The sequence below is a fragment of the Labrus mixtus genome, chromosome 21 (genome assembly GCF_963584025.1).
Source record: "Labrus mixtus chromosome 21, fLabMix1.1, whole genome shotgun sequence".
Taxonomy (NCBI): domain Eukaryota; kingdom Metazoa; phylum Chordata; class Actinopteri; order Labriformes; family Labridae; genus Labrus; species Labrus mixtus.
Genome location: NC_083632.1, coordinates 19,528,796 through 19,586,949, shown reverse-complemented (window position 1 = coordinate 19,586,949; position 58,154 = coordinate 19,528,796). Strand labels below are relative to the sequence as shown.

At 42.0% G+C, this 58,154-nt stretch overlaps 3 protein-coding genes across 10 annotated transcripts; 2 read left to right on the top strand and 1 right to left on the bottom strand.

Moving 5' to 3' along the window:
- Window positions 1–17,844: 17,844 nt before the first annotated feature.
- si:ch211-141o9.10 (probable endonuclease 4) lies at window positions 17,845–24,592 on the bottom strand. 2 transcript variants are annotated; one of them, XM_061028769.1, is made up of 8 exons: window positions 24,543–24,592; window positions 23,208–23,375; window positions 22,732–22,941; window positions 22,388–22,570; window positions 20,636–20,767; window positions 18,595–18,699; window positions 18,367–18,496; window positions 17,845–18,148 (listed from the first exon to the last, which is right to left on the bottom strand). In XM_061028769.1, the coding sequence occupies exons 2-8, from the start codon at window positions 23,371–23,373 to the stop codon at window positions 18,088–18,090; spliced, it is 987 nt and encodes a 328-aa protein (XP_060884752.1). In that variant the 5' UTR covers window positions 23,374–23,375; window positions 24,543–24,592; the 3' UTR covers window positions 17,845–18,087. The 2 variants fall into 2 exon arrangements, with proteins under 2 accessions (XP_060884752.1, XP_060884751.1); XM_061028768.1 differs by lacking the exon at window positions 24,543–24,592 and adding an exon at window positions 23,781–23,917.
- tnrc6ba (trinucleotide repeat containing adaptor 6Ba) lies at window positions 23,763–41,990 on the top strand. Of its 3 annotated transcripts, none has more exons than XM_061028765.1 (22): window positions 23,763–23,899; window positions 26,347–26,433; window positions 26,618–26,639; window positions 26,956–27,402; window positions 27,513–30,536; window positions 31,435–31,599; window positions 31,890–32,086; window positions 32,830–32,901; window positions 33,062–33,265; window positions 33,488–33,607; window positions 33,809–33,934; window positions 34,735–34,905; window positions 35,448–35,564; window positions 35,653–35,860; window positions 36,083–36,250; window positions 36,399–36,545; window positions 37,164–37,307; window positions 37,582–37,674; window positions 38,049–38,252; window positions 38,584–38,651; window positions 38,861–39,000; window positions 39,120–41,990. In XM_061028765.1, exons 2-22 carry the CDS (start codon window positions 26,377–26,379, stop codon window positions 39,679–39,681), a joined length of 6,456 nt encoding a protein of 2,151 aa, XP_060884748.1. In that variant the 5' UTR covers window positions 23,763–23,899; window positions 26,347–26,376; the 3' UTR covers window positions 39,682–41,990. The 3 variants fall into 3 exon arrangements, with proteins under 3 accessions (XP_060884748.1, XP_060884750.1, XP_060884749.1); XM_061028766.1 differs by lacking the exon at window positions 23,763–23,899 and adding an exon at window positions 24,108–24,306; XM_061028767.1 differs by lacking the exon at window positions 33,488–33,607.
- Window positions 41,991–45,745: 3,755 nt separating this feature from the next.
- csnk1e (casein kinase 1, epsilon) lies at window positions 45,746–57,926 on the top strand. 5 transcript variants are annotated; one of them, XM_061028155.1, is made up of 12 exons: window positions 45,746–46,060; window positions 46,384–46,477; window positions 47,426–47,523; window positions 47,723–47,833; window positions 49,321–49,469; window positions 50,868–51,096; window positions 51,595–51,765; window positions 51,851–51,999; window positions 52,136–52,334; window positions 52,434–52,579; window positions 55,551–55,616; window positions 57,580–57,926. In XM_061028155.1, exons 2-11 carry the CDS (start codon window positions 46,458–46,460, stop codon window positions 55,581–55,583), a joined length of 1,305 nt encoding a protein of 434 aa, XP_060884138.1. In that variant the 5' UTR covers window positions 45,746–46,060; window positions 46,384–46,457; the 3' UTR covers window positions 55,584–55,616; window positions 57,580–57,926. The 5 variants fall into 5 exon arrangements, with proteins under 5 accessions (XP_060884138.1, XP_060884137.1, XP_060884136.1 ...); XM_061028154.1 differs by having other exon boundaries at window positions 52,431–52,579; window positions 57,583–57,926; XM_061028153.1 differs by having other exon boundaries at window positions 52,431–52,579.
- The last annotated feature ends 228 nt before the right edge of the window (window positions 57,927–58,154 follow it).

Here is a 58,154-nt window from a genome sequence, read left to right as displayed (position 1 = left end):
TTAACATGTTTACAGCTGGTGCAAAAAAACTAATTTGGTCTGATTAGTTATTGTCTTCATCAGCACAATGTACAGGGAGTGATTTATTTTTATAAGTCATCTGTTTTGATGTGAAGGATATGAGTTATACATAGTTAGGCTCATCGCTGACCTGATTGAAGGGCCGGTGTCATGTAATGATTTGTCAACAGGCTTACTGTAAAACCCACTTCAGCTCCAGCTCTCAGCCTGTCGTAAGCTTGAATGAAAGTTTGGTTGAGACAGCATTTCCAACATGGCAACCGCCATCGTTTGGCTTCCAAAGACCCCTGCAGTTACCAATGAGTGTAATTAATTTATGTTCATCAAGGAGACTCTTTTCTCTCCATGTTTGGAGGAAGCAGCACATAAACACTAACACCTTACTAACAAACTGCCACTAGTGCTTACTGGTTTCTAATATGTCCTAGGTTCCCTCATCCATTTATAGTTACCACAGGTAAGCTTGTGAGGCAATACACTATTCAGAAGATGGTGCCTTTTTCTTCTATTACAGTATCAGCATGAACAACAACCTGATTCATAGTTTGTTTAGTGACAAAGGAGCTGAAAGACTACACATGCTAATCTGTATATATTAGAGGGTATCTAAAGGATTACTGTGTGTGTGTGTGTGTGTGTGTGTGTGTGTGTGTGTGTGTGTGTGTGTGTGTGTGTGTGTGTGTGTGTGTGTGTACACATTCCATGCCTGATGTGTCAAACAGTATGTCTCTATTTGGTCTTGTCTCTGGTTGCCACCTTTGCCCACACTTCTCGGGTATGAAGTGCTGGCATGGCCACTCTGCCCTTCACTGCAGCTCAAACAGACATCCATTTAACACCGCTAGTAACAAGGCTGCACAGTACTCTTCGAAGATTCCCTTTGGAATTCTTTTTGCCAAAATCCTAGACTTATTTGGCTCAAGAGGCAAAAAAAAGATGGTGTCAGAATCAACTAATTATTTTTTCCTACAGAAAATTGCAATTCTCTACTCGTTTACCACGAGCAGCTAAAGAGCTAGCTAGTCCCTCAGAACTTGGAGGAGACCAAAAAGGAGAATAAAGCCGTTTTCTTATCATACTTACCTCGCTGTCAGGAGGACAGAAACTCAATTCAAAATAAATCCTAATTTGTTGCTTAGTTTCTGCTGAAATAATAATTCACAACATGCTAGCCCAAAACCTTTTTGCATGACGTTTTGTGACTAGCTCTTTTTCATTATCTTCCTTTTTGTAAAAGTATGATCTGTTTTTTTAAGCCTTGGTTAAATTACGATTACTTATAAACACTAATGTTGGTCTGTGAAAAGGTACAGTACCATTTTGTTTTAGTGATAGGTCTTCATTTAAAGAAGTTACGTAACAAAGTGTTGTTTTTGCAGTGATGATTTTTTTCCATTACAGTATATCATGAGACTTGTGTTGAAATATGAGGTATGTAATTGTTAGTCATGCTTTTGAAAATCTTATCTTAATCTCATTTTAGTTGATATGTCATCTGAACTAATTTTAGCACTTGAGCACCCTGGGGATAAGATATGTGTGTTTCACAATTTGTTTTATTTCCTCTTGGCGTTAAGCAGTTTAGACCGTTCCCATCATTTTAACCCACTGTGTTACTCATATTTATATTAAACACTGTCTGACATGTCCTTACTTCACATTCTAGTAGATTTTTTTTTTATACATAAAATCTCAGTTTGGACCTGCTGGATGTTCTGATGTTTTTTCATGTCTCTGTTGCTTTGTGAGTTCAACAATCACAATATTATTCCTGCAGATCTTCAGAAACTACCATTTCTGTTGTTTTAATAGCATCGTTTCCCAAGCATCTCATCTCACTTCTGCCATCTTTTTTATTTCTCCATCTCCATCTCTTTGTTCCTGTTTCACCCCCCACACCCCCCCTCCTCCTCTTTCTCCCAGGCTCTCCTTGCATCCCTCCCTCTCCCCTTCACTCCATCCCAAGATAAACAACCTCTGTTCTGAGGCATGTCAGCTATTTGTTCAGAAAAGCTCACAAGTTTTTGGATGCTGTTCAGAAAGTGAGTCTCCAAAGGGAGGCAAGATTACAAATTTAGAGCTTTTTCACAATCTCCCCCTCTGTTTTTCATTTGTCTTGGTCAACCCTTCTCCTTTTTTTTCTTACAACACTCTCACGGCTTACATATCTCTCAATTGAGGCGGCTTGGTGAGTCCCACATTTGCGAGTTTCGACGCCCTGCCACGTTTATGTTTGACCTTGTGTTCGTCCAGTTTGTTCTTTTGGCGTCTTCCAATTCCCTCTACGTTTGTTAAAAAGGCTAGATTATTTCATGTCAGGAACTCTCCTCACTCGTCGCTGATTAACACACAAGAGGGGAGAACAGGACACCGGTTCTCATGCCTCTGGGTCAGGTCCCTTTGAGAGTCACACATAAACACACATTCAACACACACTTCATTTACTCTGTGGCAAAACACTCACACACAATTTGGCATTTACTTATCGCTTAGTTGTTTGGAGAAGCTTTTCTCAGTGTAATGACCTGAAGTGAACATTTCTCTGAAGACAAGAATGTGTGTGTGTGTGTGTGTGTGTGTGTGTGTGTGTGTGTGTGTGTGTGTGTGTGTGTGTGTGTGTGTTTGTGCATTCATGCGTGTGTTTGTGTCCCCAGAGTCCAGAATATGATGTTCTGTAGTGAGATAAAACCAAGAACATTCAAACTACATCATTTTTGTTGTTCATCCTTTTGCTGAGTGTATCTCTCCCTGTGTGTCTGTCTGTCTGTCTGTCTGTCTGTCTGTCTGTCAGCTTGTTTGTCTATTTCCATCTCTTTTTCTCTGCTTCTCGCTATTTACGTACCTGCTCGAGGTTTCTGACTTTTAAAAGGTTTTTTTTTTGTTTCTCATTGTCACTGTTGCCGCTGCTTGCTCACAGTTTATATTGAGTCTCTATAAATTATACAACAAAGACTATGACTGCTCTACCTACTAGGCCTGCCCTTCTGTGAAAAGTGTCCTGGGATGACTTCTGTTTGGATATATACAAAAAAATAGTTTGATGACTTTTTCTTCTGTGGTCAGAAGATTTGCAGTTTTAAAATGTTTAATAATTGTTTATTTTTCTTGTAAAAAAATATTGTTTAATATTAATTATTTTTAAGTCAGCATAATAATACCCATCTTCAGCATGTGTTTGTGTGTTTTTAATTGGTTGTCTAACAAACATGTTGGCTGATGCATGTAACTTTTGTATTTTTGCATCTTCATACAAACACAGTGACCTTCAGCCAGTGATGTGTAGAGAAACATGAACTGAGAATCATTGCATTTTATGCTGTGAAAAACGATCAGACATGCACACACGCACGCACCCAAACACAGACACACACACACACACACACAAACACAAGAATATGCACACACAACATTGCTGTGTTTAGACTAGGCCACTGTTCCTATAAGGAGATACAGATCACTGTTTTGCTTTCCCGAGTATGATGAAGGGGTAATTATATCCAACCAGAGGGAAAACAGCAGCGAGAGAGAGAGAGAGAGAGAGGGGGAGAGGGAGAGAGAGGGGGGGGGGGACAGAGAGGGAGAGAGAGGGAGCGAGAGAGAGGGACAGAGAGAGCGAGTGAAAAATTGATGTAGAAAAGGAGGGGGGGGGGGGGGGGGTTGCCGGTGATTGGCACAAAGACCTACCGATCGTTTTAAGTGTCAAATCTCTTCCCAAACAGCCACCATTGGTTGAATTCATGGTGAAAAAGACCCTGATGTTAGTTTCTAAGACCACTAAACACGTCGTAAGTGTGTGACAAATAGTACCAGAGTTTAACGTGCTTTTTTAACCTCTCACTGTGAATCTAAGTGTTTAGAAGCTGCTTCTCTGGCCTTAAATAAGTTCTCTGTGGCTTGTTGCCTCTTTGAGTTCTTCCAAGTGTCTGCTTGTTACCATGGAGAACAGGTCAGATGACCTTTGGATTTCTCCACATTTTGAAGCAGCAAGGATCGGTTGTATTAAGACTCAGAGTGTGTGCTTTTATTTAAAAAAATAAAAGAACATGTTCATGTGATCTGACGTAAGCTCCACATGGCTTCTAGCTATAAATCTGGCCCAGTCCTACAGTAGTCAGCAGCAGTTCATACCCTATATTTTGTAGAGTCATACAGTATATTGCCCTTTAAACACAGACACATGGCTGGTAAAGTATCCACACTGTGTAGAAGCTAGCCCTGAGAGAAACCTTATCAGACAATAATGTTTGCAGCTAAGTCCAGGATTTCATTGGATTTGGTGAACTTACGCAGCGCAACCCCAACTAAACACAAATTTCTCCCAACTTAAAAATTAGAAAATTATGTTTAAAAGACGCATGGACAAAGGATATAATCTCTGGGTTTAAAAAAAAATCCAAATAGCCTTCGTAGGCTTGTTCAAAATAAATGTCTGATGATAGACTGATTCTTACTTATAATACCAATAAAGTAGTAGTATAATAGTTATTTCCATCTCTTCTATGAATTATCAGATAGTTTTGATGTGCAGTTTAACCTTAAACGTAGCTTTGGCTCATTCTTTAGCACAATATTTTAGAATCTCCAGGATTTTCATTTTTACTGTAAATCAACCGGCAACACTGACTGAAGATTAGCAGGTTTAACCAGTTGATGACACTAATGTTAGCTTTTGTAAGAAATAGATATGTTATCTATCTAAGCTGATCCTGCTTACATTTCTTGGCAAGACATTTTCTTTTCTCTAGACAATGGATACCCCCACAAAATAGTTTTATGCAATTTGGACAGTGAAGTACAAATCTCTAGGCTTGCAGGAACAGATTATCTTAAATGTTGCTATAGTTACAGCTTGTATACTTTGCCTGCAACAGTTGTCCTGTAAGATGAAAGTGCCAAAGATAGCTCGAAATGAGGAAGTGCTTCACCTTCTAAAATCTGTAAAGATTAATAGTTTTAAAAGTAGCCAACTTTTTTGAGGAATTGATCGATGTACCAGTAAACTGTGTGAGAGAATAGAAAGCTTGACAGGAGTAAAAAAGAACAGTTTCTAAGAGGTGTTGACAGCAAACAGTCAAGCAAAGGATCATATGATGAAAAATCCAATGATGAAATCTAAAATGTACAGAAACTGAAGCGAAGAAGACAGGAGAGGAAGAGGAGAGCGATGTAAAGCAAGTGAAGTGTTGGGCTGAAACAGGATTTCACAGACAGAATGTGGGTAAGACTTTCCAGGAAATTACTTTCACACAGTGCAAACCCCTGCCAGATTTCCTGAAACCATTTCCAGCAGCACTCTCCCAATAGAGTCAACCAATTACCAAAGTAATTTTCAAAGAAATCACTGCTGAGCCAGCTGTGAACTGTAATGTAGCGATATTTTATTTGAGACTGGAGACATTTTCAGGTAATGAACAACAGCAGGGTGAAATTATAAGAAATGGTATTTGGAAAAAGTCAGCCTCCAAATATTGCAGCAACATTAGAGAGTTTTTATAATGACTGCAGTTACAGGGATTGTTGTGTTTAAGGGGATTTGTGTTGCTACTTGATCCTATAAACATGCATGGGTTAAGCTAAAACAGGTCTTGGAAAATGTGTCCTGGGACTTCTTCTCTCAGTCGAAATCCAGCTTTTCCTTCAAGTGGCCTTGTGTCCATTGTGTTGGTTTTGGATGTTGACGCAGACAATCTGCCTGTTAGAGATAGTTTTTAAGAGCACAGATTCTCACTTTCTAACAAATCCAGACTTGTTTAAATTCAGTGTTTTCATTCAGAACAATAACTGCATTTTTGTTCCATCCGTGCTCATTAAAACGGTGTTTGAGCACCAGTTAGTAAATCCTGCTTCAGCGACAGCTCCCCAGCGACCAGACTGGTTTAAATTAGGCCTCTCCAACCTTCAGTGGCCTGTCTGCTAATTTGACTCCTAGAATAACAGCAGCTACTGTGTTTTTCAGGAGACTGGAACCAAACGTTAGTCTGGGGAGTCTGCAGTGGACACAGGTGCTCTCTCTCTCTCTCTCCCCCCCTCTCTCTCTCTCTCTCTCTCTCCCTCTCTCTCTCTCTCTCTCTCTCTAGGATATTGTTTCAATTAGGTTTTCAGGGGAGACTGTTTTACTATTTAACTTTTTCTTTAAATCCCAAATGTCTTGTTGTCATTCAGTGTGTTTCCTGCACCAATCTGTGCTTTCCAGTCCGTCTGTGAATTTGGCAGCAAGTGTGTGTGTGTGTGTGTGTGTGTGTGTGTGTGTGTGTGTGTTTTCACATGTGTGCTCATGTCTAACATGTTGGTCCTTGTGTAATGGAATCCTGATTGAATGTCTGGCAGGTAATCCCTTTTAAATGACAGATTACAGTTTTAGAATTGTAAACAGCGTTTTCAGTAACTTAGGTAAATAATTACAATTCATTTCAGTTCTTCTTAATTAGAAAACTTATCAAAGCAAAAGTGACCACATGACACTTATCAAATAGAGCTTGTCTGGACGACTTTATAATGTTTTCACAGAGGCCTACTTACTCCATCGTGTGCAAGACCTTTGAGCAAGCGACAAGGCTAAGTGCTTAGCTTGTGCTAGAATGCTAAATGATCTGCTTTTCCATTCCAACAAATGTTCATCTCAGGTAGCTTGCAGTGTAGGTACATGCAGTAAATGTACACACTAAGTCCTGCAGTGGGCGTGTGCTTCTATAGGCCCAGGAGGACGGGCCCAGTTTGAAAGTTACTGACTCTAAGTAGTGGTGACAAGCTAGCTGTGTCCCCCTTCTCACAATCTTTAGGGTAAGCTAAGTTGTTAGCTACAGCTTTGTTCATGTATGTGCAAATATGAATGTCATATCAGTCATATTTCCCAAAATGTTAAACAATTTCATTAATGTTATTCACCCTTATAATAAAGCACCTCTGTTTACAGCTGCAGATTAGGTTTGCAACCATCAATGAAAAGTGTTTCATGAGGAAATTCATAGCGGCGTTTGGAGTTGTCTGGAGTCCACAAGCATCAAGAAGAGACTTTTCTTCACACACAGCAGGATATTATTCAACATCTGCTGTGTACCTCCATTTTTTTTGTCAGGATGAGATTAATGTCATTCAAACTAAGTCTACATGAACACACATTTGATGTTCTTTGATGTTCTTGGAGGGATTTTCTGATTTAGGGAAAAGGAGGACATTTACTTTCTTATCCAGGCGCTGCTGAAAAAGAGAGTGGTCATGTTCCGTCCACTTTCCCACCAAAGAAACGGACATATAGTGTAGGTGTAATCACACTCTATCTGATACACTATAAATCATAAAAGCCTCGGTTGGAATTCCCCACCATTCCTGGTTTTCATTTTTCAAACCCAAACCCCGCTGCACTCCACCCACCACCCCTCACCACCTCTTGATTCTGTCCCAGTCGCTCTGCATTCACACGCATCCAAGTGCACACATGCAAACTGTAGATGTGGTTCTCTCAAACCTGGATGCTACGCTGATTAGCTTCCTGGCAGGAATGCTAACACCCACACCCGGATTCAAAGTTGGGTCCCCCCCTGGAGGGCACGACAGTCGGCGAAGAGCCCTAGCCGCTGCTGTTTGTTTGCCCTGTGTCCTAATTTCCGTGAATTATGACCTAACAGGAAGTGTGGAGGGGAGACGAGACAATGGGCTATTGTAAGAATTCACTTTATGTCCATGCAAGGCTAAAACAGGAAAACGCACTAAGACGAGCTACTGCACGAGCTCACAGAGTCGCAGAGACCCCAGCATGTTCCCCGCCCTCATTATCTTTCCTTTGAGTATCCCTAACCCTCCACCCTCATCCTGGCCCCTCTCTAATTCCTCACTTGAATCAAACAGAAAACTCTACACTGTTAATGCTGTGTTTAAGCTTTACATATCTTGAAGGGTCACCAGTGTCCTCACAGCCAATGTGATATCACAGAATCTGATGACGTGCCCCTTTTGGCGTTCCTGCAGACTTGTCGGAGCTGCTTCAAAATATTTGTGAATGGCGATGAGGAACCAGCACGTAAAAGCTCCGAACATTTCCTCGTCATGGTCCAGTGTTACTTCATGACGGTTCAAAATGCATAACTGAAGCCTCACACAGTCATAGATCCACTCACAAACCTGCCATGGAAACACACATGTTGTGAGGGGCGCATGTGAACGAACAAGTGCACATTACACAGTACAGTATACATAATGGTGACACCAACACATTGATACTATATGTATGTACACAGTAAGTTATAAGGGTTAAGGGGCTTAAAAGTCTTATTAACTTTAAATTTAACCCAGTTGATCAGTTTTTCAGTTCAATGCAAATCGGCTTCATTAGCATTGGAAACCTTTACATTTTCAAGGCTAAAATACAAAATGAAACACAAAATTAAGTACGATAACTCAATATTAAAGTATGGAGCTGTGCAGGTTTACAGTTTATATAAAGTGTCTAACCATAAAAAACAGTTTGTGTTAACCTGTAAAAAATACAAGTTATAGCTCCGAAATATACAGATGACTACAGATATCAGAAATATAAAATAAAAACATACATGTAAAGATAATTATTATTATTTGTTTTAATCAAAAAGGCATATTTACAGCTCTGTGGTCTGTGTGTATGTACAGTCATATACAGATATAATAAGTCCAGATGATGGCGCAGGGATGTTCAGACTGTATTGTTCATGTGGTTTAGAGCTGTTGATCTTGACATTGACTTCCTGTGCCAAAATGGCTTCATCAGAACTAGCTGGAGAATAAAGGCCATGAAAATGGAAACACCAGCAGGGATAGGATTGACAGAGGTGTGAGGGTTGTTGTCAATGAAATGTAACCTTTTATATTAATGGTGACTGTACTGTACTCATATAGAGCTCCTCTAGTCTTCTGACCACTCTAAGGGTTTTTACAGTACAAGTAACATTCACCCATTCAAACACATATTCATACACAGCTGGCAGAGGGTGTTATGTAAAGTGAATGTCAGGATACTATGCATATGCATTCTTACACTGCTGGCTGTTCCACTGGGAGCAATTTGGAGTTCAGTGTCTTGCCAAAGGACACTTCGACATGTGGACTGCAGAAGCTGGGATGGAACTGTGGAATCTCCTGTTCAGAGATGACTGACTCTACCACTGAGCCACAGCTGCCCAATATACTTCTACAGCGCCCATATACCTGTGCACCAAACAGGGATGACAGTGCAGTGTAAAGGTTAAATTTTAGATGATTGAATAAAAATTAAAAGGTCTCAAAAGTTATTGCAAAGTTAAAATATTAAATGTTTTAATGATGTAATATGTTTTAAAATGTGTATGTTGACACTTTCAAATTGACAAATGTTACAAATTTGATTAAGACACACTGCAGCAGAAATCTACAGGTCTTGGCAGCAAATCACATTTAAAGTAGTTCGACTTATGGATAAAAAAGTTCTCCATGAAAGAGAAAAAACAAGCCGTGTCTCAGCCTCTGACCTCGACCATGTGACCTTTAGGGTCAACTGGGAGACCCGGCATGTGAGGCTGAATGATCTATGCGTTCACAGAGGCTGTCAAAAGACTCAAAGGAGGAGAAAATATGTCGAGGAAGGGCGGCTATTTACAGACAGGAGGTATGTGGCAGAGCCATGTTGTCTCCTGTGCCGTATGTGTGCAGGTGTGTGTAGTGTGTGTATGTGTGTGGCTGAGTTTATAGATTCTCCCACTAAAGCATGTGAATCTGAAGTTGTGACAACAGAGACTCCTATATAAACTGTTCTCTGGGTTTATAGTTAATCCATGGGTTTGGGGTGTCAAAGGCCCTATACAGAAGGGTCAGGACCGGAGTGTGTGTGCGTGTGTTTTTGTGCTGTAAGGAATGTCTGTCTGACCTTTGCGTTCTTTGTGTATGGATGATCGACCTGGAAGACTGACCCGCGTGTGCTGGCTTCAATCACACACATACCAAACACTCAAACACATACACAACACATCCCTTTATTCTATGGTGTAAGCAAAAAAAAAATTGAATCATGCTAACCAAAAAACATGTTGACATGCCTTTGGATGCATGGTTATCTAAGCCAGTCTGTCTCGTTTGGTTTTGTCATTGTGATCTCACTCGCTCACTGTAATTAGTTCTCACTATGTTTGACTCAGTGGCATCTAAATAACAGTGTAACTGTGGCTGCAGGGATCACTTTCTTAGTGTGAAAATAGCAGTGTGTATGTGTGTGGTGAGTCTGCAGCTAGAGGTTTCTATTTCTGTGAGGTTAATTATGTGAATTTTTCTGTAAATGATCATGAGTGCTGTATATCATCTCGTTCTTGGTGTCTGTCATATTTGGGAGTTTCTGTTTCAAAACTTGCAAGTTAAGTCTTCACACTTAAACAATTGAATTGATTTTTTTTGCTCTCACTCTCAAGTGCAAACAGCTAAACTATTGCCTGAAGGGATTTAATCTGCAGCTGGTGATATCTGGTAAATGGTATAGACTTCAGGTTGTATAACACTTTTTCTAGTCTCACAACTCAAAGCACAGCAGGTCCCATCTACCCATTCACACACTGGTGGCAGAGGTTTCTATGTAGAGTGACCATCAGCATTAACTAGTCCCATTCATACACAATCATACGCCACAGACGAAGCATAGGAGCAACTTGGGGTTAAGTGTCTTGCCCAAGGACACATTGACATGTGGCTGCAGGAGCTGGGGACCGACCTGCTGACCTTCTGGTTGAGAGACGACCGACCCCTGATCCACAGCTGCCCCACACACACACACACATTGACTCCGGGACAATGTTGTCGGGGCTTACTGTAGCCTGTGGTTTGATACATCGTTGGTTGTTACAGGACTTCTTTTTCCGTGCGTTAGCATTTTTTTAAGTCTGACTAGCAACTCAAGAAGCAAGAATGAATTGAAGTTGAGAGACGATATCTAAGAGCAATTATTAGCTGAACTTGCATGCAGATGTCCATTTAAAAACACTGATTAAAAACCTGATCTGTCATCAAATGATTGCCTATGGGTTCAAGGACTGAACCAATTGGAAAACTGGAACAGCAGAGTTTGATTTTAGAGTAATTCATTTTATTCTCAATATACAGTTTAAAAAAATGTGAATCATAGAAGCTTTAATGGATACGATTTGAGTCAACAGAATTAAATAAAAAAGATTAGTCACATTATTCCACTTGCTACAAGGTTTTTAATGGATCATGTTTTCATCTTTCGACCCTTGAAATGTAAAGGTTCAGTTCTGATAGTTTAAGAGCATGAAGAGTGATGATAATGTCAAAGTGAACTTTTTAAATGGCTGGTTTATTAGTTTGCTTCAGGCAAATTAAAAAGGTCTGTATTTCTACTGCAGCTGCTATTAAGAAACGTTCTGACGCAGATTTGTCCTTGTAGTCTTTTTATAGACTTTTTAATGGACCTGCATGTTTTAAAGAGCCCAGTGAATAAAACAAGGACAATCAAAGACAAAAGGAAGAGGTATGGGTATAACTGCTGAGAGAGATGTCGGCTGTTTAAGTGAGATATCTCGATTCATATTCTTTTATGAAGTGTTCATCCATCTTAACTCTCTTTTCTTTTCTCTTTCATTCCTCTCCTTCGCCTCATCTTTTCCTGAGCTCTGCTGCTTTGATTGCCTGTCTCCTCATGGCCCCGTGCCCAGCCACCACTGGGTAGCATTCCTCACCCCGAGCCAATGGGGAGGAGAGGGGCGGGAGGGAGAAGAAGTAGAAGAAGAGGAGAAGGACAAATGGAAGGAATGAGAGAAAGAACCACAGCGAGGCTCCTTATACAGAGAGTGATGTTATATATCTGTGACCTGGCTGAGGGGGCAAGGAGTCATTTTTTACTCTAAATTGTTTTAGTCGCTCTGTTGCTTTTCCACAGTGCCTCATAAACCTTCCTCTTCAGCCTTACTGCTTATAGTCACATCCCGTCTCTTAAAGTCTTTACTGCACTCTCACTCAGGCCTCAAGATACCCACACAGTCTGACCGCGCAGGGGTCCGCTGAAATACACACAACATATACACACAACTGTGGGAAAAGAAATGCTATATTGTGAAGGTAAGTTATGATGCCTGCACTGCTGCTGAGGTGCAAAAATAAAAGATTTGCTGAGAAAGCAGAATGGACTCCACCCTGCTCTTCAGCTCTTATTTCTTCGGAGTACAGTTCATGTGTGTGTATGTGGCATTTGAGGCTTGTAGGAGCATGTGTGTGCAGGCAATAAGGAGGATTTTGTGTGTGATTGTACTGTGTGTGTGAGTGTATTGTGTGTGTGTGTGTGAGTGTGTGATTGTACTGTGTGTGTGTGTGAGTGTACTGTGTGTGTGAGTGTATTGTGTGTGTGTGTGAGTGTGTGATTGTACTGTGTGTGTGTGAGTGTACTGTGTGTGTGTGAGTGTACTGTGTGTGTGAGTGTGAGTGTACTGTGTGTGTGAGTGTACTGTGTGTGTGTGAGTGTACTGTGTGTGTGAGTGTGAGTGTACTGTGTGTGTGTGAGTGTACTGTCTGTGTGAGTGTGAGTGTACTGTGTGTGTGAGTGTGAGTGTACTGTGTGTGTGTGAGTGTACTGTGTGTGTGAGTGTGAGTGTACTGTGTGTGTGTGAGTGCACTGTGTGAGTGTGAGTGTACTGTGTGTGTGTGAGTGTACTGTGTGTGTGAGTGTGAGTGTACTGTGTATGTGTGAGTGTACTGTGTGTGTGTGAGTGTACTGTGTGTGTGTGAGTGTACTGTGTGTGTGTGTGTGTGTGTGAGTGTGAGTGTACTGTGTGTGTGTGAGTGTACTGTGTGTGTGAGTGTGAGTGTACTGTGTGTGTGTGAGTGTACTGTGTGAGTGTGAGTGTACTGTGTGAGTGTGAGTGTACTGAGTGTACTGTGTATGTGTGAGTGTACTGTGTGTGTGTGTGAGTGTACTGTGTGTGTGTGAGTGTACTGTCTGTGTGTGTGTGAGTGTACTGAGTGTACTGTGTGTGTGTGAGTGTACTGTGTGTGTGAGTGTGAGTGTACTGTGTGTGTGTGAGTGTACTGAGTGTACTGTGTGTGTGAGTGTGAGTGTACTGTGTGTGTGAGTGTGAGTGTACTGTGTGTGTGTGAGTGTGTGTGTGTGTGAGTGTGTGGCATCTCCTCTCTGCACAGTGTTGGCAGTTGAGGCAGTCAGACTGTGGGTATAGAAGGACGGATAAAGTTTGGTTAAGCCTGCAACTCAAGCCACACTGGAACCGAAAAGCCACGCATGCAGTCCTTTCTCTTTAAATCTCTGTTCCCTATTCCTTCTTCTTTCATTATTTCTCCCTTTCCTTTTCTTTCTGCAGTTGTCTTTACTTTTGTTACAAAAAAAAATCTTAGGATTTTCTTCATATCTTATAAATCTCGTCTTGTGTTTTTTAAGCCTCCCTCAGGTCAACACAGTCCACCAGATATGTTGTGTATGAGATGCTGTTGTTTTTGTTAAATCTAAATGTAAAGATTGAGAATCCGCTTCCAGGAAGTAAGGCTGTTATGAATAACTTTGTAACATGTGTCACATTGAATGTGCAAATGAAATGATAAGGAAGCAGTGAAACGCTAACAAATTGAATGATTATAATACAAACTTGACTGAAAAAATACTACGCCCTGCCCTTTCTGTTGGCATTGTAGCAATATCTGCTTGTACTGGGGGAGCAGTTAGACAAGGGAAATATGGATATATATTTGCCTTATTACTGAGAATAAATGACTGAACGATGAAGCAGCAAGCAGCCAGTTAGCCTAGCTTAAGATGATACAGCTAGCATGGCTCTGTCAATATGTAACTAAATCTGCCTACCAGGAACACTAAAGCTCTTAAACCTCCTCAGTAATTTAAACTAATATATAATCAACAAATGTTTATCTTGTTGTTTGTTTGATATTTTATGTTACGCTGAATTTAAAATGTTAAGACAAAAGCTAGACTAGCCGTTTCCACTTATCTGGTGTTTAGCATAAACTAAGCTAAAGTGTTAGCTCATGATGGGAAGTTGATTTTTTACATGAATAATTTCACAAATCACAAATCCTCTGCTCATTTGTAGGGATGCCAGTAAGCTTTTGTTTGCCTGTAAAAATAACATCACATAGTTTATCTTAGATGTGTATGTGGTCAATTCAAAGTAGGCTTATCTTTATTGGTTATTTTCTGTGTACACTTTTGTTCTCTAAAAATTCAAATTAAGTGTATTAATCATAAAGAGCAGATGTAGACAATGCTTCACTCAAATACAGAATACTTTGATGGGCTGTTTTGCTCGAGCAGTCAGTTAGAGGACTGTGATTAATGTAGCGGGTTATGAAATCATGGCAGTGACATTTGTTTTTTTTATCCCCCTTGAAAAACAGTTGTGTATTTATACAAAGCAGCTTTAAGGTCATTGAGGTGGTTTATACGATTGGCAGTTAAAATCCTCGTGTGGAACGCATCCCCCTCCTTTTATTGGTCACACTCGTGACCGAGAGCCCACTGACTGTCCCAGAGGAGCCGTTCAGTGGAAGAGAGCGGTTTTACTGAGCAGTTCCAACACATGTGCCTTGGCTGAAACAATTGAGGACAGAAATTGAAACGGAGGAACCGAAAAACTAACAGAGAGGGTTTTGGTTTGTTCACGGCCTTGAAAAAAAAACTGAAGTCAAGTTGCAGGGCTAACAGAAAAGTTCATGTCATCTGTCTCACACTTGAAGGATTTGTTGTGGATTTAGTTTAAAAATCAATGAAACAAATGTGACAATGTCAATGCTTTAATGATTGTGAAACTCTCCTGTAAGAGGAGGAACCATCTGTTCCTTTTTTTTAAAAAGACACATAAATCATCCAGAACAGCTTTTAATTAATTCATGCAAAACTGAGAGCAGGCATACAAGTGCAGTTTTTAATATTTCAACCACTCTAAAAGTCACTGAGTTCAAACGCAGAAACAATGGCCTCATTTTAACTGTTTGAGATTTCCTTCCAGCTTCTCTCTGGCAGGCTGGTAAGACGCTCATATGTTTCCCACAGCAGCTATTAGTCTGATCGAAAGCGGAGTCCAGCGAGAAATCATCAGTTGGCTATTCACAATTCTCTTACTCCGAATTAGACTCACCAAAGCTATCTGGCAGTATTCACAAAGTTGTATAATTAGATCAGCGGCTTTGGTCTGCAGTGGAAATATTCGCAGCATAATGTAATGACAGAGAAAGAGGAGACGAGACAGCTGGAAGAGAAACATGGCAAACAGTACACTAAGAAGCAGCTCATACCACACATTTAAAGATATTAAGAGAATTAAAAGCCTTTTTTATACATCCCCATCCATGTCTCTCTCAACATGCCTTCTGAAACTAATGATTCATTTAGAGTTCAGGAATGTGTGTTCGCTTGTTTAGTCTTCAGCGTTTCTGAGTTGTAACCTCTGACCCGACCAGATCCCCAGAACCCCTCTGAAAACCATCAAACTTCTGCTTATCTAAACTCAACAGCACACAAGTACCAGGAGCAGCCTCATCATCGTTCAAACTCCATCCACCCTCCGCTCCAACAGAAGCCAAACTTACACTAGCAGGAGACTTCTTTTTTAACTTTTCTGTCAGACTCAAACAAGCCGGACAGGCATTTCCTGTGGGTGGGACCTGGGAGCAGAGACATTCTTGGGCCAGGCACCTCCACTTCCTGTCTCTGTTAACGCCGGGCTGAAAGACGTACTGTCTGAACCTGATCTCACTTTACACTTCACTTGAAGCTCTTCTCCAGCTGTAGATTGAGATTACTCATGTTGCATGTAAACAAAAGTGAGAAGTGCAAGGTCAAAGTTTCAGCCCCCGTCCTGATTAGGGACTAAAGCTGTACCCTGTTTTATTATGTGAGACAAAAAGATATGTTTAGCTTTGAAAAAATATGGAATCGAGTATGTATGTCTAATAAGAGGGGTGGAAACTATTCAAATAGTCAAGCCAGTCCGATATGTAATCAGAAACTCGGAGGAACTTCAGAAACCTGCCCTCAAATCCAACATGGCTGCTCCGTGCACCAACAGTAAAGTTAAGCTGTACATTATAGTGTTTATTTGAAACTTAGTCTTGTTTTGGGGTAACTGAGAGTATCATCCAATTTCTATCTGTGGACATGTTGTCATGTTGTGTTCACGTGCAAACTGTCACGTATTGTGTTGTCACCTGCTAGTACTCCTGAAGGCGTCCATGTTGCTTTTCCCATTGTTGCCAACTCGTTACTGGAACACGGTCAACTTGGGTGTGACGTCATTCCCAGCTCCGACATCCGACTTTAGAGATAAATGAAACGCACCATAAGATGTCTGTGTACAGTCAGTCCTACCACTCATTGTATTTCTTCACTGTGGAAATAAACAAAGTCTGTTTCTGCAGCATGCTGTTACACACCTTCGTCTGACACCTACCTGTGGTCACAAACATTAAAAGAGAAATCAGTATTAATTACAGTCTGTTTAATAACCATTTAAAAACTGCTCACTGGGGCTTTAAAGACTTCTCTGTAACAGCTGTATCACATGTCTACCTTCAAACTGACAGTGTTGTCTTCATAATGAACATTCATAACTGGTGGGCTTCTGTCTTTCTTTCAAATAAACACAAGGACAGAATGTTTGAAGTGTTATGAGTTTAATAATCACAGTGAAGAAAACACAAATCCATTGTTTAAACCCCTTCTTTTCTCTCTTATATATTTAAGCTGTATTCACACTAAGAAGCTGTTTCCAATCCTCAGCTGTAAAGGAATGTGTTCTCCTGTGTGTGTGTGTGTGTGTGTGTGTGAGTATGCATGTTTATGTGCACTGTGGGGAGTTTAAATAGGTGTGATTATCAGTTACTGTCCTTGCAGGGGTCAACAGCTGCACCAGTGTTGCTATTCAACAGCTGGGACGTTTAACTGAAGAGCTGTGATGATGTTTAGTACGTGTAAGAGTGCTGACTGTGTTTGTGATGCAGAGGGCGTTTATAAATATGTACATATAAGAGCATGTGTGACACCTATTGGATATAGATGTATTTGAGATCAAGCTTAGAGGGATGGCAGCAGAATATCCCAGCTACTTCACTGATCATTTTCAGATTGACTTGATTTGAATTATCTTACAATATATCATATTACTGAGATAATAATTATAATGTCAGAATCAGAATTCTGATTCTGACATTATTATTATTTTTGCTTCCTGTACATTTTTTATTTTATTTTATTTGAACAGAAAAGTGATATACAAAGGTTTTCTTCTTAACTTGTGGTTATTTTCTTGTTTTTCTAATTGTTTAAATGTTTGGTCTGAGAAAAACTTCCATTTAAATCTCTTTTGATTTCATTCAAAACAAGCGTTACTTATGCTTTTTATTGTTAGACATCAACTTGGACATGTCATTACATGATATATGTGCAGCAGAGATGTAAGTTTGTCTTCTTGGTCTCAAGGTGCCTGGGTTATTATGAGTTATTATGTTGCCTTAATCCTGATGATGTACGAGTTGGGATGTTTTTCAGGTTTTTATTTGGGTTCTTTTACTGTCTGCGTTTTGTTGTTGTTGGTTGGGTGTCTCATCTATGTGTTATGTTGTTGAAAATTGCTATACTAATAAAGTTATTACTATCATTATTATTATATAAGGATTAAAAATGGTCAAACTAAATATAAAACAATAAATACATTATATCTGATGAACTAAACTCTCAATGTGTACATCTGCTTGCAGACACTCTAAAGCTCTCAGGATCCTCACATCAGGTTTGTATTTGTGTGTCCATGCTGCCCTCTAATGGCTCACTGTTAACAAGACAGCTTCTCACAAGTCACATTAAAACTTAGAAAACACATTTATTCAACTCCTGTTCAAACAGAGACAAAACCTACATGAACCATTCAAACTGTGACTGATGATAACGACATGTCAAACTCTGACTGTGTTTAAAAAGAAGAACGGGTTCAGCCAGCCGTCCACTTTGGTCCTCCACAAACACTTCTATTCTCCCACAGATGTGCGAGCTGTGGCTTGGCTGGTTTCGGTTAAGCAGTGCTTATCGATGTGTGATGTTACTTTCTATTTTTTCTCACAGAGGGAATAGAGAAGTTCGATCTGCTCAGCATACTCGAATCCGGGTCTGCTGGGAAAGATAAAACTTGAATGTTTAAGCTGTATCTCAGCAGTAAGAAAGCCAGTGGTACATAACAGCCTCTTTAAATTATTTTTTAGAACAGTACTGGACTCCTTTTGATTATAATTTACATTTGTGAATGAATAAATACATGTAATATGAGTTTTCAAAGTTGGATATTTGTCCTTTTTAACCATCATCTCTTTAATCTGCCGTCTTCTCACCGTCCAGGTGTCTCCAGTATCAACGGGATGTTGTCCAGTCTGGGCTCATTGGCAATGTCTCGGAAAGCAGAGATTCCAATTTGACCTTTACCGATGTCTTCATGTCGGTCGAGGTTGCAGCCTAGCTTACCTGCAAAATTTAGACAACAAAGTTGAATGTATACAAGTCAGAATGATTGTACATATAATCAAATAGCTGATATTTTTGTGAGCCAGGCCTGGCTTTACCTTTGGAGTCATTGAGATGTACAGCTTTGAGATAGTGGAGCCCCACTTCTTTATCAAACTCATCGAGCACGGCCTTCACTCCTCCCTCTGCAGAGAGGTCATATCCTGACAGGGGCAAGGAGAGTACGCTTCAACATAGAGAGAAATAACACTGCAGTGATGGTTAGTGCTGCTCTTTAACAGGCGGGGGCTGTCTCTCATAGATTTGCTTCTTTCTATGAGGTGTATATATTCCTGCTCATTGTTTTGGTTGCTTGTTTGTTTCATGTAAATGAGGTTAACATCAGGGTTAGTGGGTAAACAGTTTGCATATTAGGATGATTTTTCTCTCTTTTTTTTGTAGATTTTCTTTTTGTTGATTTGCTGGTTCTCATTGTCAATCAGAAAGTTTAATCATTTTCTTTTACTTGCAGCTGAAAAACAGTTTAGATGGGAATTACTGCTAATGCCACCAACTGGCATGAGTAGGTAGGAACAAGAACAATCCCTTTCTCCACACTCTTTGAGGCGCGTTCCCGGTAAGTCAGTGAGTGCTAAGTGCCGTCCCATTGTCAAATCATGAGACTAATGCAGATTTTACAACACCAGATTACGTACTTTCCCTGAGTCCTCATTTCTGCAGTCTTTTTTTGTGGGACTAGGTTTACTGCAAACTTGGTGATGTGAAGGACATGAACGTCCAGTCCCCCGGTTTAATGTGAACAAATGTTTGTAAACTGTTCTACCCAATAAGGTTGGGAAAAAAACAAAACTAAATGTAAACAAGACAAGCACAGACGTGATGGGAGAAAAATGAAAACGAGCTTACTCTTTAGTGACAACATGAGGTTAATCACTGTTGAATATTTACACATGATTAACATTAACTCTTTTTCTGAATTTTCATAGATTGCTACAATATAAATGTAATGGAAGAAAACAAAATGCATACAGAAGGTAGGCTTTTTTCCGCTTTATTGTTTAATGCCACATTTTGTTTTCAAGCCTAACAGTGTGTCCCATTCCTCATTTTATACCATCTCAAGCCCTAACGGACTCACACACTGCATGCATGACATCAGTCAAGTTGACCTATTATGCTGACCCCAATTTTAAAACTCTGGATGTCCATACTTCATTTGGACAAAGTTTCAGCTCATGAGGTAAATGTGTGTCGGAGTAATCCCAAGAGAAGTCTGAAAAGCGCGCTAAAAGGGTTGTCCAATAATTTCATGAGAAGGCTTCAATCCTCTACGTAGGCCAGTAAAGCCGTTTACAGGTGCTGTTCTCTGAGCGCTGGAGAGCAGCTCTCACCTGGCAGCCCTGCAGCGTTCGTTCTGCCCCTGGAAGGCCAATCAGAAGGCAGTGACCACATGGGGCCTTATAGAGAAACCTTTCAGGCAGAGGCTGTAATAAGGGCTCTTACTGACGTCAGTATAAAATAAGTATGAGGTGACTGTGGCTCAGTTTAGGGCTAATGCTGTCGGCAGTTCGATACCCAGTTCAATGTGTCCTTGGGCAAGAAACTTAAGCCCAAGTTGCTCCCGCTGCTTTCCCGTGTCTGTCCAATTGTCCATCCATTTACCACAAGTAAGAAAAAATGTTCTCGCTGTAAATGATGCAAAGCTACTCTATAGGTTTCACAGGCTGACAACATGAAAGGTGAAAATGAGGATAACATAAGGTCCTTAAAGGTACAGTGTTCAGGCTTTAGGGTGGATACTGGGATTGGGCAATGGAAAGAAAAGAGCTGTTCAAAAGAATCAGATCGTTTATGAATGTAGCGTCACAGCCCCGGTGGCAGTTTAAACATTTTGAGCCTTTACAGGGTTCAGCTCCACATCAATAGTGACATTTTCAGCTTAGACATCAGGCAGATTTAAGATTTATAGAGTGCAGGATTCAAGCAAAATATATACCAATGCAAAACGTTTCTCTGTTAAACTCAAGCTCCAATATTAAAATGTGGACTGTGTTAAATTAAAGGATGGTGCTGGATGTTGATTTAACTGCTTTCTGTTGTTTCTGTAGGACAAAAAGATCAAGCTCAGGTTTGACTCACCTGCAGCGAAGGCATGACAGGTATCCAGACACACGCCCACTCTGCTCTGGTCTCTCACTCGGTCTATGATGCTCCTCAGCTCAGAGAACTTGCCGCCCACGGTGCTGCCCTGCCCACTCATGTTCTCCAACACTGACCCCATGGAGGCAAAAAAAAAAAGAGAAGAGAAGAAAGCATTATTAGTTTGATATCCCAACTCATCTCCAATATTTCCCCAACCACACAATACATGTCAGACGTCGTTCTAGCTGCTGTGCATTCCTGAGGCACAGCCTGAGGGAAGGTTTCATTTCTGCCTCTGTGTGTTTTTGCGAGCAGTGTATTCTTGTCACTACAGCAGCATTAAGGGAAAGGCAGTCAAAGGGACTGTGATGTGTGCCATGAATCACAAGTAATGTAACACCAGTGAAAAGCCTGCAGACAGTTCCTGCAAATTGAAAGTTATGCATTAGAACAGAAGTCAGTCTGAGGTCAAGTGGTTAAGTATACGATAATTAAACTCACTTTCTTCTTTTCTTGTGGTAGTTAAATTTTTCTGAATGAGGTCAAACATATTAAAGTAGAGTTTTATTAATTAAATTCAAAGTGATTAACCCACCAATTATGATTTTAATGACATCAGATTGAATTTTTTTGTGCAATGGGTTTCAGTGTGACTGCTGAGTGTTCTCACGACACTAGAATAAAAACCACCAGCTCATCATCGTCTCTCAGTTAGAGTTTCTCTACATTGAACCAATGGCACTGATAAAGCCTTTAAAGGGAATTAACTGAAATCTGTATAATTGTAGTATTGTAATGTAACTTTAAGGCTATAGGTGAAACACCCACTTATGTGTCCTTTAGCTGGTCAGTTGTAATTTCCTAAAGCAGTTTTCCTGTGTTTAGCCTCTAAAATTGGGTTTTCCACACGTCATTGCTACATGCCATAATTTTCATTGACAATTTGCCCCGTTTTCACCAAGCAGTCCGGTTTGGTTCAGTACAGTTTGGTAACGGTAAATCCTAAACTTGCTTGCGTTTCCACAGCCAACCGTACCCTTATTTGGTAAATGGAGTGTAAGCCAGACGGAGATAGCCGAGTCAGCTATGTAACAGTGTGACATCATAACAACCCAACACAGTAGGCAGCTATTAATTGAGTTAAACGTTCAAGAAGAACAGGGACACAGTAATGAAGGGACCCTTTGGGGTTGGATCGGTACCCTTGGCACCCAAACAGAAGGGTACCAAAAAAAGTAGGACAGTACAGATCCCTTATTTTGGTACCATTCCCAACTTTTGACGATGGAAACGCCAATAAATAGGTACCGAAATGAACCGGACCGCTTGGTGGAAACGAGGCTTATTTGGCTTCATTAAACCTCCAAGAAGCTGTCTTTATTGGAAATTGATTTAGTTGTTGTTTAGGGTGAGGCACACTGCTTATTTTAACTGGATACGCCTTATTGTAGTGTCTGCCTTTGTAATAATGTGTCACCCTCCATTAACTGCCGAAGTATCAATCACAAATTCATCCTGCGACATAACCAGGGAGAATAGCCTTAAGAAAATCAGCAGAATGATACAAAGGTGAAGAGGAAGCTGACCCTACTCATCACAGAAATTAAATAACATATTTCATCATTTTAATTGTTTTTAAGCTGATTAAATTAAATGGTCATTAAGCTCAATCAAGATTCCTGCAATTTGTGAATAGTATAACCTTAGTACCAGAGTACTGGGTGTTATTGTGATTTTGTCCATCCCCACCTGTAACCACAGCGGGTGTTTGCTTGTGAGCATGGTTGATTGCTCCTGCTATCTTGTCAACACACTGCTCAGTGGTGATGGAGCCCAGGGAGGAGCCGGGGTGGAAGTTGTAGAGGCTGAGACCAAGGAGGCTGCAGCGGCTGAGCTCATCCAGCAGCAGGGCCTGGCTCTTCTCAAACACATCTGCATTCAAAAACACAAACCATAGTAGATTATTGAAAGACAACAAGGGAGTGGGACAATTCAAATGATTAAATCTTGTAAAAGGAGGGCAGGTCACACAGAGCAGAAGAGAAGTCAAAGACCGGATGTGAAGGAGACATCAATCAGAGTGTCTCACGAACCCTCTTTAGGAGATCCACAGTTCATCAGGTAGGACCCATGAGGCAGGATGTGAGCTGGATCATAACCCTGAAGGGAACACTGCTCCTGGAATTTAGCTGCTGCTGCATGATCCAGTGCGGGTCTCTTCCATGAGCGCTGGGAGCCCAGGAAGAGGGCGAAGCTGCTGCCACCCATCTCCGTGCATGACTCCACCGCTTTCCATATCCCACCTATAGGAAACAGAAGAACAAGCCTCACAAGAACTGAGAGTGTGAGTTAAGCACAGCCGCATTTCTTTTTGTTCCAGGAGCTACTTTTCAATTGATTCAAAGTCTCTTCCAGCCTTTTGTTATCTCGAGCTGTGATGATAAAGCTCATTATTCTGCTGACTTGTGGCAAAGTCTTGTTAATGTGGCATGTACTCCACCAATCAGAAATGTTCAGTGCAGAGTGTGCCTGTATTGTCATAAGTTTAGCTTGTGAAACAGGAACTTACCTTGAATGCCAACATGACATCCTATGTACTTCTTGTTTCCTCGCTCCTTCCTCCTCCTGTCACCTCTTTCCTCAGCCTCCTTCTCCTTGGTGTCCTCTTCCTCCCTTCCTTCCTCCAAAGCCTCTTCGCTTTTCCTTTTCCTTGGTCTTCTCTTTTTCGGACCCATTGCTATCGAGGCAAAGTGAAAATGAATTAATGAATTTACAAATCTGACAGTTTTCAGTTATTGACTTCAGTGGGTGAGGTGACCATGTGCCTTCAGGTAGTCTGAACAGATACGATGAAGCATGCACAGATGTGCTTAGGGCGACTGTCAAAAGTTTCTGAAGGTCACAATGTGTGTTTTATGCATCCCTCCGGTAGGAAGCAGCCAGTCAGAGAGCTTCCACGCAGCTGCTCATTGGAGACGCTTCATGCTGAGCACCAAAATGGCCGCCCGTCAACCGACTGACTCCACAGCGCTTTGAAATTTAAAATCTTCTGCACATTAAGGGTTTACACTATTACAACGTCAGTACTTACTTACAAACCAGTAGCTAACTCCGCGTGTATTTTACATCATCTGCCACTTACTTGACTCTCCGCTCAGCCTCGACGAATGCCTCTAAAAGATACAAAAAAAAAAATCGCACTGAAGCACTTTAGCAGAGCTAGCTTAGCACGCTAGCTTTTCGTCATATGTGATTCCTGAGGTGAGTAAACACAATCCTAAGAGATTTGAATATTGCACGGTATTTAAATTGTCACGGTGTGTGTGCATGCAAAAAGTGGAAGCTGCATCTTTTGGTGGTTAAATGCAACGCTACTGCGTAATGCTGAAGCTAACATGGTTAGCCTTGGCTACTTGTAGCTCCAGGTAACTTCGCTTATCTAGTTAGCTAGCGTTAGCATTAGCTTTAGCAGAGCTGGATGTGTGGCTCGGTGTATTAGATGGTAAAGACCGTAAGGGTACTCAGACCACATTATTAACCCGTCTTCCGTTAGTGAACAGCTGTTTCATACCTTGTTTTTGTGCGTGCTGTTCTGCTTGATGCGTTTTTTACGACTATGGGTGGACACCACTCCTACATATTATAAACGTCCTCTCAGGAGCTGCTGTGTAAGTTGTCACTTTTATGTTTTACACTTTAATGGATGTGTTGTCTGTGACATGTTTGTGCAGGTTTAAACACCTGTCTTGGATACTGGAGGCCGCTTGATCAGTTTCAGCATTATAAAGCATATCTTGTGATGCAGGATTGGGACCTTTAGCTTCTGCAGCTTAAACGCGGACGAGGCTGTAATAATGTTGACAGGACAACAGGGACACGGCTTCATTAGGTTGTTGTAGTTTACCTCCGTGTTGTGGAGAGTACCTGGAGAGCTGAATGCATAACTTAAACAGCTCGTATTAATAGATCAGCAGGATGCTCCGTCAGGCCTGAAGCGAGATGTCAGCCATGAATCGAGAGATCCTGCACACTGAATGAAACATAGTATTTATGAAACTAAACTACATTCTTCAGGGATTATCTGTTCAATACGGTTATGTAGAAAAACCTCTCTAATATGTAAATAATCCAATACGACCTTTAACATGGTAATATAAGCTAATAGATCCAGTGGGATATAAAGCTTTGTTATATAAACAGTAAATAGCTGGGCCATGTTATCTGCACTAAAACCTCCATATGTGTCAAACATCAAACTATTCTTACTTCAGGTTCCTTATCAATAGTTGGATTTGTAAACCAGCTTGCTCTATATATGTCTTCTTGTATATTTCTCTTAGAGTCTAATCTGAAAGAGTTGTCAAGCTCCATTTTAGAAAACATTAAGCACAAGCATGCAGGTGGTCACTAGCTTTGGTTTCTATAGCAACATGAAGATTCTGTAAGTCTGCTAACATGATGAGTTCACTGACTATGTCAAACCTCTCCAACCATCTGCATTTGTTTAACCTGCCAGTGTGCCATATTCTGTAAGGGATCATTTCTAGAGATGGGTCGATTCAACTTTTTGAGGTCAGATACCGATCTGATACCTGGACTATGGGTATCCGCTGATTAAGTTACTGCCACAATCTGACCCACAGTTTATGCACCACATGCAATAGTAGCTCTCACCCACTGTTGTCACATTGAACCCTTGTTGAGCATCATCATATGTGCAAAGCAGCAGAAGCTGGGCACTCCTTTGTTGTCCTTGGCCTTTTCATGTTGCTGGCATTGTCTCTAAAAATGTCATGCACTTAAAGTGAACTGATAAAGCGTTTCCTTGATGGCAGTTGAAATCAAGTCGCTGGTGTTGTGATCCATGGAAGTTTTTAGCTTGTAGCCTTTAGCACTGCACTGTGTGGTAATGTCAAAGCTCCAGGTACCTGCAGTGAAGTTCAAAGCTTTTACATCCATTAACCTTGCTGCTAACCCTTCTCATATGTTCCTGGAGAAGCCAGGCAGAATGCTGTTAGAAATTATTTACATGATGGCAAACTGTACTGGGATCTTAAGTGTTTTATTGCTTTCAAAACATCACTGAGAAAGTTCTCGTTTCTTTTCAATGCCGCCTACAAACTAAACTGCTTAGTGTCGTCTGCCTTCTTTGTTTTTTAAACTTTTCGTTAAGTCGACACCCTTCCCAACGTGAGCCATGCAGATATTGTTTATAGCCTTTGTTAGCTTAGCATACTCTGTGCTTTGTTAGCTCCGCCTAGCAAAATGCACATGCCTACCAGTGACAGTGACGTTCTTAATCAAAGAATAGCACAGAACTGGGTTGTGTAGATTGGCCTCGAGAATCGGCCCAATCAAGCTATCGGTATCAGACCAATATCCAAAACCAGGATCAGATCGGTGCCATTCCTAATGATTAGTGTTATTTACCTACAGGTTGAGCTGTATCCTTAGCTCAAGCACTTGATGGCTGATTCATTCTTTCAAACTTGTGATCCACTTTCGCTCACCCACATTGATGGAGGCTTACATAGCCTTGAAACGACTGTGATGTTGTCTCCCTTGTTTAATGCTGCAATAATTATGAACTTTGTCTCCTTTTTTGTTAAGCAATAATTCAATTAAGTCTGAGGCAAAACAAATGTGCACCATGTTTGTTTGTTTTAAATTATACATTTGTAAAGTCTTTTTTTTTTTCTTTTTATCAGAAAGGAGTATCAGGACAGGAGCAGTAGTTCATGGAAGACAAGAAAAGGAAGAAAGACGACAAAAGGAAAAGGGAAGCCTCTCAGAAGGTGAGCATATTCACTATGACTTGCAGGCTTCGGTAAGACATTAAGTATGCACTTTACTGTTTTTTGTTGTTTTTTTATCAGTATTTTTGTATGCTGAGGTTTCACTTTTGAATGTTTAAAATGTTTTTTATTTCATGGTGTCCTTACTGTGATTAACTAATGTCTTTTGTTTTGTTAACTTTAGGGGACAGAACAAAAAAACAAAGGTAAGACCACAGTGAATTATGTAAATACCATACCATACCATTTTGGAAATATTTAGCAAAGCTCATCTGTATTGTCACTGTATTAAAGTGTGCTTAGAAGAAAAGGTAAAAGCCATGTTCATGAAGCTGATGTCTCATAATCAGGAAAGTCTTTGTAGTTTCTTCCTTTTCCTTATATGCTGATTATGCTCTATTCAGAACATATTCTTAGAACCTTCATTTTATGAGATTTATTTTATGTTCTTGATCTTTGTTAAATGTTAAATGATACTTTATTTCTTTCTCATCTGTTTTTCTTTTCACCTCAATTTTGCAGTGCCAGACTTGTCTAAACCGGTGTCTGCCCAGTCTCCTGCCACTCAGAGCAGCTCTGCCTCCCCCAGCCCTGGACCCACCCCCTCTGCCTCTCCATCCCCCGCCACCTTGGGCCCTGGCAGTGCTGCCAACCCGTCTCAGGGCGGCAACAATGCCAAGCGCCTGGCGGTGGCCAACGGACAACCAACCTCCAACACCATTTCTTCTTCCACCGCTGGCGGCGCCAGTGCTGCTGGAAACAGCAGTACCAGTAGCGGAGGCGGTGCCCAGGCACCTCAGCAGCAACCGCGCTACATGCCGAGAGAAGTGCCGCCACGATTCCGCTGCCAGCAGGACCATAAAGTGCTACTGAAGAGGGGTCAGCCGCCACTGTCCTCCATGCTGCTGGGAGGAGGAGGAGGAGGGGGAGGAGGGGATGGCCCCAATGCAAACATGGCTGCTGTCTCAGGTAAATGTTAGCAATGCTGTCGGAAAATAGAACAAAATTCACTTTATGTAAAGGTTATACAGAAAAAGTCTCAAAAACTTCTAAAGTTTCTTGTTGGATCCACTTTTCAGATTCTGGTGCAGCTGCCTCCTCATTGGCCCTAACCTCATCATCAGTTGCTGCTTCTACTACTACTTCTAATTATGCAAATTCCATGTGGGGGACGAGCTCAGGCAGCCAGGCCTCTTCTCAGGGTAGGGAGAAGGTTATTGTCGATGGCAACGACCTGGAGGAGTGGCCTAGCATCGCTGGCAATGATGGGGGAGGAGCTTCTTTCACTGGGACTGGGGGGGGCAGCAGCAGCAACAACGTAATGCCTGTGAACAGCGTCAGTGCCTCTGGCAACCAATCCTCATCTACTTCCTCGTTCTCTTTGCCCAATGAATGTATGCAGTCGTCCAATGGCGTGGCGTGGGGAATGGCTGCCTCCCAGGGTCATCTTGGAGGAGGGAATGCAGTAGCTGGCCCTCTGCTACAACAGCCCTCCTCACTTTCCAAAGCCTCCACTGTGCCAGGAAGCCATGATGCCAGTGGCCCCGTCGATGGCAGCAGTGGTCTTACAGGTGCCAATTTCAATCCAAATGCCAACCCTTCGGCCTGGCCTGCCCTGGTGCAGCAGGATGGGCCCGCTGCTGTAGGGGAAGGAGGTTCTCCTTCCTTCCACCACCAGGGCCCTGGAGGGTCTTTGTCTGCCAACAGCTCTGCTTCCCTGGGCCTGGGAGGCGGGGCAGTCGTGGTGCCGGGGGGTCACCCACCTTTATCTGTGAATCAATCAAGCCCCCATCAGCGCCAACTTCACCAAATGCAATCCAGAGACAGAGAAATTGGAGGGGGGAAGTGGGACAGCGAATCAGTGGGACCAAAAATTGTAGGGGGGGAAGGCATTGGGGGAGGAATGGACCGAAGTGTAGGAGGAGGTGAGATGAGTGTGGGGGACCACAACCTTGTTTCCACATGGAGAGGCCAGCCTTCTTTCCCTGCAGCTAACTCCAAAACGGGTGCCTCAAGGACTGATGGTTGGGGTGATGGAGGAGGTGGGGCAGGGGGCTTCGGAGCTGCTGAAGGAGATAATGGAACCACGGGTTGGGGATATCCGAATTCCACTAGTGGGGTTAATGCGTGGGGCAGTGCTGGAACTGGGGGAAACAGTAGTCAAACCTCCGGGGTATCTCAGGGAGGATGGGGGTCATCAGGACTAGGAGTGGACAGAGGGGTTTCCGGTAGTGATTGGGGTGGTAAATCCACCGTTGTTGGTGGAGCTAATCCTGGAGGTGAGGGAATGGGTGGAGCATGCAGTAGTAACAGCAGCAGTAGTGGGGGCAGCACAGCAGGTAACCCCCCTGCGGCCCCCACTTCTTCCTCAACTGCCACTACTACAACCAGAGCCTGGGACAATCAGAAGGGAGAGAGTGAAACAGGGGAGTGGGGTGGGAGTGTAGAAGGACAGGGAACACAGGGAGGATCTTCATCCAGTGGCGGAAATTCCAGGAGCGGGAGCGGCAGCAGTCATAGTCGTCCGCGTCGCACATCACCTAATGCTGAAGCTGCCTTACAGAACCTGCTCAGTCGGTCTGATCTGGACCCTCGGGTTCTGTCCAACACCGGCTGGGGCCAAACACAGATCCGGCAAAACACAGCCTGGGAATATGGAGATCATGGAGGACAGAGTAAAGGTGGAATGCCATCAGCTACATCAAAACAACCATCTTCCCTGGGTGGTTCTTCTCAGTATTCTGGTGGACCCAGGACCCAAATCACTGATTCCATGGGTCCAGGGGCCGGTCCTTCCCTTGTTCCCTCTGCTGGGTCCTCCGGAGAAGGCTGGGAGAGCAGCAGCAACAGTAGCAGTAGTGGGGCCTCTTTGTCTGGGAGAGCCCCGCCACCTTCAGGCCCAAACATGAGGAATCTTGGCGTTTCACAATCTGGGCCAGTGACCGCAACAGGACCTGGTATGGGGTCTGGGGTTATTCCAGGACACAGCCAGCAGGGGAAAACTACAGGCTGGGGTGGAGGTGGGATGGGGGCAGGAGATGGCCAGGAGTCCAAGGGTTGGGGGAATGAGGAATGGAGAGACAGTAGTAGAGGAGGAAATGGAGATGGATGGGGTGATCTTGGTCAACAAAGTGAACCAGTGAGCGGAGGCTGGGGGGGGACTCAGGAAGAGAAAGGGACAGGGAGCTGGAAAGAAATGGGAGGGAATGGAGGAGGAAGTGGGTGGGGATCAGGACAGAAGGCTGGAGTAGGTAGGGACTGGGGAGAGCAACAGTCCAAATCAAATAGTGGAGGAGGTGGATGGGGGGAAGAGAGGAACAATGGAGGAAACTCAGGTGGGGATTCAGGTGCGGGTGGTTGGGGAAGTTGGGATGATGGTGCACCCCGGAGGACCTGGGGAGCAGGGGGCACAGGGGGGGGAGGAGGTAGTGGTGGTGGGGGGGTGGGTGTTGTTGGAGGCATGGGGTCCAAACCCAATCAAAGTTGGAGTGGGGGAAACAAAATGCACCAGATGCCAAACAGCCAGCCGGGATCCATCACAGGCCCGCAGGCACAACTGCAACAGCAACAATCACAGCCCCGCAATCAGCATCCACAGCGACAGCAAACGATGGACCAAGGGGCTATGCAAGGGGGCGGTGGGAGGAAACCAATCTCTCAAGCCCAGAATCAGAACCAAAGCTCAGGCTGGACCTCAGGGCCTATTCCTGGTGGTTCTGGAGGAAGTGGAAGTGGATCTGAACCAAGCGGATGGGAGGAACCCTCGCCGCAGTCTATAAGCAGGAAGAACGAGATAGATGATGGAACATCAGCATGGGGAGACCCAACCAATTACAACTACAAGCCTGTCAACCTGTGGGACAAGAACAGTGCCCCTGCTGGCCAGCAGTCTCATGGCCAGGGTCTGGCTCAACAGCAGCAGCAGCAGCAGCAGCAGCAGCAACAACAACAACAACAACAAAAACAACAGCAACAACAAGAACAACAGCAGCAGCAACAGCAGGGACCTCCAATACAGCAGCAGCCTAGCAGGCAGGCTGCAGCGCTTGGAGGTAGCAGAGACTTCAACACTGGCCATGGACCTACAAAAACTTCCTCTGTTGGTAAGAAGCTACAAACAGTCAAATAGAAAGTAAGGTTGTAAAAATGCAAATGATGAGATGATATAGGCTTATTTTACACAATCAGTTTTATTAATATAATTGTTTCTTCAAATTTATATTAGTTTAAATGGATATCAAGAAAACAAATTGTATTTTGACAAGTTGCTACTTAAATTCTATTTAATTTGACATATTAATTACAATCTGTCTATCCTTGTTATTACACTCTTTCAAACCGTTAACTGATCAACCCCAGAAAGAAAGTTTTTACCATAGTAAAAAATAATGGGGATCCTATGAAAATAAATAAACACCTTGTGCTTACGTCAATCGTCATTACGATTCCGTTAAAACCTCACAGCCAGCTACTGTTTTTGAACTGTAAGGTTCAGAGGGATGCAGACATTCCATTAAGGCTTATTGTGGAGCAGAAGTTTATCATTTGAAGGTTGTTGTTGGATTCCAGTTGTCTCAGATTCAGTTACTACAGTTTGATAGTAAAGGAGATGAAGTGTTTTGAAAATCTTAAAAGAAGCTCCACTCAAAACTTCAATATTACAGTTTCTGCATTTGCAGTAAGAATTGATTTTTTGGAGGTTCAAGGTTTGCTTTGAGGTTAAATGTTTTTTTTGTATTACTGAGTCATGGTTGCTGATGTTTTTAAGTCCGCAACCTGCTTGTTGTCTCAGCACTTTCAACACATTACACTTACAGTAGCCGGCCATGCTTCTTTGGCTTCAGTGCCTTGTTTCCTTTGACTTCTGTGCACAGCTTTAACCATGCAGCAACCTGCAGACTAGTCTAGACTCTGACTAAGTGAGAAAAATAGGTTTGTCCTTTCACAAAAGGTCTCTATCAGACTACTCCATCTTGACCTGTGTTGTCTGTGTGTCTGAAGGTCCTTCAGGTTGGGGTGGTGCCTCTCCAACCAGTCCTACAGTGGACAATGGCACGGCAGCTTGGGGAAAACCTACTGAAGCCCCCACTGGCTGGGGAGATCATGAAGATGCTGGAGGGAAGACTACAAGCTGGGGAAACCCTTCTCCAAACCCCATCAAATCTGGTTAGGGATCAAATAAAGACTAATATATTTATATATATATATCTATGTGTGTGGGGAATACTGCACAAGATTAGTTAAATTTAACATAACTGTTTTCATGTCCATACAAACTCATTTTGATGTTTGTACTGGATTGATCAATTGATATTGACTCTTTTATAGATTTGTGACGTTTGCATGCTTAGTCGTCAACTTATACAGTATTGAGAAATTAAGATCTTTACCACATCTGTAAATTGCCATTTCAAGAAGAGAAAGTGCCATTAAGTATTGCCTTTTTTCACTTCCAGGTTCAAAGTCTATGCAAGATGGCTGGGGTGACAAAGAGAGCTCTGTTGCTGCCTCACGTCACTCAAGTTGGGAGGATGAGGAGGAGGGAGGTGGCATGTGGAACAGCGCCGGCTCCCAGGGAAGCAGCTCATCTTGGGGACAGGGAAGCAACGGGGGCTGGGGACAGAGCCAGGCTGGGAAGAAGCCCGGCAACAAGGTAGGTTACTGGTGCAAAAAATAAATATTGATTTAAGAAGATTTGTAGAATGTTGATTAGTATTCACCACACAATTTAAGGCAAAGGTAATCAAAAATGTAACTGTTAACAAAGACGTTAACTTCGATAACAGTTAATCGGTTAATTCTGTTAATAAACTGAAGTTAAAGTGAACGTTAACTGGTATTATTAAAAAACACAGACACATCTGCTTATTTCAATGTCAATAGATCCCCGTTCTGAGGAGGCCATGATGACTTAGAAAACTTAAAATTATATGCATTGGTTTTGAAAATGTACAAATAATATAAACTTTTCTGATATATCATCTCTTCTGACTACCCGCCTACGGGCTCTAAGTGTGTTTTCTTTTCACCCCCATTTAACAATCTATGTTCTGTCCCTCATGCTGTACGTAGTTAAAAGATGCAACCAACACAGCAGCCATAATCTACTCATCTGTCAGACCACAAACTAACAAACAAGTTTTCCTGATTAATTTTTCTTACCGTCGGAGAGTCTACTGTACTCTTCCCATCATAATATTTAAATAAAAATGATCCTGCTGCATCAGCAACTGTCCCCATAATCCAAATCCAGAAATCCCCAAACAATTAAATTGAAAAAAAAAACAATTCTTTATCGGTTTTTTTAGACATTACAAATTATTAATGTTTCTCTGATTAAACCCTTCAAGAGCTTATGACATCATTCCTCTGCTAAGTTTGTTGTTTGTCTTTCAGGGTCCTCTGAAGCCTGGGGGAGACTCATGGATGAGCCCCATCAACAGACAGTTCTCTAACATGGGACTTCTGGTAAGATAGATATCTGAGTTACCTTCTCATGTGCATAGTGTTAATATGGTCTGGCATCCTAGAACACGCTTATCCACCTAGACATTCAGGCATGTAGTATTTAATTTACAGCATGATTATGATGTTAATGAAGATGGTTGTCTTTTTTTTTCCCCCCAAGAATGACGATCCCAGTGGCCCAAACATGGACCTGGCTCCGGGTCCGCTCCAGGAGAAGAAGATGGATGTGGATAAAAGAAGCATGTTGATGAACGATTACAATGGAGATCTGAGGAAAGGAGGAAGAGGAGGAGGGGGGATGTCTTATCGTCCACCTGGTTCCAAAGAGGCAGTACCTGGGGATCCTGGGTCCTACTATGACAAGGTGATGCCTCGCTGCTATCTTAGCACTCTCTGTCTCTTATGTCTTTCTCATGTCTTGCTAACACTTTGTCGTTTCTCACTATTCTTTATTTCCCCTTGTAATCCTACCTTCTCTTCCCGGCCTCTGCCGTTCCTCCCTGTTTCAACCGTCCTCTATCCCCCCCCCCCCCCCCCCCCTTCACCAACACTCAAATTGGTCCTCTATTGGTTGTCCCTGTGACAGACCTTGCCTTTGACCAATCAGGATTGGTGCCTTGGGGAGGAGGGTCCTTACTCTCTGTACTCACCACCCACTGTCTTCAAGCCCCATTCCCTCTTCAACCACACTGTCCCTTTTAGACAAGTAAGATAACCTATCCTCCTGTTTCTGTCCCACCATTTTAACACTGTGTTCTTGTAGTATTCCATTTCCAAAAGATAACCACACAATTATACCTCCGATTCCTCATCGTCAACTCTGTCATGCTCTGATTGATCTGCATGTTTATAAAAATCTCCCCTGTTATGGATCCTGTGATGTTAAATTTTCCATGCTCAATTACAGGGTGGTCACAGTATTTTCGGCAGTGGAGGAGGAATGGCTCCGTCAAGACACCAGCCAAGTGTCCCACCCTTAAACCAGTCCCAAGGGATGCGAGCGCAAGTGCCTCATCAGTTCCTGTCACCTCAGGTACAAATGCTTCTTTTTTTTTTCTCTGAACAGTATTCAATGCAGCTGTCTACATGTTTCACACTTATTTAGACACAGGAAGTGTGTGGTTTGACAGTCTGTCTGTCTGTCTGTGTCTGTCATCTTAACTGTTTGTTTTTGTTGCAAAGTAACAAATTTAATGCAGTACAATTTCAACTCAGAGATTTGTTTAAGTTTTGGCAAAGCCCACCTCTACATTTTTAGCTCTTATGGCCAATTTCTGTCTTTTCTTGTTATGATATGCTGTTGTTATAAAAGCTCATAATTAAAACATTGTTTGAAAGTTCATTACACATCTGCTTAGATGACTCTTGCAGCTTTATGCACTTTACATATTTGATTTTAAGATGAAAGGTGGCAGTTAAGGGGAGTTGGAGAACTATTATTAGCATTAACTCCAATGGAATCCACACTCTAAGCTTGGCTCATGCATGGGGTCAATCGAGTACTTCACAGACCTCAATGTAAACTTTCTAAAATTATCTGCTTGTTGTCAACAAGATGTCTATCAGTCAGAGTGGTCCCTAGAAAGCATAATCACGTTTCAGAACAACACTGATCATGTTTCCATGCTTTAATCTCAAGAATACAAAGTAAAATGTGTCTTTCAGTCACTCATTCAGGGTGGAGTAACTTTTTAACTCTAGCTAATGAGAACATGGAAGACAATGGAAGTTAACTGGGGAGGAGCAGCAAGCTAACATGGTTGCTCGTGGTTACTGCACCAAAGCGTTTCTGTGGTAACAGGTGTGCTTGCCTGCCGTTGTGTCTGTCTGCAGGTGCCAGGCTCCGTGCTGAAGCAGATGCCCCCTCCCAGCGGGAGTGTGGGGGGTGTCGGCAGCGTGGGAGGGGTGGCAGGACTGGGGGGAGGTGTGTTCCCTCCACAGCTGTCCCCTCAGCATATTGCCATGCTAAGCAGCATCTACCCACCTCACATCCAGTTTCAGCTGGTGAGAAGCAAATATACATCGCTGCACATCAGTGCAGGGTTTAATCACATCCTGCTGAGTCTGGAAACATGAAATTATCTTATCAAAGTTTTAAACATTTTTGAAATTCAGAACTTAAGAAAAGAGAGAAATGTGGAAAAAATATGTGCACTTATTGGGTTATCTCTAGAGTGACATAGTATGCTGAGATAAAGAATGACTCGTCAAAATCCTACCTCAAAACTCAGGAAATAATTCAGATTAATTCAAGTAAGAATTAAGACAACATATGGACACAACACTTTTTCAAATAGCAAGTTTACAAAGCACTTTGTCACAGATATTTTCAGGAAAACAAGCTTTTGCGAAGTCTCTTACCAACTGACCAGACACAATGATGATGATTCACTTCACTGAAGAGCTCAAATACTCACACTCAGGCTGATAATCATTCAGTTGACAAATGGTTTCATGTGCAAACCTTGAACTGCATTTTTGTCTGCGTTGGCTTCTCACTCCTCTTTTGTTTCTTTTTCTGTTTCATCCTGCCTGTGTTTGGTCAGGCTTGTCAGCTCCTCCTGCAGCAGCAGCAGCAACAGCCCCAACAGCAGCCACAGCAGCTCCTGCAAAACCAGAGAAAGTTCACACCTAATGTGCGGCAGCAGGCGGACCCTCAGCAGGTACACGCATACACCCACTATCTCACTCCCCTTATACTTCTAGACAGCGTCCTCTCAGCTGCTGACCCTTCTTGTTGTTTGTTTTCAGCTGGCAAGGATCATGGCCGTGCTTCGACAGCAGCAGCAGCAGCAGCAGCAGGTTGGGGGATTAGGTGGCAGCTCCAAACTTTCCCCCTCCCACCATAGTGGCGGTGTCGGAGGGGGTCCCAAACTGCCTGGGGCTGAATCCCTGCCTCATCCAGGCCTGGCAGCATCTATGGCTGACCTGCACCAAAAAACTCTTGGACACTATTCTGGTGAGGGACTGTTTCTGTGCAGGTTTAAAGCCCATTTCTGGTTGTGTGGTTTGCATGAGCAACATTTCAAATGGAAAGAAATGTTTTTCACCTTTATTTTTTCTTTAATTTATTCACAGTTGGATGCCATGTTACTCTGGTAGCAATTAAGTTTTATTTTAAGCGAATGAATGTTGACAAATAATAAACCTCTTGATTCTCTGGGTCTTTTCTTGTACACAGGTTTTAGTTCTGGGGTGAACCTTCAAGGTCTTGACCTGGGTGGCTCTGTGGTGGGGGGGCCTGGGGGCATGAAGGACCTAGGGGGTCAGAAGTCTCGATTCAAATGGATGATGGAGGGACACTCTTCTCCAGATGCCACCTCACCAGAGAACGCATTCCATAAAAATGGTGAGATGATCCGTGGGGTTTTTGTATAAAGGGTTTGATAAGACATGAAAGGGAAAGGTGTCCAGGCAGAACGTGAAAGTCATAGATTACAGTCATTATTGAATCCATCTCTTGTTCAGTGATGTAACATTCATCCTTAACCTTCCAGGTCCTGTCACCCCAATGAAGATGCCCGGGGGCTCGCCCTACTCTCAGTATGACATGATGGTTGGAGACGGGCTTGGAGACAACTGGCATCGCACCCCTGGCAACAAGATGGGAAATAAGCCCACCCCTACGCCCAGCTGGCCCCCTGGTAATTGACATGTTAAAATGATTACCATAAAATTCTGTGTGTAAGACCCACTCTTAATATCGATTTTTGCATCGTAAGTCGGCTGCGTAAAGTACACAGACGCGTCTAAAATACCAGTATATAACGCTGAGACATGCGTCGTCATGATAGCAACTGCAGCCTCCACCATCACCCACAACTGAAAATGAACCTCCATTCATTGTTTATGGCAAGCAGCCGTTTGGCTGCACAAAGGGTGCTGGGATACATAATGACGAGAACAGGCTGGCGGTGCTACTTTTATATATGGATATCACAACTATCAATGTTTCCATAGGCTGAGAGCTCAACTACTGTAGCAGTAGGTTGTAGAACTCCACATGGTGAAAACAGATGGTACCAAAAAGAGCTTCACAGCTGTGCAGAAACTACATGTTGTGGACTTTGCTGAACACAAAGCAAACCGTCACACAGAAAGACATTTATTTAAGGGAAGTTATAACTAGTTTTTTTTCTCATGTTTAAATATTGTTTGCCGTTGAACGTGTCTACTGTTGAAGAGGGTTTCATATTTATTCCATCTTCTGTCTGCCTCTTCAAAACTCTCCTCATCCGACCACGTGTGTGTCTTCTCTTTAGAGTTCCAGCCTGGCGTGCCCTGGAAGGGAATCGACCGTGTCGACCCTGAATCTGACCCCTACATGACCCCGGGGAGCATGATGGGAAATGCAGTGTCCCCCAACCTCAATGATACTGAGCACCAGTTGTTACAAGATAATACTGGTAAGAATTGTAACCGCTGTGAGGACACCGCTTTAATTATTTCTATCCTGCTGATGTGAAGATTTGTCAATGTTTAATTTCTTGTCAAGCAAAGAAATATTTTTTTCTTTGCTTATTTAAGTTGATATATTTGTTATTAAACACTTATGTTCATCTTATAAATAAAAATTAACTATTGAACAGTCAATAAGAGCTGCTTATCAAAATGTCTCCATAAATATAGATTCTCTCTGTTGGGATAGTTGTAATCATTCATGATAATCTTTTTTTGCAGATCCTACCCCTCCCCTCAACACCTTGCTGCCTTCACCTGGTGCCTGGCCCTACAGTGCCTCAGACAGTCCCCTAAACAACGCACACAACTCAGGTAACAGCAGGCAAACACGCGCCACCACATTCCTGGGCTCATTTTAAATTGGGCTTTAAGAGGATTGACACTTTGAGAAATCTTTATTTCTTTTTTATTATTATTTTTTTTTACATTTTAAAGACCACAAAGTACATGTATTACTTTATACAAAAATAGATGAATTGATTAATAAAAACTTTCCCAGTTAGTCATATAACTGATTATCTCTGATATTTAATACTTTTAATTTATTTTATGAACAAAACACATTGATAGAAGTCCTTATTTACCATGTTCCTATATTTCATACTCTATCTGTGTCAGAAGCTTAAGATTTACATACATGGTTTGTTAATATGTTGTTTTTTTATTGCGTCTTTGTCCCTATGCAGCAAAGTACACAGACTACAAGACCAGCTGGCCCCCAGAGCCCATTGGACATAAGTCCTGGAAAGCCAGCCGTGGCAGCAGCCAGAACCAGCTGTCCCGCCCACCTCCAGGACTAGCCAGTCAAAAGCAGCCGTCACCTTCCCCCTGGTCAGGAGGAGCCCCTCGATTGGCCGGCAGGAGCTGGGGTGGGGGCTCAAGCTCCTCTGGTAATGTCCCAACACATTTCTCATATTGCTTTGGTATCAGGGTTGTTCCTTTCCCTCAGGTTCAGTTAGTATTGAAGTATTCAGCTTATTTAAATGTACTCTGCTGATGAAACAACTGGTTGTGATTGCTGAGATAAACAGATTGTCTTTTTTTTCCGACTTAATAATCCATTTATATTTGATTTTGAAGTGCAGCCAAGCGTCAGTGTAGGCAGCAGGGAAAGTCATTCATCATTTATCCGAGGGGCAAAACAGAGTGGGATTGTTTTTAAAGTGAATGTGGAAAAATCTCACTCTGGATTTTTTTTGTGTGTCTGTTTACTCTCTGAAGGCTCGACCTGGAGTGACGGCAGTTCTCGGGAAAGCTGCTGGTTGGTGCTCAGCAACCTCACACCACAGGTAAACAAACAGATGCATTATGCAAAAACTACTGAAACTACCTAAGGGAAACACACAGCACTTGTAAAGCTGTAACCATTTTGATACTGCCATGCACCAATCAGAGGTGCACACAAATATCCACATGGGAACAGTGCAACTTATTTTTGAACCTCAGCCCACGAGTCTTCTATTTGTTTTACCATCATCCTTCTTGTATATTTCTCCAGATTGATGGCTCCACTCTGAGGACCATCTGCATGCAGCATGGCCCGCTGCTGACTTTCCACCTTGGCCTGACCCAAGGCACTGCTCTGATTCGCTACAGCTCTAAACAGGAAGCAGCCAAGGCTCAGAGTGCACTCCACATGTAAGTCTGTTGTTCTTCTACCGTCACATGTGGCCATAACCTGAACTCAAATGAAAACATGTTCTGCAGAAAAAAATAAAACATAAGAGTAACTGACCAACCTTTTTTTGTCATACCAGGTGTGTTCTGGGTAACACAACTATTTTGGCCGAGTTTGTGAGTGAGGAGGATGTAGCTCGCTACATTGCACATTCCCAGGCAGGAGGAGCAGGGAGCGCTGGAGGTACAGCTGGCTCTGCAGGCTCTGGGCCTACATCCGCCTCCGCAGTAGCAGCCAGTGGTAACGGAGGGAGCTGCGAGAGAGTTGGAGCAGGAGGCAGCGGCGTGGGAGGAGGAGTAGAAGGAGGATCCACTGCTGGAGGAAGTGGAGGAGCCGGGCATTCCAGCTCTGGGTGGCAGAGTCTGGACAGCACAGGCAGCTCATCGGACCAGCCTGCCACCCAGGGGTCTGGGCTGGGCATCTTCGCCCAGTGGAGCAACAATGGTGCTGGGATGGGAGGGGCCGGAGGCGTGGAGGCAGGAAGGCAGGGTCTGTGGGGGGGCATGGGGGGGATGAGCGGGTCGGGATACCCCGGCAGTAGCCTCTGGGGTTCCCCGGCACTTGAAGATTGTCACCAGATGGGAAGCCCTGCCTCATTGCTGCCAGGGGACCTGCTGGGAGGGGGGGCAGACTCCATTTGAAAGGGCCGACTCACACACACACACACACACACACGCACACACCAACAAAAACAACACGTTTTACTCCTAAGTTGTAATACATATTTCACACTGTATTTATTTACACATAGTGATTACATTAAATTAAAGCTACACTGGTTAGCCAAAAAGCAGACACTCAACAATCATGCCCCACCCAGGCTACATGCAAATACATGCACACACACACACACACACACACACACACACACACACACACACACACATTAAGCCGCTTAACTTTAAATGAAGACAACAGTAAAACTTGAACCGGGGAAAAAGGTGAAATCCATTAAACTCTTAGGACTCAACTGGATAGCTCTTTCTCTCTACTCCAAATCCCACCATCTGCATCCAGAGACCCAATCACTCAGGCATGCACTGTAGACAGGCTCGGCCAGAGTTGAACACATCAACAAGTTTAGCTATTGCTGTTTTTAGTGTGCCACAGTTATTATTTTTTCTCTCCCTTTTTTATTACTATTTAATGGTTGAATCTCAAAATTCCGACTTGCAGACTGAGCCCTCATAGACCTGGCCAGCTCAATTCTGAGTTCTCATGTTTGGAAGCTTGAGAGTTGGGAAGGAGCTGAAGTTTGTTGAAATTTTTGGGACAGCGCCACACTACTGAGTCAACCGGACGATCAGCAACCTTGAGGTTTGGAGAAGGAAGAGGGTTTTTAGTAGGTACTAACACACCTCTACCTTGGTGGAAATATGCCATCAACATGGGACCCAGGGTAAAAAAAACAAAAAACAACAACAATTGAACAAATACAACATTAGCCAAACTTGCACTATATGCCTCTGGGGTTGTTGTTGATACATCCTCCACAAATCCCTCCATGTTTTAAAACAGAGCTACAACACAACAACTACACAGACCTTACAGGACGACTTAATGTTACAACAGCAGTGGCCTTGGCTAACACCCAGCGGCCGCCCGCCTGCCATGTCAGCAGCATCACACCTTCTCATCAGTTACACTCTGCTCTTATATTTGACAAGCAAAATTGTAACTCCTCGTTGATGTATGTCGGTTGTTTATCATTTCTTTCTGTTTTAAAAGAAAAGAGAAATGTGTGAAACTTTGTGAAAATCCAGAGATGTCCTTTTTTTGCCCTTCAAACACTGACCTCGCTATTGTATTTTTTCTTACTCGAGAAAATTAAGTTGGTTATTATATATTGTCATGATGTTAATGATGACTATGGTCACTTATTTACTCGCTGTACAAGGTGCCCTCCTGCCTGCCTGTGTGTGCATGAAAGGAGCGATGACAGTATGACCGAATGGAGATGTGATGAAGATAATGACGAAGATATCGGGAGTGTCTGTGTTATTGCTACAATGTTGAATGTTTCTTTCTTTCTTGTCCATGAGAGATTCATCAGAATCGTTTGTGTGCGTGTGTTTGTTCATGTGTGATTGCGTGTGTGGTTGCTTTTGAACACTTATCTGCTCTAGTCAGGGAAGTGAATAGATGTTAATCTGACAGCTTGCATTTGAGTGAACGAGTTTGTGTGGTTGTGTTATGTTTGCGTGCTTCTCTGTGTGTGATAGCTAAAAAGTTCAAAAACATTGGCACTATTGCATATGTCTCTTAAGTTGTGTTTTTTAACAGCATTTTGTTCTTGTTTTGGGTTTTTCTTTTCTGCCAAATGCAATAAGAGAATATTTTGTTTTTAAGACGAAGCAACCAACTGAAGGCGTCTCTATTAAAGATGCCAAATCCTACCATACCAAGCTGAGCTGGAACAGTGTTTTACAGACACGTTAAAGACATTACCTGTTATATTTTACAGTTTTTTTTTGTTTGTTTTTGTTATTGTGTATCAATTTAAATTAAGTCAGTCTTTATTATCACTCCTTTTCAGGATGTTTTCATTTGTTTCAGATGTTACAAAAAGAAGAGGAAATTAATTTAAAGCAGAAAAGAACAAGATAATAAAGGTTGAATTGAAGTCTAGTGTTTTGTTGTTTGATTTGTGAGACCAAGTTGTGAACAGTTGACGTGGATGTCAGGAATCCGTTGCACACGTCTGTAGCGTTTCCTTCAATGCAGTAATGTTCCTCATGCTGTCAGCAGAGCGGTGACTTGTTCAATAAAGTTTTTGCTCCCAGAGGTGATTTTAAATCTACTTTATATTAATGAGCAGTGCAGGAAGACAAAATGCTGTATTCATTTAAGGAATAGTTCTTGATGTTTTTCTTGCCCATCTCATTGTGTTGTTTTTTTTTTGGTATTCTTAACTTAAATTATAATAAAGGAAAGAAACCTCTCAGTTCAAGGATTTATGAAAGGATTCTTTTGTTATCATGACTAAATTCCTGAAACTCAACCAACTATTTACAGAAAGGTGTACTAATTCCATCAAGGATAATGAAACAAAATTTTGATCGTTGATCGTCTTAAGGGCCATTCAGAAAGGATGCAGTGGATGCTGCACGACGCTCAAACCCATTCATTGTAAAGGTCACACCTGCCTCCCTGCAGGCTGCACATCAGTGAAAAAAAATAATAATTTGGATGCAGCGCTTCATGAAGACATCTCAATGAGCCCAATATGAGGGTAGATCAGACCACATCTATGACCCTGAGTATTTCATGACCACACCCTCTTCTTCTTTGCCGCTCATCTTCCTCTCCTCAGCAGGTCAAAGGCCTCAAGAATGCCTCACTGATTATTGCTTTGACTTACTTTCCAGCAAAGCACCAGCATTTGGTATGTCTCTGCTATAGGCTACCACGCCATCAGCCGGGTCTTTGAGCGCGCCTCCTACCTCCATCAGGGTCTCCTTTCCAATGTGAGGCCTCAGTTACGGTTTCAAAGCCTTTCATAAAAGCCACTGTGGAAGCTATAGCTAGAAGGTCTGGCAGGAAGTGGATGTGTTCTGCCAGGAGGTCTGCTGGTTCTAATGTGATCCAGGACTGGCTCCAAATGTGCCCATGTGGCAGAAGCATCATGTCATACGCTGAAAGATACAGTTGCAGATGATTCAGCTTGTCCACCACTGAAGTACAAACCTCTGTGTGTGACTTGCTGGTGGGATCCCCCATAGTGAGGGTCCTTCATTTCTTTATTCCATTCGCAAGTGTAGTTTTCTTTGTAGTCGACAAGGACAACAACTTCATTCTCAGTCATGTTCTCTTTCAGGTGTTTAAGGGTGTGAACTAGTGTCCAATGTTGTATAAGTGAGTACAGAAACGGTGCAGGCCTGTCTCTTTTAGATCGAGCAGCTTCTCTTTGAACTCTGTAGTGTCATTCTGCAGGTTTTTTTCTCATAGGTGTTGACCTAATGAACCATTCACTCCATGACTGTTATTTTTTTGTGCTGGGATCCATGACCACATGGAGCGGAAGTTCCTTGCAGGCATCACATCTGTCCTGCAATCACTGAATATTTTCTTTTTCTTTCTTTTCTTTTTTTAAAGATTTATTTTTGGGCTTTTAATTGAGAGACAGGACAGTGGATAGAGTCGAAAATCAGGGAGAGAGAGAGAGAGGGGAACGACATGCGGGAAAGGAGCCACAGGCTGGATTTGAACCTGGGCCACTTGCTTGGAAGACTACAGCCTCCATACATGGAGCACTAACCACTGCGCCACCAGCACCCCAACACTGAATATTTTCTGACACAAACAGATGAAGCCACCAGATCAGTTGTGGATAGAGTGCTTGTTACCCCAACTTTGTGCAGTTTGTTTTTTTACTTGACATTTTCATGTATTTTACAGGCACACGGTTCTCGGTCCATCACTCTTGGTTTCACAATCCAGAATCCTGTGCTTGAAAAAGCTGGGGAGCGGGAGATCTTCAGGGTAGAGTAGGGTTCTCTGCAGAGTTTCTTGTACAGATTGTCCATCATATCTGTGAGGAACCTCGTCCTCTAAATCACCCCCTGCCTTTCTGACCGCCCCAGATTTGCCATTGATTTCTATGGAGACCTTATCTCTGTGCAGGAAGACTTTGACCTGATCATACATCATCCTCCTCTTTTTATTTCTCTCACACTGTTTCAAACGGCTCTCTCTCTTCTTATTGGCTGGACATGTAAGCAGCATTGAAGAACTATTGGAGCATCTTTAGTGTCTTCCTCAGTTTGTATGATTATTTCCTCTTTGTTGTTAATGTTTGTGTGTGACTGATTATTGTTTGCAGAACCCTATTGGATGGTTGGGGTTGGGGTGGGGGCGGAGGTTATTAATGGGTTTACTTCATCCACATCTACTGTGGGTGAGGTCTTCGTTTATAATATTATGGAATGCTCTTTTCTTTTTGATATCTCTGTAAGAATTTCCTCTCCATTTTTCTTTGTTCTTGTAGCTGTCTAGGTGTCAGGTCTGCTCCTGCCTGTAGCAACCCTTTTACCACATGCTTTTGATATCTGTTCAAATATGAGAAGCAGCAGTATTAAAACCTACAATGATGAAACAGACAACTTTTGAAACAGGAACTTCTTCAGCCTACCACATCAGCTTTACTGGCACTGGAATGACCTTTAACAGCCTAAACAGCAAAAAGTAGTATATTTATGTCTTGACAGAATAAAGCATTCAGGGGTGAGTGAGTTAACAAATAGGTTAGTGAGTAAATGAGTGAATGTCTCAGTGAGTGAGTTAGTGAATGCATGTGATTAAGTGAGTGAGTAAATGAGTGAATGAGTTAGTGATTTAGTGAGTAAGTGATTGACAGAACAAAGTGCATTGTGTAACATAATCTGCTCTTCTCATTTAGGCCTACCTTTCTCTTTCCTGTCTCCTTTACTGCTGTAGAAGTTCTGGGTTGTTGTAGGTTATAGGCCTATCTTATGTCTATGTTTCTCCACTCTAGTTCTCGATACGTTTTTATTTTACAATTTTAAAATAAATAATGAAAATAAATTCTACAAAATCCAAATTGAAGGCCAATGTGTATGTGCATGTAATTTATAGCATTTTTACAATTGACGTCTTTTTTTCATTGTTATGTATCTGGGGCCTAGTTCACGCACATCAGGCTTGTCACAGTAAAGTTGTCTATTTTATCTTCTCTGCCCCATATACGTTTGGTTTTTTAGCTATTCTTGCACTACCTACGCTTTCTTAATTATTTTTAACTTGCTGGTAGAGGGATTACATTTTCTTGTGAAATTTTTTGGGAAAATTATTGTTATTATTATTTTTAAAAATGATTTCATGTCAAACTAGATGATGTCATGCAGGCTTTTCAATATTGACAGTCATTAGCTTATTAGCCTCAGCCATGGCATCAGCTAAAGATTTGCATGCTACCTTTTTTTTAACAGATACTTTTTCCTTACACTCATTAAGCAGTTTGTATTAATCAAACAGTCACAAAACAAAAAGTAGGCCTACTATAACTACTAATACTACCTACTAATACTTAATAAGAAAAGTGTGAAACTTTTTCCAGACTGATAATCAAATATAATAATAATAATTTATAATAATAATAAATATTATAATAATAATGTATAATAATAATAATAATAATAATAATAATTATTATTATTATTATTAATAATAATAATTTATAATAATAATTTATAATAATAGTTTATCATAATAATAAATATTATAATAATAATGTATAATACTACTACTAATAATAATAATAATAATAATAATAATTATTATTATTATTATTATTAATAATAATAATAATAATAATAATTTATAATAATAATTTATAATAAATAATAGGCTAAATACAGTTAGCATTTCATAGGAATACAAAAAGAGCAAATCCCACAGTTATGGCTATGCTATTGAAAGACTACAGGCCTACTTTAGACTAACCTTTCTACATTATATTTAAGAATTAATTTTAAAGTCTTGTATTAGTGAACATACATGAAGAAGCTGTTCGTGAGGGCTGTGTTTGCTTTGCTTCATTCATGTCTGCTAAAAACCAGCAGCAAGCAGCTGCGCGGCGGCTTTAAGACAATCCGGGCATCTCTTCCAGTCTGCGGATGACATCATCGATATTGTCAATGGTGTAAAGTGAGAGAGGGCTGGGTGAGGGAGTTGTGAGGGGAGAGAGAGAGAGAGAGAGAGAGAGAGACACGGCCACAGAAGAGAGACGAGAGAAGAACCTCAGTGTCTGGTTTTTGGCGTTTTTTCTTAAAACATCGTGACGCTGATAATCTCCCAGAGTCACAGGACTAGGCTCGGTTCGGATCTGTTGTATATTTTGGAGTCTTTTTTTTTTTTTCGTGCGTGGAAGGGAACCGGTCACAAGAGTCGGGGGGTTATGAGCCGTCCGAAGCCGCGTCGGTGCGTCGCTGTCCAGGGTCCTGAGTGAGACAGAGCCAGCGGAGCAACCACGGAGCCTGACATCACCCGGCGAGGAGGAGGGTAAGGTGGGGGATGTATGTTGGCTAGTCAAGGTGTCTGGAGGCGTGTGTGTGTGTGTGTGTGTGTGTGTGTGTGAGGTGGTTTGGGTTACACGAATAGAGCCAAAATAGAGTCGTGTTTGGGCGGGGGTGCGCTTTTTCATAGGTGCTATCTGTATGTGGAGGGTGCGGTTTTGGGATTTATCACCACGTTTGATGGTCAGTGATGGATGAATTGTGTGTTTTTGGATACAGCACCGTCGCCGCTTATTCTCTGTTGGTATCTGGGGCAACGGCATGAACTGCTCTCTCTTAAAATGTAACATCTCGCCTGTTTTTTTGCAGTCCTTTTGCAGCGCTAGTGGGTCCCAGGTTTATACGATGACAGTGTAGAAGCTCTCAGGATCCTGAGAGGAGAGATGAGCTGGATAGACCTGAGGTAATGTGCAGCAGAGGCTTGCTCTGCTTTATTTTTTTCCCTGCACAGTAAACGTAGTTGGGGTGTTTTTGTAGGTCTATGATGCTGCCAAGCCTAAAACGAATGAGCTCGGTCAGTGTTTAGTGCAATGTCAAACAGGCTTGTAAAGCCCAACCTACAGCAGGAAAAAGCCTTAAGTCACTTCCCGCTTTGAGTCATTATATCATTAGGCTTGGGTGAGGAAAACATGACTCATTCGAATTTCACCAGGGGACTCCAGTCAGAAAATTTGAAGTTTATGCAAATCTCTTGTACACAGGGCCAGACTCCCTTGAAGTGCTTTTGGGAAAAGAGTGTGTGAGATGCTGATCCAGCTCTCTCCCCCCCCACCCCCCCCCACCCCCCTGCAGCCCTGAATAAATCATGTTACACAACTCCACACTCTGTTCTTCTGTGCTCTCACTTTTTCCCCATGCACTTTATAAACACTTCACCGGCCTACATAGTTGTCCTCCGAGATACCAGTTTATTACCACATCCTCTGAAGGTGTAATTACTCCAACTGCAGAGAACATGGTCGCTAGCAGCACAGAGGTCACATTAGTTTGTGTGTAATGGATAATGGTATTCTTCCACTGTGAGTTTTTGTGAAATCAAGTCACTTTACAGCAGCTGGAAGTGAGCAACATTTTCCTTCCTGCTCCGAGGGATTCCAAGCAGGCTGCAACCGCGTCACTGTTGTGGCTCAGTTATTCGCACATCTTATTCTTTCTCATGTCTCCTGATGATTCTTCCCAATCTCCCACTTTCATTTTCTTTTATGATACCGTGATCCCAGAGCTCATAGATTTGAATTTAGAATCTGCAGCTTTGCACCACTGTCCTTTTACACTATTGATCACAAGTGATTGATGACAGCGTGTGTGTGTGTGTGTGTGTGTGTGTGTGTGTGTGTGTGTGTCCTTTCAGAGAGTTGAAAAGCTCTGGAGCCATGGAGTTGAGGGTGGGGAACAAATACCGCCTCGGGAGGAAGATAGGGAGCGGATCCTTTGGAGACATTTACCTCGGTGAGAATTCGTCCAACCTTCACTTTTTTATTATGTTCACCTAAAATGTGTCCCCTGTCGTCTTGAACTTCCAAATAGCTTTTATGACACACCTGTTTCAATCGTTGAAGCGTTTTAAAAAGAACTCAACTTTAAATGTAATCCTTATCAGAAATGTGGTGATGTATGATAAATGGGAACTGTATCTTTCTCTCCCCAGGTTCTAACATCGCTACAGGAGAGGAAGTAGCAATCAAACTAGAATGTGTGAAAACCAAACATCCACAGCTCCACATAGAGAGCAAGTTCTACAAGATGATGCAGGGCGGAGGTAAGACTCACCAAGGAGAGAGAGAGAGAGAGAGTGTTTTTAAACGTTTTTTTTAGGGGGCAGTGAAAGGCAGTGAAGACCTTAAGGGGCACTGAGGGGTATTTGAGGGGGGTTTACAAATTATGATGCTGTAGATCATAAAGAGGCATTGCTGTTGATTCAGAGACATTGAACTGCTATTCTGGACATTATGGGGCAATTGAGGTGCATTCAGGGTCATTCAGGGACAAGAAAGATATCTTTACTGGATTTTAGAAGCGTGAGTCTGCTTGTTGAGACGTGTGTATTATAGTCATGGTGATTATTTTAAAGGATCTGAGGCTTTGTGTGTTACAATGCAAAATAAGAAAAAGAATATGATATGGCTTTGATCGTTTGGAAAATTCACATGTAACAGCAAAACAGAGAAAGGTTGGACAATAAGAACTAAATAAATCCAGTTGTGCCACTATAAATGATCTTAAACTACAAGCATACATCAAAATACATATTTTATACAAGTATCATAGAGGAGTTGTTCAGTATAAAGATGAAGTGATAAAAGTTATATAAGGCATATTTAGTCATAACATGATGTAGCATATGATAACAGTTAGGGAGCAGACGTTTCATTGTAATTTGTTTTGATTAGGTTTTAGTTTGCTCAAAGATATGATAAATGATTGAAGTAGTAAGCTTTACGTTATGGTAACACTTGACTGCAGCTTACAGGAACAGAGTTAAAGAAATGAACAAACTGGTGAAACATTTAGCTTCAAGTCATTCAAACATTCAGCTTTAAGTTAAGGTAACATTTGAAATAGTAGAAGTAAAGAATACATAAATGACATAGTTAGCTTGATGAAATGGACAAACTGATGAAACATTTATCTTAAACTAAAGCGATAAATAAATGTTTTAAATAGTAAACTAACAGCTATGGGGACATGGTTGAGTTGGTAAGATAAATGTTATAGATAAATGAAAGACAACATGGTTGAACTAGTTATCTAAAGGGAAGGGGTACAAGGCCAAGATATTGAGCTCAATGATCGGATGAATGGCTGAAATACTTCACTTAAGCAGATATCTTAAATAGTTAGCTTACAGTGATGGATGCTATAGCTAATTACTCACTTGTTTATAATAATTTGAAATAGTAAGATTGAAATTATGTAAACATGGTGTAAATGGAGCTTTAAGTCATTACAGCATGTAGTAAATATTAAGCTCAAGGTAATGAAAAGATGGTTTCAATACAGAGAAATGGTTGAAATAGAATAGATCATTTGAATGGGTACGGTCGATATAGCTAACAGTCATTGATGAATTATTAAAATGTGAGCTTGAAGATATGTAAACATGGATAAGCAGCAGTTTGCTTTTTACAAATGGAGTAGATAACAACCAGTAGTCAAAGTGTTATTCTGAACAATTCAGTTTCCTAACTTCTGATCCCCCCCCCGGCCCCCCCCCGCCTCCACCTTGACCCCACACCCCCCTGACAGTGGGAATCCCGTCTATCAAATGGTGTGGAGCAGAAGGCGACTACAACGTCATGGTTATGGAGCTGCTGGGCCCCAGTCTGGAGGACCTGTTCAACTTCTGCTCCCGCAAGTTCAGCCTCAAAACAGTCCTGCTGCTGGCCGATCAAATGGTGAGGAGAACTTTACCGTCTTTGAAACGAGGTTTGTTAAGGCAGAGGTCAGTAATGATACAGACACACTCATGGTCATAGATATAGGAAACGTGTGCAGTGTCACAATACGAGGAAAGGCTCGTGGAGTTGTGTCCAACCTCCCAGCAGAGGCGCTGCGTGTCAACAGGCAAAAGAAGTTGCTGGCCCAAGATGTGCAAATTTTGCAACGACATTAGGAAACCTCCCTAAAGGGGCGTCATCTGACAGCGCTCACTCCCGTTGCCCGGCTAAGCATTGCATGCACTATTACTGTGAAAAGCAAAAGTTTGCCAATGAAAGTCAACAAAGAAAAATGAAGAGGAATTCTCCTTCTATAGGAGAGATAAAGAAACAGGAACATGGAGGGAGAGGATAAGGGTCAGGACGCTGGGGGACATAATGGTGATGAGTGCTGGTTTTGAGGGCCCCCCCTTGATTTTTGCCTAGGGCCCCCAACTGGACTCTAGAATTGCCACTGCCTCCCATCATGCCCTCAAGCCAACCTGAGGCTGGGAAGTCACACAGATTTCAATAAATGGATGCTGCTATTTTTAGACTGGGACTAAATGGATCATTTGAAATCGGAGAATAATTCTCATCTAAACCTACAAAGCTTGTTTCCTAGCTCGGGATGAAGTTTATCCCCTCACTATCTTCAACCATTCAGTTCTGCCATAGAAGTCTCTTTACATCTAGGACGCGAGAAAGCCTAATCCTTGTCTTAGGGGTTTGGTCTGCGACGTCTTTTATGAGTCTCTTTAATCCCTCATTTGTCATTCTTAAGTCTACAACTGGCACGTTTGTTCTTTTTGTCCCATTTTCTCTTTGCTACTTTAACCTATTTTTCTCATAACTTCCTCTGGTGTCCTTTTAATATCTCTCCTCTCCTCTCTTTTCCTCCTCGCTCATGAAGACTTTTAACTAACCCATAACACGTAACAACCTCTATATACCAATATGTGCAGACAGGATTTACTGATACTAAAGTTTTATTTCACTCGGCATGACATTTAAAGTCAGTTTCTGCTTTAGATTGAACGCTGTATAACTTTGTAAACTTAAACAGTCCCAGCGTTGCAACTGTAGATGTTTGATTTTGATCATTTTCAACGTCTTTCTTTTGTTGGTCATCCACCTTTTTGAAAGTGAAGTGCTGAAATGCTGCTGTGCCCCTTTAAGTTAAAAACAAATCATTCTGATTAATTGTGTGGCCTAAGCCAGGTTCAATAAGCTCACTGACATAAAATCCGACGAGGCTTCTTGGAAGACTTGATCAAACCCTTTTTTTTATAGGCTACAAAATTCACCACTGCATACTTTCTAATCAAACTAAACCCTGCTTTTTTTCTTTTTCTTTTTTTTATCTCTGCTCACCAGATCAGCAGGATTGAATACATCCACTCCAAGAACTTCATCCACAGAGACGTGAAGCCTGACAACTTCCTGATGGGGCTTGGCAAGAAAGGCAACCTGGTCTACATTATTGACTTCGGCCTGGCCAAGAAATACCGCGACGCCCGAACGCACCAGCACATCCCCTACCGCGAGAATAAGAACCTGACCGGCACCGCCCGCTACGCCTCCATTAACACCCACCTGGGCATTGGTAAGACACTTCACACACTGAGGTCGGTCTAGATACCTGTGTGGGTGTGAATGTGTGTGTTCTTCTAACCCACTGTGTACTATGTGTGTGTTCTTCTAACCCACTGTGTACTATGTGTGTGTTCTTCTAACCCACTGTGTACTATGTGTGTGTTCTTCTAACCCACTGTGTACTATGTGTGTGTTCTTCTAACCCACTGTGTACTATGTGTGTGTTCTTCTAACCCACTGTGTACTATGTGTGTGTTCTTCTAACCCACTGTGTACTATGTGTGTGTTCTCAGCAGAGTGTCAGTGGAACATGTTGAAATATGCATGTTTATTGATCAGGAGTCTCAGAAATGAAATGCAACCTCCTTTCATTTCCTCTTCTTACCTCCTACCCTTCATTGTCTTCTCTTCTACTTTTTATTTTTTCTTCTATTTACAATTTTTTTTGTTATCTCATACTCTCCTCTTTCCTCTTTCCTCTTTCTCTATCTCGTGTTTACCTCCTCAGAGCAATCGAGACGAGACGACCTGGAGTCTCTGGGCTATGTTCTCATGTACTTCAACCTGGGCTCTCTGCCCTGGCAGGGGCTCAAGGCCGCCACCAAGAGGCAGAAGTATGAACGCATCAGTGAGAAGAAAATGTCCACCCCCATAGAGGTGCTCTGCAAGGGATACCCCTGTGAGTAAATAGAAACTGTAGGCAGCAGAGCCAAACATTTTGTGATTTTTTTTCAATATTTCTGACATCTCTTTTGCGGTTCCAGCGGAGTTCTCCACCTACCTGAATTTGTGTCGCTCATTGCGGTTCGACGACAAGCCAGACTACTCATATCTGAGGCAGCTCTTCAGGAACCTTTTCCACAGACAGGGCTTCTCCTACGACTACGTCTTTGATTGGAACATGCTGAAGTTTGTGAGTGGATCGCCCCAGTATTCAAACCTCAGAGTTAGCAGAAGCATGTGACGCAACATGTCCCAAAAACATGTTTCATTGTCTTTGTGTTTTTCTCTCTCTCTCCAACAAGCGGCACTGTTCCTCTGTGTTTCAGGGTGCCAGCAGAACAACAGAAGATGGCGAGAGGGAGAGGAGGGAGGGAAAAGAGGGGGAGGAGCGGGCAGGAGGGGGCCAAAGAGGAGCTGGAGGTCGAGCTTTGCCACCTAATCCGAACCCGTCAGCAGCCAACAGAGTCAGGAACGAGGCGGACGCAGCCCCTTCAAACCCGGCCACACGAGGGGTCCAGCAGTCAGGTAAGGATTTTTTGTTTTTGTTTGTGTTAGTGGACAATCTGGATCTCATTGTGAGATAACGCTGTTTTCATATCCGTTTGTATCTCGACATGTAAGCAGGTAACCGCTCCCCTCAGGCCGGCAGAGCGGAGCGGGCCGAGCGAGAGAGGAAGGTGGCCATGAGGCTTCACCGCGGGGCCCCCGCCAACGTCTCCTCCTCTGACCTCACCGCACGCCTTGACCAGTCGCGCATCACTGCATCACAGGTGGGAATATTTGGCCATTACAGGGGAAGGAGACTCTCTTCTGAAGGGACAGACAATAGGACCTTAGATTTGAGGCAGCATTCACATCATCATTTCAGAAGGTTGTAAAATCTGCAGCATGTGAGGAAGTTTGTGTTTCCTGTTTCTCTTTCGGTAACGCCAGGGGCCAGCGTCTGTTTCCAAGGAAGATGAATTAGTATGCTTTTTTAGCACAGACATACAGATTCCCATAGGATGTATCCTACTCAGTGGCATGTCCAGACTTTTAGGACTGGGGTGGCCCAACTGGGGCACTGACTTGTGCAGGGGTGGCATGAAGTTAGTGTGCACGCATGAAGAAGGAACATTTATTTATCCCTTCTGTCTGCACTAATCACATCGGCTCTTAGGAACACAAGATAATGGCAACATATACATCTTCAAAGCTTAATTCTTCAAGGACAAGATGTATCCAAAGTCACATTTTAAAGAATTTTAACAATTGCAAACAAACATCTGCACTCTGAAATCTATGAGCTGCCTGTTGCAACACCTCTGGCAAGGCAAATAACCAAGGATTTTGGGGCGGCACCTAGGGTGGCCGATAAGATATCAAGGGGGGCCCATGCCAGCCCTGACAACCTCTCTGGAAACGTCCCCGATCCTACTTTATTTAACCACAAGCTCACTTTTACTGTTGCAGCATGAGCAGTTCAAAGTTTTCTGTACAATATTTTAATGTCACTTTATCGATTGTTGCAAAAATGTTGCTTGTCTGTAACCAAATGACCTTGGGGATCCCCTGACTTCTCTTGTAGTGACTCACTGTAGTTCACACTCATGTTTAAGTTGGTCCTGTATATCTATTGAGGGACCGCAGATTTAAACCACCTCTAAGCTAACTCTGGTACAATGCATCACATGGCCACATTCTTGTTTAATATTGTACATGGTCCCTTTACAAATAACATAAATTAAAAAAAATAATAATAGTTTTGTTTATTTGGCAGGGACATGAAGAACTGAACAACAATTTCCCAATGCACCACGGCATTTATATCTGAAGCTAATTTCCAATGCCTATCCCTGAAAAGGCCTTCAATATAAAATACAAATATGATAAAAAATATATGGAGAGCATGCTTACAGAATGAGCTAATCTAATTAAAGATATGATCATGGCCAAATAACCTGCAAAACGTATGACAGCACTATCATCCTCAGCTGTACTTTTTGCTTGTTTATAATTAGGAAATTAGCGTGCTAAAGGCTAAAATAAGAAGATAAAGACAGTAAATGTTATACCTGTTCAGAATTTTCTCTTACCACTTCACCCTAAACACAGATGAACAATCTCACAGTGTCTGCCACCTGAAGCCTGACTGCCCCCAGATACTGCACAGAGCACACAGAGCACACAGAGCACAGTTAATGCAGAGTAAGCACGATTTAAAAAAACATTTCTTACATCGAGACAGCCACATACTGTCGCTGGGTTAGCTCAGTGGATAGGCTGTAGCAGGCTGCCCACAGAAGCCACAATCCTTGTTGAGCTGGTCGCAGGTTCAATTCCCGATCCGAACACTGTTTGGTGCATGTGATCCCCCGCTCTCTCTCCTTCCTGTCACTCCACTGCTTTCCTATCCTAATCATGGCAAAAGCCTCAAAATAATCAAAAAAAAGAAAGTCTGCTATCTATCTATCTATCTATCGTTTATCTACATTTGTTTAACCTGCATGCTGCCGTGCGTCCAGCTCTCTTCAGCATCTGAATCCAGATCATATGTAACTGCACACACATAAACAGCATCCATATTTTAATAACTTTACTCACTTTTCAATTATTAAAATTATCTGAATCTTATCTTACATAAAATGTTTTATACTTAAATAGATCGTTTTTAAAGGAGGCAGGTATCCACAAGATTTCTACAACCACCCCCAGAAGAGGGGCAGGGGGGATGCAGTTTTGCAAGAATTAGTTCCATGTTGCTGGTTCCAAGATGTAAAAGCATGCTTCGTCCTGTTATTTTAGAAAAGAAACAATCAACTGAGGCGGACTTGCTCCCACTTTTCCAATAAACTAATAATTACTTCATTTTAAACAAAACAGACGGGAAGTTTTCCCTTAATGTTTGACTGCTGACACTCCTGGATTGTCTGTTGTGACTGCCCTCGATGTTAATATGAATCCATTATACATGATTCAGTTTTTACAACATTAGAGCAGCTGGGGAGATATTCAAAGAATCTGTTTGTAATTACCACCAACGACAAATTAATGCCAAGAGTTTTTGTTAGTGTGCAAGTTTAAGTCGGACATGATATAAGCACAGAACAGACTAATCCACCAAGACAGGCTCCTAAAGCCTCTTTTTCATTTGTAATTGGACTCTCTCCACTGCTTCCTCATTTATTGGGGATCATGTCTGCAGTAATGAATGCACAGTTTCTAAGTATCCAGGCTCATTGTGCTGTGTCTTTACATCAGTATTCAAACAATCCTTTCATGAAATTTAAACATTATGTTGGAGCAGATGCTTTAAATTTGAAGGCATGCATTCTGGATTTACGCAACGTGCAGGCCTGAATTTGCATAAATTAACACTGATGTGGACAAATGAAGAACATTTGCATTTGATCCTCTTGTTGTAGAGACTCATTGAGGGTTCAGTTCTGTCCGGTTTCGGCCGCAGAATGCTCGACTGAATAAAATGACTTTGTAGTGGTTTTCTGATCGGTCACTGTTGTGATGTCAAAACCTGTTCACCCTGCTCCAAAGCCTCGGTGTGTGGGTATCTGTTCTTTATGGAGCCATCTTTCATGTTTGTTTTCATGCTAGCAGAACATATTTATCCCTATGCTGACCAAATGTTCAGGAGGTAAATCCAGAACTAAGACTGGTTAGGACAGTAGAGAACAAACATTGCAGGCGTTTCTTCTGTTGTCTTTTTTCCCTTCAAACTTTGATGTGTTTCTTCTTTCCACTCAGGTCAGTGTGCCGTTTGAACATCTGGCAAAGTGAGTTCCTACTGGCTGGCCTGCAGGTCAGTGACAGGTATGGACATGTCACCCACACACACCCACACACACACACACACACACACACACACACACACACACACACTCTCTCTCTCACACACAGAGCAGCTATCTGTTTCCTTTGTTCTTTACTTCCCTCCAACCCCCCAAAACCCAACATCACTACTGTCCATGTCTAGAAAGATAAAGAAATGTTGATTTTTAGCAAAAGCCAATAATCAACATCAATATGTAAAAGGAATAACAGACAGCACAGTAGATCATCATCAACATATATCACTTTGAATTCAGACTAATAATACAGATTATTGAGAAGTCACAGTTGTAATAAAACTTCAAGTAGGAGTTGTTTAATTTAAAATAGGTATTAATAATAAAGGATTTACAATATTTGTTCTTCTAATCTCTTTTTAGTTCTTAAACTTTAAAAGTTATGATGATGAGTTTTTCTTTAATAACAAGAGCTACATAGTATATCTTAATATCTGTAGTTTAACTGATTTGTTTGCATGTTTCCTGACGTGTGCGTTTACTGCTTTTTCAGCCTAAAGAATGCAGCAGTATTTATTATTGTTGTTTACTTTAAAGCTCCTGTGAGGATTATTTGCTGGTTATGAAACAGATTGAAATGAATACTGATGCCTCTCCATGAGCAAATGAGACCATTATGGACACGATTGGTATTTTCTTTACAGTTATTTGTAATGCCTGGTAATGTTTGCTGCAATTTACATAGGTTCACAGCAAACGTTAAGTTTGACCTTCACAAAGGAAGCAGGCTAGGAATGATTTTGTCAAAAAACTCTACTCACACATGTGCAGCACAAGACCAGCTAAGAGATAAGATGTATCACTTTGTCCAAAAACAATATAAAACAAAGTTCTTCACGGGAGCTTTAAGAATTTCATTTGTTATCATAAGATTTCAAGTTCACAAAGTTGTTGACAATAAATGTTTTGTTATTACCTTTTTTAAATGTAGAAAATCAAATATAGAAAGTTACCAAAGTAACTGAACCTATCAGTGTCAAAGTGAGAGTACAGTGCTCAGTCACTTTGACATCTCAGGATAGACGCAGCAGTGATGTCATTAAAAACACAACTCTTGTAACACCCTGTTTTTCACAGGTTGATCTGATGAAAGTATGTATTATTCTTTTAGTGAAATATTATTGTTCCGGGACGGCAGTAACCTATTGGTTAGTGCACACGCCCCATGTCCTATAGTCTTCCATGCGGGCTGCCCAGGTTCGATTCCGACCTGTCGCTCCTTTCCCTTATGTCATTCCCCACTCTCTCTCTCTCCCTGGTTTCTGACTGTATCCACTGTCTTGTCTCTACAATAAAGGCACAAAAAGCCCAAAAGTAAATCTTAAAAAAATATATAAATTTATTCAAAAAGTAATGTCTGAGTATGGAACGCCTTACACAGTTTATCTTACTCCTCTGTGTCATATAGTTTCCAGCTGTTGTCCAAAAACGATTTACAACATTAAGAAGCTACAATAATAAGTTATTGCACAGGCAGACAGGTAAGATACACTGGAATCTATTTGGAGTCAATTTAAGTGGTCCACATTTCCACTTTTCCCCCACTGTAATGCAAGTGTTAGCACCACAGGCGGAGGCTGAATGGGTTAGGGGGACTTTGGTCCACCATTCAGCCTCCGCCTGTTAAACATTGCAGATGAGGTCTAACATCCCGCCTTGAACTGTCATTATGTATGTGACATGTAATACATCCTAATGCTGCTGTAAAGTAATCCCAAAAAAATCACAATGTTCTCCTGTTCTCTCCTGCCAAAATGAACAGTCTGTTTTAATCTTTTAAATGATGTGTGTCATGTTGTTGAAGCTGATTGTACTCCTCTGTAGAAACCAAAGGGCCACAGAGAAAGACTTGGTTTACATTTGGTAAATCCTTTCAGTCGTTCAAACATTGACACTTCTCTTCCTTGTTTGTGTTTCTTGTGGTTCAGCAGCTGCAGGGTATGAAATACCCCTTACTTTTCAAACATATGAATGAAAACATAAGTGATGGAAGAAGGACAAGTGGAGCAGGAGGAGGCGTTGCGGGCCCTCACAGCGGGGAAACGAGGCCAATTGTGTGTCTGTCAGTATGCTGTGTGAACACTGAGGAGAAACCAGCCGGACAAACGGACTTGTTAGCTAGAACTGGTTTGTATGACTTTTTTGCGGATGCGGCGTGAAAAAAAGTGGGGGAAACAACACACAGGCCCCGCCCGTTCTTCATTCATATCCACCTGTCCATCGACTCAGAGGTTCAACTTGCAAAAAAAAAAAAAAAAAGACAAAATTCACAAAATGAACTGCATTTCAGTTATTCTGTGATTTCCACCTGTGATTTAAGAATAAGATAAAGTCATCAACCTGCTAACGTCTGAGAGCTTCATCTGCTGCTTATGGTGTTCTTGATTATATATAAATATGTAAACAGCTATGGAGGCGAACCCGAAACAACAGAGTTTTTAAGAAGAGATAAGAATCACAGACTGAATGTGAGAAGTGTGGAGTGACTCTCTGGATGGGAATG

Excerpts from the sequence above, each read along its gene's own strand:
- csnk1e (XM_061028154.1), top strand. The coding sequence starts at position 46,458 with ATGAGCTGGATAGACCTGAG. Across the intron at positions 47,834-49,320 it reads CAAGATGATGCAGGGCGGAG|TGGGAATCCCGTCTATCAAA; the intron begins GTAAGACTCACC and ends CCCCCCTGACAG. Across the intron at positions 49,470-50,867 it reads TGCTGCTGGCCGATCAAATG|ATCAGCAGGATTGAATACAT; the intron begins GTGAGGAGAACT and ends TCTGCTCACCAG.
- si:ch211-141o9.10 (XM_061028769.1), bottom strand. The coding sequence starts at position 23,373 with ATGGGTCCGAAAAAGAGAAGACCAAGGAAAAGGAAAAGCGAAGAGGCT. Across the intron at positions 22,942-23,207 it reads ATGTCATGTTGGCATTCAAG|GTGGGATATGGAAAGCGGTG; the intron begins GTAAGTTCCTGT and ends TGTTTCCTATAG. Across the intron at positions 18,497-18,594 it reads ACATCTCAATGACTCCAAAG|GTAAGCTAGGCTGCAACCTC; the intron begins GTAAAGCCAGGC and ends TAAATTTTGCAG.
- tnrc6ba (XM_061028765.1), top strand. The coding sequence starts at position 26,377 with ATGGAAGACAAGAAAAGGAAGAAAGACGACAAAAGGAAAAGGGAAGCC. Across the intron at positions 37,675-38,048 it reads AAACAACGCACACAACTCAG|CAAAGTACACAGACTACAAG; the intron begins GTAACAGCAGGC and ends GTCCCTATGCAG. Across the intron at positions 38,253-38,583 it reads TGGGGGCTCAAGCTCCTCTG|GCTCGACCTGGAGTGACGGC; the intron begins GTAATGTCCCAA and ends TACTCTCTGAAG.